Here is a 72,089-nt window from a genome sequence, read left to right as displayed (position 1 = left end):
ATCAACATACTGAATGAGCGTAGCGCCTTCAGGTAAAACAATCGTATCAAGCTGCGTTTTTAGAGCTTGACTTTATATTGATGGACTTTGACAGTAGCCCTGGGGAGCGCGTTTAAAGCGGAAGCTTCGTCCTCCTAAACTGAAGCCAAAAATATCCCTACTTTCCTCAGCAATTGGGATGCTGAAGAAAGAATTCTTCAAATCAATCACCGAAAACCATGTTGCAGAGGCTGGGATCATAGTCAACAGGGCAGTAATGTCAGGAACAACTGGAAATTGTGGCACTACTATTTTATTCACCTCTCTAAGGTCAATCACAAATCTGTACACAGGTGGCTGGGACGGGTCAGTTTGTTTCAAAGCAGGCAGAACAGGACTATTGCAAACGTTGCCTCTTGTCTCTTCAATCACATCTTTTTCAATCAAATCATAAATGATCGCTAACAACGCTTTTTCACCTTCACTGGAGATCTTGTATTGGGGAATGCGCAGCATTCTAACATTGGCTTTCAATGTCACAACATATGGTGGTATTTCTAAGAGACCCACATCGTTAGGACCAGTAGTCAAAAGAATATTAGGTAGAGACAACAATTCTGTCGGAATTTTATCCCTTGACAAATATATTGGAGAAACCACTTTCTTACCTAGTGTAAGTTGTACTCCTGAAGGAGAACAGTACAAAGTCGCATGCAATCTTTTTAACAGGTCCAATCCCAACACGTTTTCACCACAACCTGTTGTTAAAATAAGGGGTGCTTTGAATTCACAAGGACCAACAGACAGGGACATAGGACATGAAATTGGGATCCTAACCGGGGCGCCAGAAAAACCTACAGAAACATTCATTTCGCCAGACAAAGGTGCGCCAGGGAGTTTTGAGTGCATCATAGAACTCTTTGTAGCACCAGTATCCAACAGAAAAGGTTCTGACACACCTGATGTAATCACCTCAACGTATGGTCCACTTTGATCTACTGGAACTGAAACAACTCCCTCTCTTTGTCTATAGCTGTCCTAGCAATCATTACCTTCCATATACTCATCTTCTGCATAGTAATCATCAGCATAGTACTGAGCTGTCCTACCGGATGCGTTATTCTGCTGATCAACCTTATTCATAGAATCCTGAGGCGGAAAGGAGCGTGCATTCTGATGGACGTTTCCACGTCCTCTACCTCTAGGTGTTTGCTGAACACCTCTACCTCTTGTGCTTCACAAACCATTTGCGCGCTGTAACGGGATAGGGCAACTATACTTAAAATGACCCTCTTCCTTGCAATACGAACACTGATTGGGACCCACAGGAACGCGTGGCTGAGTATGCTCTACTCTTGGCTTTTGAAACTGTGGAGGTTGCTGATAATTATTCTGACCGCCATTATTCTGGCCACTACCACCACGTGGCGGGTATGCTTGCTGTAACAGGACCTTCGTCTTCAACTCTTTAGTTTTATTTTCTACTCTATCTTTCTCATCTTTATCTCTATTTTCATAATATTGCGCAGTAGCCAATATCTGTGCTGAAGAGGAAACTGCCCACAAACTCTCTGAATCCTTCAACTTCTTACACAACTCTGGAAGCAGATTGTGCACGAATTTATCGACGAACAGTCGCTGACCACGTTCTGTACTCATATATCGACCACTGTGGTCGACAAACGTTTCTTCAAACCTGGTGAAGAAATCAGACACCTTCTCATCTTTCTTCTGCTTACATGCAGACAACTAATCCCAATTTACTCGCAATTCGGGCATCAAAGTCTTCATATACGTAATAATTCTACCAGGAAGTTCTGCTACTAAAGGCTCAGGTTTAGCACCACCAACTTGTCTAGCATCAGCAGCGATAATATTTACCCATGTGTCGCCTAGCTCTTGATCATGATCCGTATGACGAATCTTTCCCCATAAAGGCTGTGGAACAACATTTCCAAACAACATGACTACATCGGCTAAATTCATGATACAGGAGCTTGCAGTCTGGGATAACTCCTTATAATATCCTGCAGGATTTTTACGGGGATCAGGCAATGTCTGCTTTAAAGCCAAAACCTCAGATCTTTTCCAAGGGACATGAACCCATACACGTTGGAAATGTGGTGGAATGGCTGGATTCGCATTCGCATCACCTTCCCTCCAAACTGGGGGAACTTCTCTCATGGGATACTGTCTTCCCTTTTTCTTGACAGAGGAATCATAATCAAACAATGACTTGGAAACACCTTCAGTCCTAAGTGATAACAACGTCGCAACGGCTTTCCTAACATCTGAACCCACAACGGTACCTTTTGAAAATTCGAACCGCACATGGTTCAACTCGGGCGGGCTAGAGTCCAAATCATTCTCCTCTAAATCCTCGCATAGGAAAACACACATTTTCTCGAAAACGTACCTCTGCTTTGATGCTTTCCACTGATGGAAAACATCCATAACAGATTCTAGATCATATATTGTCAGGTTAGTCACCCATCTATGTGCCAAACAATATTTCTTTCTCCCTAGAATCAGGCTGTTGGCTACGCAACTGCTTGTGTTCAGGGGCATGAGTCGGCTTGTCGCTCCAAACAAAGGATATAGAAGACTAGAAACAGTGCTTGCCACTCTCTGGTGGACAGAGGGAGAAGTCGAGGAAAAGACAAGTGGGAAGGCAGGGTGAGATGAGGCAGATGCAGAGGCAGTGTCAGTAGGAGTACCAGGAGTGGTAGTTGATACAGTAGTTAGAGTTGGAGGAAGTATAGGAAGAGCAGGTGTAAAAGCCGGTGACCTTTGGGGAGGCTGCACCGGAGGAACAGGAGCCAGCTGAAGAGTAGCTGGTGGGTGCTGTGGAGGTACAGGAGGTATAACAACCATGGGTTGCACAACTAAAGGTTGTGGAGGTGCTGTAGCATTTTGCGCATATGGGGGTGGTGAACTTAACAAATGCGACATTAGGGGATCTTTGTCAAGCTCTTTTGCTGCTTCTTGCTGAAGAGGGGGCAAAACTGGATAACATTTATCTATTACCATTTTACGTTGCCTGTGCAACTGCTCACTCATCTGTTCTTCTTCATTGTCTTTATACTGCCTAGCAGCTTGCATTATCGAGATACCCCTTTCTCTCTTATTTTTCTTCTCTAATTTAATTTCTTTTTGTTTGGCCTCCTTACGCCATAAGCGGAAAGAGTCAAACATTGCCGGCCGGGCTTTCTTCTTAAAAAGTTTAACTTCGAGATTGTCTAGGATTTCCGTATCAAAGCTACCATATTGGGGCCATTTTAAAACACCATCCTTGCGGGTGTATTTGATCCACACTTCATTGTATGTGATGGGGCCTACTCCATGTTTCACATATAATTCATAGGTTGGAGTTCCAATCGGAGGAACCGGACACGAGTCCTCCAGTCGGGAGTCGCTATTATTACAACCAAGACAAAACAAATTTCCAAGTCTGCTAAGACCAGGCATCTTCGCTCTTTAGTCTAGCTTCAAACTTCAAAGGATTATCGATTACGATATTTCTCGTGAATATACGAGTCATTCGGCTTTGGCGCTTGCAAGTTCCAAACAAAACAAAACTAAGGACTAACTGGGAGGCGCTCCACTTATACTTAACTGAGGTATCGATGACGTCACCAGAAGACTTGTTTATCGTTTCGCTCTACCAAACATCAAGGGTCCAAATCAGGGCGATAGTCAGGACAGCAGTCCTTCGTAGCCGTCGGGAAGCGGGGAACCTCGCAGCAAAGACCTTCGGAACCACGTCGACATACAGGGGTCGCTGAAGTGGCTGGCCGTTCTCCGGAATTTTCACACGAAGCTCCTCACGAACCTCTGGCTTGGACCGGTACCGCTGATACCGCCCCACGTGGGCGCCAACTGAGGTACTGGGTTTTTCAGAACTGGTACTGATCCGGTAACCCAGCGGTGTCAGGGCAACACCCAAAGACCTCGAGTACTTTCCTGATTCAGACCACAGAAACACGAGTCTTCTAGGTGAAGTCAAAGATCGAATTTATTGCCTGCAACCAAGTAACAAGCGTCCTAGAAGTACAACAGCATGTATGTTCTCAGTAAGCATGGGCGAATTTTGCGAATCTCGCGTTCGCGAATTTTGCGGATTTGCGAACTCGCAATCCGCAAAATCCGCGAATTCCCGCGAATTTGCGGATTTTTTTTTTGTGTTCGCGCGTGTTTCTGCCAGTTCGCGAGGGTTTTTACAATTTCGCAATTTGCGAACTTACCTGTCGGGTCGCAAGTTTTGCGAACTTGTTTCTACGTGTCCAGCCTGTTTGGGACACTCTTCTTCATCACTGCCACTCTCTGTCACCACTGCCACTCTCTGACTACTCATGCCACCCTCTGGCCCACCCATGCCACCCTCTGTTTCATCACCACACCCTCTGGTTGTCCAGTGTACATTATTTTCGGCAAAGCAAAGCACACCTTCCCTGCCTCAAGTGACCTGAATTAATTTGGGGCTGATTAATGTGTCACAGAATATTTTTTTAGCTGGCACCTGCTTCCTTAGTGCTTCCTGATTAGTGATCTTTTGCACTTGCTAAGTGCTTTCATTGTTGCAAAATTAGTTACAACACCTGCCCTGCCCCAACTGACAATAATGAATTAGGGGCTGATTAATGGATTTTAACTTCCAGCCTGGCTCCTGCTTGTCTCCCTTAGCTGTAATTCAGGACCTTTGTGGCATATGTGTAACTATTCTGAGGTTCAGAGCAGGGTCACATAATAGTTGCAACTGGCAACTGAACTCTGGAGGGGCCCCTCAGGAAGCACTACAGGAAATGGCTACTAATGATGAGCCTGAACTTTTGAACCTGGTAAGTAGTTTCAGTTTTGCTAAGATCGTATTTCTGCAATTTAGCACTTACTCGCGGGGTGCGAAGTTGTACTGGCAAGCCGCGAACTCACGCGAACAGTGCGAGCAAGCCATAAAATCCGCTGCTCGCGGATTTGCGGATTTTGCGGGAGATTCGCGGATCTCGCGGATTGCGAATTTACCGAAAATCCGCAAAATCCGCGAGCGAAACGGATTTTCCGCCCATGCGAGACTGCTCAAATTTACAAAGCCTGGCTTCTCCTTTTATACAGTTTTTTAAGCTTAGTCAAGCATTCTTAGATTTACAGTGCAAACATTCTTGGATTTACAGTGAGCTATTCACATATTTTCATTACAAAAGAAAAAGCAGAGTCATGATGACAAGTATACATTTAGTATGTCCAGTTCGTGATCAATTACCCGGCAAGGCCCAACATTTCCATCAGATATCGGTGTACCCTCAATAAAACCGGGCTCCTCCTCATCATAAAGCAAAAGAAGAGAAAAGAGCAGGGACAGGTGTGAGCAAGATTTAGGCGGGGTGTGTGCGATGGAAACAGTTTATGGCCAGTTGTGCTTTGATGCTATCTTGTTCGGCCACTGGGAGAGAAACTGACCAAACAGGTTTGGCTTGGGGCAATGGTTCCAGCTTGCCCAGGTCACAGAGAAGTCAATTAAGGTGTACGTGTCCTTTGATATCGAATTCAGCTGTGGTTACAAGCCTATGTGAAGGGCAACTCACAAAATGGCTGCCAAGCGTAAAATGGAACCCAAGGGTTCAAAAACGAAAATGTCGATTTCGAGGTGAAATCGTTACTTGATTATGGCGAAAATGCTTGTGCATAGTGTACTAGCCATTATCGGTCTTTTGACACCAAAATCGTCATGCTACGACAAAGTTTGTTGCACGAGTCCAGAATTTTCAGAACTACAAACCTTCCTTTTGCCCTTACATAGGCAATTTAACCTAATCTCATGCTAATCTGAGTCCAGGTCTATATTCCTAAAGTCATTGAGATGTTGCTGTAACATCATTCTGGTGCTTAGTTCGTCTTTTGACACAGGCTTCCTTACACATGATGTAGCACAGAGGCCACATATTGCAGGAGCGCACTGCACGCACAGACAGAACAGGAAAAGAATGGCTAAGACCATCCCAATGACCATCAGAATTTTCCATCCCCAGCCGGATATCAGTTCCCAGAACCATCCCATAAAAGACCAATCCCCTTTATCCATATGAATAGATTCGGAAATTTTATGCAGTTTGGAGATGGCCTGGTACACTGTTGGAGCGATATCTGGAATGAATACACAGCAACTCGATTGGATCAGTTTACATACCCCACCTCGGTCTGCAAGTATGACATCTAATGCGACCCTGTTCTGAAGGGTCATAAGACGGTCCGATTGGAGCTCAGCAGTCAAGTTACTAAGGGCACCAGCAGTTTCAATTACGGTGGATGCAACCACCCTTGCTAATTGCCTTATGTTTCTGCTGTTAACCATGGGCCCCCAAAACGGCAGAAAACCTTTTGCGAAATCCCCAAACTCCTGTTCCTCAGTGTCGTCTTTACTCACGACACCCCTAACTGTCCTTGTCCGATGGTAATCTGCCGTGGCCGTGTAGGTGGGAGGCAACAGGAATGAAACAAAACATGTTGCAGACACAGATGACCCTGATGGGGTACAATCCAAATTGTGGTAGATCTCTTAGCTTGCTGTTTCTCACTCAGAGTAGCTCCATATCCGGTCACGTTCCATCCTATGTATACTAGTGTCTCATCTCTCGGATAGTCTCATAGGAAATATCTTCCTTAATCATATCCACTATACCCTTAACTAGAGCACTATTCTTAGGATTGTCTATTACAGAACGTAGGGGGTAGACTTCATGTGCATAAATGAACATTGTCCTGTATGCCCACACAGAGCCATTGTGACTGAATGGCAAGACAAGGTAAGGGATGCCTTTATTCGTTGTGTGAGGCATAAGACCACACACCCAGCAGTTAGTCGTGTTCATTACTAGTTGGTGTTGGTGCAAGAGCTGGATGAAGGAGTTATTAATACACTCTAATCTCCTAGTTGACTCATGTTCAGGAAGGGGTTGAAAAGAATGTGCAGAAATAGTAGGAGGAGGTATGGGCGATGTAGTCGGTGCAAAGGTCACTTGTAAAGAAAAAAGTACATATCCTATTAAAAACATCATTGCACTTAATAACAGGAAAATGCATAATAATAAAAAACGTTTTTATGTCATCAATCCACATATTCTTGTTTTAAAATTTACAGCTTTGGCAGGTCTCTCCATTTTGAAAAACTCCATCCTCTCTATGTTGCTGCCCGCGGTGGGAGATTGATTCTGCTAAGGAGTGCTTCTGTTCAGTCCAGGGTAACTCCCTTAGACCAACCAGAACTGTCGACCTAACCATCACCAGCTGCACTCCAAAGACTGTGGCAACCGCGACCCTAGCAGCGGAAACCGGATGGTGGTTCGAAAAAACAAAAATGAGCAAGTTTCTCAGGTGGGAGAGCTGCACTTTCAAAAATAGTACTTAGAGGAAAACATTTTTTTATTAGTCCAATTTTATTAGTTCGTATTTCTCGGCCTCAGATTATACCGTTGTTTTCCCGGTATTGTATGGTCTTGAAACAAGGCTTCAGGTTCTGTAGTGTCCAATTGGGCTGATGATGGTACGGCTGGTTGCAGAATATTATCACTCTCTTGTTCTGTAATTGTTCCTTTCACACGAGCATCACTGAAAGGGATGAACCTTGGCACAGATTCAGTCTCTGAGTCGGCGACACCCTCCTGGACCCACCGGTCATAGGGCAGAGGCAGGGGGATCCGTTTACAATGGATCCCGTGGATCCAGTTTTTCTTTCCCTCCACACAAACGACTGATCTTGTGGAAAGAAGGACGAGGTGTGGGCCGGTCCACCTGGGCTGTTCGTTCTTTGTTCGCTGGAAGTTTTTCACCAATACCCAGGATCCAGGATCGATTTGATGGCCTGGAGCTTCAGAGACCGGAGGCAGAGAGTCATGGACCTGTTGGTGTAAAACACGCAATTTAGCCGTCAATTCATACAAATAGTCAAGCAAAACAGGGTGCTCTATTTCACTAAACTTTGAGGGTCTGGGCACCCCCCATATGTTGGTCGGACGGCCGAAAACAATTTCATAGGGACTAAGTTTTACTCTGGAATGCACTGTCATTCTGGTGGATAGGAGTGCTAAAGGCAGAGCGTCAGGCCATTTAAGACCAGTGCTCGCTTGAATCTTGGCTAGTTTTAGTTTTAGGGTGCCGTTGTAGCATTCTACTAATCCAGCTGATTGGGGGTGATTTGCAGCGTGGAATTTTTGTCTGATGCCTAGCCCTTCACACACTTCTACCATCACTCGTCCCACAAATTTACTCCCATTATCACTCCAGACCATTCTAGGCATTCCGAATCTAGGGAAAAACTCTTTCACAAGGGCTTTCACTGTGGACAAGGCAGTGTTGTCCTTTAGGGGATATGCTTCTACCCACCTGGAGAAGGCACAGACAACAACGAGTACGTATTTTAGATTGTTTCACCTCTCCATGTGTATGAAATCTAGCTGCAAAACCTCAAACGGAAACGTAGGAGGTGCAAAATGACCAGCTGGAGTTGGGGTTCCCTTACCAGGATTGTGTTTCAGACATACCATGCAATTTTTAACCACGTTCTCTGCACACTTAGGGATTCCAGCATTTTGCCATACTGGGGCCAACAACTTGCAAATCCCTTTCTCGCTGATATGAGCCATTCCATGCGCCATTGTCACCACTGCAAGCACGTACGGATCGGGCAGCAACCATCTCTGATGTTCTGACAATTCAACCCAACAGCCATTTGCATCCATTCTGCCCGTACTTTCTCTCCACATGCTCATCTCTTTCTCTGTAGCCTCAGATTGTATCGATTTCACACTCTCTATCGTGTCCTCACACATTCCAACATCACCAACCCATCTTGCAGGACCTGCAACATACATTCGGCTCATTACATTCCTGGCTGTTTCTTTTGCACCTTCATCAGCAAATGCATTCCCACGACCAACATCATCAGTCACCTTCTTGTGAGCACTACATTTTACAATCGCAACTTATAGAGGCAAGGTCAGTGATTCAAGAAGCTCATTCACCAACTGACCATGCTGGATCTTGGCTCCATGCGAAGTCAGAAACCCACGTTCACGCCACAGACGTCCAAAACTATGAACCACACCAAACGCATACTGACTGTCAGTGTACACATTCACTTTCATTCCTTTTGACAACACACACGCTCTTGTAAGTGCAATCAATTCTGCTGCTTGAGCGGAGTTATGTGGAATACGTGCAGTTTCAATGACTGTATGCAAAGTGGTGACAGCATATGCTGCAGTCGTGTCACCATTCGGAAGCTTGAAGCATGAACCATCCACCCATAAGGTACCATCACATTCAGAAAGAGGAGTATCTTGGAGGTCTATTATCCCTTTTGTTTCTTCTTCTGTTGTAAGAAAACAATTGTGCCGTTCTTCAGCACTCTCTGTCTCAACTGAAATTGGCAACAACGTGGCTGGGTTTAATGTGCTACATCTTTTGATGTGCACATGGCTTGCTAACAAAGTTAGTTCGTAACCAGACAATCGAGCACTAGTTAAGTGCTGTGTCTTGGTTCTGTTCAATAACGTGTCCACTGCATGTGGAACCATAACCACTAGCATGTTATTCATCACTAACCAGCAGACTGTCGAATAGAAACAGCTGCTGCGGCTGTGGCTCTTAGACAACTCGGCAACGCCCTAGCTACCGGATCCAAAGTCGACGAAAAATATGCACATGGATGCTGCTTGTCTCCAAACAACTGTGTCAACACTGATAATGCACAACCCTCTTGCTCATGGACATATAATGTAAAGGGCTTACTGTAGTTGGGGGTACCCAACACAGGAGCCGAACATAATGCTGTGCGCAATTCAGAGAAACTTTTCTGACACTCTTCAGACCAAGGCACGGGATTGGGTGTATCTTTACATGTTAATGCCACCAATGGTTTGGCCAGTAAAGAAAAATTTGGAATCCACTGTCTACAGTACGATGTAATACCCAAGAAAGCACGCACTTCTCTCTGTGTTTTTGGCACACTTAATTTTGCTATTGCCTGGATTCTTTCTGGGGTCAGTTTCCTTCCCTCCTTCTATAAGAGATGACCTAAGTAGGTCACTTCTTGTCGACAATATTGTAATTTAGACATGGACACTTTGTGATGCAGATCACACAAATGATGCAACAATGACAGTGTGGCTTCTTTACAGATTTCCTCAGAATCTGGAGCAATACGCAAGTCATCAACATACTGAATGAGCGTAGCGCCTTCAGGTAAAACAATTGTATCAAGCTGCGTTTTTAGAGCTTGACTTTATATTGATGGACTTTGACAGTAGCCCTGGGGAGCGCGTTTAAAGCGGAAGCTTCGTCCTCCTAAACTGAAGCCAAAAATATCCCTACTTTCCTCAGCAATTGGGATGCTGAAGAAAGCATTCTTCAAATCAATCACCGAAAACCATGTTGCAGAGGCTGGGATCATAGTCAACAGGGCAGTAATGTCAGGAACAACTGGAAATTGTGGCACTACTATTTTATTCACCTCTCTAAGGTCAATCACAAATCTGTACACAGGTGGCTGGGACGGGTCAGTTTGTTTCAAAGCAGGCAGAACAGGACTATTGCAAACGTTGCCTCTTGTCTCTTCAATCACATCTTTTTCAATCAAATCATAAATGATCGCTAACAACGCTTTTTCACCTTCACTGGAGATCTTGTATTGGGGAATGCGCAGCATTCTAACATTGGCTTTCAATGTCACAACATATGGTGGTATTTCTAAGAGACCCACATCGTTAGGACCAGTAGTCCAAAGAATATTAGGTAGAGACAACAATTCTGTCGGAATTTTATCCCTTGACAAATATATTGGAGAAACCACTTTCTTACCTAGTGTAAGTTGTACTCCTGAAGGAGAACAGTACAAAGTCGCATGCAATCTTTTTAACAGGTCCAATCCCAACACGTTTTCACCACAACCTGTTGTTAAAATAAGGGGTGCTTTGAATTCACAAGGACCAACAGACAGGGACATAGGACATGAAATTGGGAACCTAACCGGGGCGCCAGAAAAACCTACAGAAACATTCATTTCGCCAGACAAAGGTGCGCCAGGGAGTTTGGAGTGCATCATAGAACTCTTTGTAGCACCAGTATCCAACAGAAAAGGTTCTGACACACCTGATGTAATCACCTCAACGTATGGTCCACTTTGATCTACTGGAACTGAAACAACTCCCTCTCTTTGTCTATAGCTGTCCTAGCAATCATTACCTTCCATATACTCATCTTCTGCATAGTAATCATCAGCATAGTACTGAGCTGTCCTACCGGATGCGTTATTCTGCTGATCAACCTTATTCATAGAATCCTGAGGCGGAAAGGAGCGTGCATTCTGATGGACGTTTCCACGTCCTCTACCTCTAGGTGTTTGCTGAACACCTCTACCTCTTGTGCTTCACAAACCATTTGCGCGCTGTAACGGGATAGGGCAACTATACTTAAAATGACCCTCTTCCTTGCAATACGAACACTGATTGGGACCCACAGGAACGCGTGGCTGAGTATGCTCTACTCTTGGCTTTTGAAACTGTGGAGGTTGCTGATAATTATTCTGACCGCCATTATTCTGGCCACTACCACCACGTGGCGGGTATGCTTGCTTTAACAGGACCTTCGTCTTCAACTCTTTAGTTTTATTTTCTACTCTATCTTTCTCATCTTTATCTCTATTTTCATAATATTGCGCAGTAGCCAATATCTGTGCTGAAGAGGAAACTGCCCACAAACTCTCTGAATCCTTCAACTTCTTACACAACTCTGGAAGCAGATTGTGCACGAATTTATCGACGAACAGTCGCTGACCACGTTCTGTACTCATATATCGACCACTGTGGTCGACAAACGTTTCTTCAAACCTGGTGAAGAAATCAGACACCTTCTCATCTTTCTTCTGCTTACATGCAGACAACTAATCCCAATTTACTCGCAATTCGGGCATCAAAGTCTTCATATACGTAATAATTCTACCAGGAAGTTCTGCTACTAAAGGCTCAGGTTTAGCACCACCAACTTGTCTAGCATCAGCAGCGATAATATTTACCCATGTGTCGCCTAGCTCTTGATCATGATCCGTATGACGAATCTTTCCCCATAAAGGCTGTGGAACAACATTTCCAAACAACATGACTACATCGGCTAAATTCATGATACAGGAGCTTGCAGTCTGGGATAACTCCTTATAATATCCTGCAGGATTTTTACGGGGATCAGGCAATGTCTGCTTTAAAGCCAAAACCTCAGATCTTTTCCAAGGGACATGAACCCATACACGTTGGAAATGTGGTGGAATGGCTGGATTCGCATTCGCATCACCTTCCCTCCAAACTGGGGGAACTTCTCTCATGGGATACTGTCTTCCCTTTTTCTTGACAGAGGAATCATAATCAAACAATGACTTGGAAACACCTTCAGTCCTAAGTGATAACAACGTCGCAACGGCTTTCCTAACATCTGAACCCACAACGGTACCTTTTGAAAATTCGAACCGCACATGGTTCAACTCGGGCGGGCTAGAGTCCAAATCATTCTCCTCTAAATCCTCGCATAGGAAAACACACATTTTCTCGAAAACGTACCTCTGCTTTGATGCTTTCCACTGATGGAAAACATCCATAACAGATTCTAGATCATATATTGTCAGGTCAGTCACCCATCTATGTGCCAAACGATCCAATATTTCTTTCTCCCTAGAATCAGGCTGTTGGCTACGCAACTGCTTGTGTTCAGGGGCATGAGTCGGCTTGTCGCTCCAAACAAAGGATATAGAAGACTAGAAACAGTGCTTGCCACTCTCTGGTGGACAGAGGGAGAAGTCGAGGAAAAGACAAGTGGGAAGGCAGGGTGAGATGAGGCAGATGCAGAGGCAGTGTCAGGAGGAGTACCAGGAGTGGTAGTTGATACAGTAGTTAGAGTTGGAGGAAGTATAGGAAGAGCAGGTGTAAAAGCCGGTGACCTTTGGGGAGGCTGCACCGGAGGAACAGGAGCCAGCTGAAGAGTAGCTGGTGGGTGCTGTGGAGGTACAGGAGGTATAACAACCATGGGTTGCACAACTAAAGGTTGTGGAGGTGCTGTAGCATTTTGCGCATATGGGGGTGGTGAACTTAACAAATGCGACATTAGGGGATCTTTGTCAAGCTCTTTTGCTGCTTCTTGCTGAAGAGGGGGCAAAACTGGATAACATTTATCTATTACCATTTTACGTTGCCTGTGCAACTGCTCACTCATCTGTTCTTCTTCATTGTCTTTATACTGCCTAGCAGCTTGCATTATCGAGATACCCCTTTCTCTCTTATTTTTCTTCTCTAATTTAATTTCTTTTTGTTTGGCCTCCTTACGCCATAAGCGGAAAGAGTCAAACATTGCCGGCCGGGCTTTCTTCTTAAAAAGTTTAACTTCGAGATTGTCTAGGATTTCCGTATCAAAGCTACCATATTGGGGCCATTTTAAAACACCATCCTTGCGGGTGTATTTGATCCACACTTCATTGTATGTGATGGGGCCTACTCCATGTTTCACATATAATTCATAGGTTGGAGTTCCAATCGGAGGAACCGGACACGAGTCCTCCAGTCGGGAGTCGCTATTATTACAACCAAGACAAAACAAATTTCCAAGTCTGCTAAGACCAGGCATCTTCGCTCTTTAGTCTAGCTTCAAACTTCAAAGGATTATCGATTACGATATTTCTCGTGAATATACGAGTCCTTCGGCTTTGGCGCTTGCAAGTTCCAAACAAAACAAAACTAAGGACTAACTGGGAGGCGCTCCACTTATACTTAACTGAGGTATCGATGACGTCACCAGAAGACTTGTTTATCGTTTCGCTCTACCAAACATCAAGGGTCCAAATCAGGGCGATAGTCAGGACAGCAGTCCTTCGTAGCCGTCGGGAAGCGGGGAACCTCGCAGCAAAGACCTTCGGAACCACGTCGACATACAGGGGTCGCTGAAGTGGCTGGCCGTTCTCCGGAATTTTCACACGAAGCTCCTCACGAACCTCTGGCTTGGACCGGTACCGCTGATACCGCCCCACGTGGGCGCCAACTGAGGTACTGGGTTTTTCAGAACTGGTACTGATCCGGTAACCCAGCGGTGTCAGGGCAACACCCAAAGACCTCGAGTACTTTCCTGATTCAGACCACAGAAACACGAGTCTTCTAGGTGAAGTCAAAGATCGAATTTATTGCCTGCAACCAAGTAACAAGCGTCCTAGAAGTACAACAGCATGTATGTTCTCAGTAAGCATGGGCGAATTTTGCGAATCTCGCGTTCGCGAATTTTGCGGATTTGCGAACTCGCAATCCGCAAAATCCGCGAATTCCCGCGAATTTTTTTTTTTTGTGTTCGCGCGTGTTTCTGCCAGTTCGCGAGGGTTTTTACAATTTCGCAATTTGCGAACTTACCTGTCGGGTCGCAAGTTTTGCGAACTTGTTGTTTCTACGTGTCCAGCCTGTTTGGGACACTCTTCTTCATCACTGCCACTCTCTGTCACCACTGCCACTCTCTGACTACTCATGCCACCCTCTGGCCCACCCATGCCACCCTCTGTTTCATCACCACACCCTCTGGTTGTCCAGTGTACATTATTTTCGGCAAAGCAAAGCACACCTTCCCTGCCTCAAGTGACCTGAATTAATTTGGGGCTGATTAATGTGTCACAGAATATTTTTTTAGCTGGCACCTGCTTCCTTAGTGCTTCCTGATTAGTGATCTTTTGCACTTGCTAAGTGCTTTCATTGTTGCAAAATTAGTTACAACACCTGCCCTGCCCCAACTGACAATAATGAATTAGGGGCTGATTAATGGATTTTAACTTCCAGCCTGGCTCCTGCTTGTCTCCCTTAGCTGTAATTCAGGACCTTTGTGGCATATGTGTAACTATTCTGAGGTTCAGAGCAGGGTCACATAATAGTTGCAACTGGCAACTGAACTCTGGAGGGGCCCCTCAGGAAGCACTACAGGAAATGGCTACTAATGATGAGCCTGAACTTTTGAACCTGGTAAGTAGTTTCAGTTTTGCTAAGATCGTATTTCTGCAATTTAGCACTTACTCGCGGGGTGCGAAGTTGTACTGGCAAGCCGCGAACTCACGCGAACAGTGCGAGCAAGCCATAAAATCCGCTGCTCGCGGATTTGCGGATTTTGCGGGAGATTCGCGGATCTCGCGGATTGCGAATTTACCGAAAATCCGCAAAATCCGCGAGCGAAACGGATTTTCCGCCCATGCGAGACTGCTCAAATTTACAAAGCCTGGCTTCTCCTTTTATACAGTTTTTTAAGCTTAGTCAAGCATTCTTAGATTTACAGTGCAAACATTCTTGGATTTACAGTGAGCTATTCACATATTTTCATTACAAAAGAAAAAGCAGAGTCATGATGACAAGTATACATTTAGTGTGTCCAGTTCGTGATCAATTACCCGGCAAGGCCCAACATTTCCATCAGATATCGGTGTACCCTCAATAAAACCGGGCTCCTCCTCATCATAAAGCAAAAGAAGAGAAAAGAGCAGGGACAGGTGTGAGCAAGATTTAGGCGGGGTGTGTGCGATGGAAACAGTTTATGGCCAGTTGTGCTTTGATGCTATCTTGTTCGGCCACTGGGAGAGAAACTGACCAAACAGGTTTGGCTTGGGGCAATGGTTCCAGCTTGCCCAGGTCACAGAGAAGTCAATTAAGGTGTATGTGTCCTTTGATATCGAATTCAGCTGTGGTTACAAGCCTATGTGAAGGGCAACTCACAAAATGGCTGCCAAGCGTAAAATGGAACCCAAGGGTTCAAAAACGAAAATGTCGATTTCGAGGTGAAATCGTTACTTGATTATGGCGAAAATGCTTGTGCATAGTGTACTAGCCATTATCGGTCTTTTGACACCAAAATCGTCATGCTACGACAAAGTTTGTTGCACGAGTCCAGAATTTTCAGAACTACAAACCCTCCTTTTGCCCTTACATAGGCAATTTAACCTAATCTCATGCTAATCTGAGTCCAGGTCTATATTCCTAAAGTCATTGAGATGTTGCTGTAACATCATTCTGGTGCTTAGTTCGTCTTTTGACACAGGCTTCCTTACACATGATGTAGCACAGAGGCCACATATTGCAGGAGCGCACTGCACGCACAGACAGAACAGGAAAAGAATGGCTAAGACCATCCCAATGACCATCAGAATTTTCCATCCCCAGCCGGATATCAGTTCCCAGAACCATCCCATAAAAGACCAATCCCCTTTATCCATATGAATAGATTCGGAAATTTTATGCAGTTTGGAGATGGCCTGGTACACTGTTGGAGCGATATCTGGAATGAATACACAGCAACTCGATTGGATCAGTTTACATACCCCACCTCGGTCTGCAAGTATGACATCTAATGCGACCCTGTTCTGAAGGGTCATAAGACGGTCCGATTGGAGCTCAGCAGTCAAGTTACTAAGGGCACCAGCAGTTTCAATTACGGTGGATGCAACCACCCTTGCTAATTGCCTTATGTTTCTGCTGTTAACCATGGGCCCCCAAAACGGCAGAAAACCTTTTGCGAAATCCCCAAACTCCTGTTCCTCAGTGTCGTCTTTACTCACGACACCCCTAACTGTCCTTGTCCGATGGTAATCTGCCGTGGCCGTGTAGGTGGGAGGCAACAGGAATGAAACAAAACATGTTGCAGACACAGATGACCCTGATGGGGTACAATCCAAATTGTGGTAGATCTCTTAGCTTGCTGTTTCTCACTCAGAGTAGCTCCATATCCGGTCACGTTCCATCCTATGTATACTAGTGTCTCATCTCTCGGATAGTCTCATAGGAAATATCTTCCTTAATCATATCCACTATACCCTTAACTAGAGCACTATTCTTAGGATTGTCTATTACAGAACGTAGGGGGTAGACTTCATGTGCATAAATGAACATTGTCCTGTATGCCCACACAGAGCCATTGTGACTGAATGGCAAGACAAGGTAAGGGATGCCTTTATTCGTTGTGTGAGGCATAAGACCACACACCCAGCAGTTAGTCGTGTTCATTACTAGTTGGTGTTGGTGCAAGAGCTGGATGAAGGAGTTATTAATAAACTCTAATCTCCTAGTTGACTCATGTTCAGGAAGGGGTTGAAAAGAATGTGCAGAAATAGTAGGAGGAGGTATGGGCGATGTAGTCGGTGCAAAGGTCACTTGTAAAGAAAAAAGTACATATCCTATTAAAAACATCATTGCACTTAATAACAGGAAAATGCATAATAATAAAAAACGTTTTTATGTCATCAATCCACATATTCTTGTTTTAAAATTTACAGCTTTGGCAGGTCTCTCCATTTTGAAAAACTCCATCCTCTCTATGTTGCTGCCCGCGGTGGGAGATTGATTCTGCTAAGGAGTGCTTCTGTTCAGTCCAGGGTAACTCCCTTAGACCAACCAGAACTGTCGACCTAACCATCACCAGCTGCACTCCAAAGACTGTGGCAACCGCGACCCTAGCAGCGGAAACCGGATGGTGGTTCGAAAAAACAAAAATGAGCAAGTTTCTCAGGTGGGAGAGCTGCACTTTCAAAAATAGTACTTAGAGGAAAACATTTTTTTATTAGTCCAATTTTATTAGTTCGTATTTCTCGGCCTCAGATTATACCGTTGTTTTCCCGGTATTGTATGGTCTTGAAACAAGGCTTCAGGTTCTGTAGTGTCCAATTGGGCTGATGATGGTACGGCTGGTTGCAGAATATTATCACTCTCTTGTTCTGTAATTGTTCCTTTCACACGAGCATCACTGAAAGGGATGAACCTTGGCACAGATTCAGTCTCTGAGTCGGCGACACCCTCCTGGACCCACCGGTCATAGGGCAGAGGCAGGGGGATCCGTTTACAATGGATCCCGTGGATCCAGTTTTTCTTTCCCTCCACACAAACGACTGATCTTGTGGAAAGAAGGACGAGGTGTGGGCCGGTCCACCTGGGCTGTTCGTTCTTTGTTCGCTGGAAGTTTTTCACCAATACCCAGGATCCAGGATCGATTTGATGGCCTGGAGCTTCAGAGACCGGAGGCAGAGAGTCATGGACCTGTTGGTGTAAAACACGCAATTTAGCCGTCAATTCATACAAATAGTCAAGCAAAACAGGGTGCTCTATTTCACTAAACTTTGAGGGTCTGGGCACCCCCCATATGTTGGTCGGACGGCCGAAAACAATTTCATAGGGACTAAGTTTTACTCTGGAATGCACTGTCATTCTGGTGGATAGGAGTGCTAAAGGCAGAGCGTCAGGCCATTTAAGACCAGTGCTCGCTTGAATCTTGGCTAGTTTTAGTTTTAGGGTGCCGTTGTAGCATTCTACTAATCCAGCTGATTGGGGGTGATTTGCAGCGTGGAATTTTTGTCTGATGCCTAGCCCTTCACACACTTCTACCATCACTCGTCCCACAAATTTACTCCCATTATCACTCCAGACCATTCTAGGCATTCCGAATCTAGGGAAAAACTCTTTCACAAGGGCTTTCACTGTGGACAAGGCAGTGTTGTCCTTTAGGGGATATGCTTCTACCCACCTGGAGAAGGCACAGACAACAACGAGTACGTATTTTAGATTGTTTCACCTCTCCATGTGTATGAAATCTAGCTGCAAAACCTCAAACGGAAACGTAGGAGGTGCAAAATGACCAGCTGGAGTTGGGGTTCCCTTACCAGGATTGTGTTTCAGACATACCATGCAATTTTTAACCACGTTCTCTGCACACTTAGGGATTCCAGCATTTTGTCATACTGGGGCCAACAACTTGCAAATCCCTTTCTCGCTGATATGAGCCATTCCATGCGCCATTGTCACCACTGCAAGCACGTACGGATCGGGCAGCAACCATCTCTGATGTTCTGACAATTCAACCCAACAGCCATTTGCATCCATTCTGCCCGTACTTTCTCTCCACATGCTCATCTCTTTCTCTGTAGCCTCAGATTGTATCGATTTCACACTCTCTATCGTGTCCTCACACATTCCAACATCACCAACCCATCTTGCAGGACCTGCAACATACATTCGGCTCATTACATTCCTGGCTGTTTCTTTTGCACCTTCATCAGCAAATGCATTCCCACGACCAACATCATCAGTCACCTTCTTGTGAGCACTACATTTTACAATCGCAACTTATAGAGGCAAGGTCAGTGATTCAAGAAGCTCATTCACCAACTGACCATGCTGGATCTTGGCTCCATGCGAAGTCAGAAACCCATGTTCACGCCACAGACGTCCAAAACTATGAACCACACCAAAAGCATACTGACTGTCAGTGTACACATTCACTTTCATTCCTTTTGACAACACACACGCTCTTTAAGTGCAATCAATTCTGCTGCTTGAGCGGAGTTATGTGGAATACGTGCAGTTTTAATGACTGTATGCAAAGTGGTGACAGCATATGCTGCAGTCGTGTCACCATTCAGAAGCTTGAAGCATGAACCATCCACCCATAAGGTACCATCACATTCAGAAAGAGGAGTATCTTGGAGGTCTATTATCCCTTTTGTTTCTTCTTCTGTTGTAAGAAAACAATCGTGCCGTTCTTCAGCACTCTCTGTCTCAACTGAAATTGGCAACAACGTGGCTGGGTTTAATGTGCTACATCTTTTGATGTGCACATGGCTTGCTAACAAAGTTAGTTCGTAACCAGACAATCGAGCACTAGTTAAGTGCTGTGTCTTGGTTCTGTTCAGTAACGTGTCCACTGCATGTGGAACCATAACCACTAGCATGTTATTCATCACTAAACCAGCAGACTGTCGAATAGAAACAGCTGCTGCGGCTGTGGCTCTTAGACAAATCGGCAATGCCCTAGCTACCGGATCCAAAGTCGACGAAAAATATGCACATGGATGCTGCTTGTCTCCAAACAACTGTGTCAACACTGATAATGCACAACCATCTTGCTCATGGACATATAATGTAAAGGGCTTATTGTAGTTGGGGGTACCCAACACAGGAGCCGAACATAATGCTGTGCGCAATTCAGAGAAACTTTTCTGACACTCTTCAGACCAAGGCACGGGATTGGGTGTATCTTTACATGTTAATGCCACCAATGGTTTGGCTTGTAAAGAAAAATTTGGAATCCACTGTCTACAGTACGATGTAATACCCAAGAAAGCACGCACTTCTCTCTGTGTTTTTGGCACACTTAATTTTGCTATTGCCTGGATTCTTTCTGGGGTCAGTTTCCTTCCCTCCTTCGATAAGAGATGACCTAAGTAGGTCACTTCTTGTCGACAATATTGTAATTTAGACATGGACACTTTGTGATGCAGATCACACAAATGATGCAACAATGACAACGTGGCTTCTTTACAGATTTCCTCAGAATCTGCAGCAATACGCAAGTCATCAACATACTGAATGAGCGTAGCGCCTTCAGGTAAAACAATCGTATTGTGGTATATAAATAAATAATACCGGATCTATTTTTGAATGAATGAATGAATAACAGATAGCTCAATAAAATAAGAGTCAAGATTCGAGGTAGTGGGAGTTTTGCAGGTTTATTACAGCATAAAGGACAAGGACAGGACAACCTGCATAGGAACAGAATGGCAAGGACTAGCATGGCCCGGCAGCTGCCGGGGACCGGATCTGGAATGGCTAGCTCTAACATTTAATAACATTACATGAGCATATATACATAACGCAAACACATAGCATTACATTGCAATGGGCGTAGCAGTGGGTGGAGCAGTAGGTGTGACGTGTAGCAGTCGCGAAAGATAACGGTACAAAGGAGGTGTAACAGGGCGTATACATAGACATGTGATGCAAACGTAATAGAATATGTCATGAAATGGGCGGAAACATTGGAGGGGGCTACCTAAGGAGCCGGGACCTCTAACCTAATGGTGCGCGCAAACTGACAATGACGTGTTACTAGGAGAAGCTGGGGGCTATGAACTCTGTGCTAGGAGCAGAGACTAAAGTCTGGAGGGTCGGAGCGACATGTACCTAGACCCTATCTGGTATCTAATGTTTAGGGAACATGTTGATATAAACTAGAAGTCATGAGGGGAAAAGCTAACTGACTCTAAGACTGGAGCATGCATTTATTCTACATGTAGTACGTGATGAAGAATATTAAATGACCATTAAATCCAGTATTTCTCTTACATGGAGCCGAATAGGCTAGACAATGACGGAAACTATTGATGCAGTTCAGTAGCTTAGGAATGCAGAGAAGGAGGACTAAACTGATAGCTGGAATCATAACATAGTCTTGGCAGACTCGGAGGCAGAGCCAAGCTGCACCGGGCACTGCGAGGCAGGAAGTAAGTGAAGGGTCGAGGATACAGGTGGGGGCTGTATCGCTCCTCAGCGAGGCTTCAGGAGACAGGGGCTGAATCTGATGTCCGGGCCCTGTTGAGGCCTAGAAACGGGGACTTTATAATGAAATAACGTGCACACTAAGAAACGTGGCAACATAACTTTACATAGGCCTGACACTCATATTACTCATGAGGACTAGGAAATGGCATATCAGAGGTGGACACAACTATAATTGCGTCTTGAATCGGACATGGGGAATAACATATGCATATTGGTCATGCACACATAACATATGATGGATGACTCGTAGGGACACAGAACATGACAAAATTTACTTTTCCACATTCCCTCCTTGTCACTACGTTTCCATCAGGAAACATCAATATTCATGATACCATCTATCATTTCATACAGTATCATTTGTTCATCTCGAATTGTCTTGGAACGGGATTTAGAACGGGGCTTGAGACTAGGAATACAAGAGGTAGCACACATACCGCAAATCGCAGGGCCACATTGTATACAGAGGCAGCAGCTGAATATGATCGCTACTGCAATACCTAGAAAAGACAGGACTTTCCATCCCCAGGCAGAAATTATATTCCAGAACCAACCGGACCATGTCCAGGTGCCTGGATCTTGGTGTAACAGATGGGCAATTTTATGGAGTCTGGTTATAGCTGAATAAACAGACGGCGCGTTATTTGGAATGAAAATGCAGCAACTGGATCCGAGGACTCTACAGGCCCCGCCCCTATCGGCCAGTATGACGTCAAGGACGAGACGATTCTGGAGCACAACAATTCTCATAAAGGATTGCTCTTCGGTTAAGTTACCTAGAGCGGAGGCAGTCTCATCTACTACAGCTTCAAGGGTTCTTGTTAACCTACGAATTAGCTTACTATTTACAACTGTACCTAAATAAGGGAAAACACCTTTATCAATGTCAATGAATTGCTCTGCAGCAGTCTCAGTATAATCGACAATCGGGAGGTTTCTCTTGTGTCTAGTGTGTACTAGGTAGGAATTCCTATGGTAGTCAGGTGGTGCTAGAAAAACAGGTGGCAGTAGGAAGGCAATGTAACAGGTTCCCTCCCAATCGAGGGGCAGACGAACATATGCAGTTTGACCACAAACGAAATAAGAATGACGTGAAGCTTTAAAAATAGATTTCCCACTGTCACTATACTTGATAATAGTAGTACAATCACTATGTCCTACGTGTACAGAACCATAACTACGAACACATAATTCGCCTTTGACTGGTAATACTGAAATAGCAGGTGAATCCATAGAATCTGGAGTAGTATCAGACTGAACATTCAGGACCATGAAATTCGACGAATAATTACCTAAATTATACACTTCATTTTCTAGATCTAAACCTGTTCTGTGGGGGAGACCTTGCTTGTCTGGGAAACATGTGCTGTTAAGAAAAGACATATCTGTTGAGGATAACGTTAACGTGGACCATGCTCCACACGAACCATTATGGGAAAAAGGATAAGGAAAGAGTGGCAGAACTCCCTTCGGTGTCTGGAAAGGGGGGAGTCGACCACACACCCAACAATTAGTGGCATTGCTGGTCTGGTGTGAATAATGTAACATGCGGATAAATGTATTGTTACGCATCGCGAGGCGGTATGAATATTCGTGAGGAGGCAGATCACTAAACGTGTGCTCTACTGTAACATTAGAATACTTATTTACATGAGGAACTGGAAAACACAGGTAAAATGCGTAACTGGTGCAGGAAATCAAAAGGCTGAGAAATAATATGAAACTTAGAAAAATGATACATCGAATTGAGTTTTGACTAACTCTCTCACTATGGGGGTCTATTTTATACATGTCAGAAACAGTCTAACCGTTTCACCTAGGGGAGGACTTATACAATCAAACTGACTGACTTATTTTACTAGACCGGAGTTTTTGCTTATACTCCTGCTGCGGAGTTTTCTCTACCAAGGGAGGGGTTGTATCAATGTCATTTGCGGGACAGTCCTTAGGAACAATGTTTTGACAAGTCTTGATATCCTGGGAAATGTTCTTGGAGACCGGCTTCAATCCGTAGAATTTCTTGACGTGCGAAAGATGCACCCAGCCGCGGCGTCCTTCCAATTTCACGGCTGTACGGGTGGTGAGGAGGACCTGACGGGGCTCCTTCCAACGTGGCTCCAGCGGACTTGATCTGTCGAAGTTCCGCACGAGTACCATCGAACCTGGAACGATTTCATGCGGTGCCACCTCGGTATTGTCTGGAAATGCGGCGGCAACCTGTGAACGACATGAGTTGAGGGCAGACATCAAGGAAGCTAGGTAATCTGTCAGCATATTACATGAAACATCAGTAATACTTCGGGGCCTAGGTGTACCCCACATGTTAGGGGGGCGGCCGAATACGACCTCATACGGGGACAGACCTGATCTGGAATGTGCGACCATGCGCATATAAAACAAAGCAACTGGCAGAGCTACTAGCCAGTCCACACCCTTGTCTTTACATATTTTGGCAATTCGGATTTTCAGAGTCTGATTATGTCTCTCAACGAGACCGGCTGCTTCAGGATGGCGTACACAATGAAACTTCCACTGGTACCCTAACAACAGGGAAACATGCTTCATTAACTCTGAGGAGAATGGTTGGCCGTTATCAGAATATACGACTCTAGGGAGTCCATATCGAGGGAAAAACTCACGAACCAACTGCTTGGCAGTGGTCGCGGCCGTGTAATCTGGGACTGGATATGCTTCTGTCCATCTGGACAAAGCGCATACAACTACAAGGACATACTTGAAACCTCGACATCGCTCCATCTGAATATAATCCATCTGGAGGACCTCAAAAGGGTGGTCAGGGGGCTGGAATCCACCTTGTTCCACCGGGACACTTTTACCTGGATTAAACTGACAACATATCATACAGGTACGGACTTTCTGCTTGGCTGCAGCTCGTAAATGCTTGTTGAACCAAATGTTCTGGATACTGTCTAACATTGCTTTTTCTCCTAAGTGTGCTGGACTATGTGCGGTATTAATGATGACTTGAACCATAGAGTCGGGGAGAAACCATGTGGTTCTTCCCTTCGTCACCCATCCTTGATCTGTCTGGACCCCTCCTTGTTCAGACCATTTCTTGATTTCATCGGGAGTAGCATGTAACTGGATATCTATGACATCTTGTGTAGGGTCCTTAACTGTCATACATGTAGTCGGATCTGGAGTATGTGTCTGTGTCGGATTAACTTGAATGTCTAGAGTCTGTGCTGTAAGCTTGGCTGTGCGATCTGCTAGATCATTACCCTGGGAAATAATGTCAGTAACTTTCGTATGTGCTTTGCATTTCATAATAGCAATGGAGGTCGGTAAATGTATGGCATCTAACAGAGCTTGAATAAGGAGACCATGCTGAATCTTGGTTCCATGAGAAGTCATGAAACCTCTCTCTTGCCAGAGCACTCCAAAGTCGTGTACGACTCCAAATGCGTAGCGTGAATCTGTGTAAACATTAACTTTCAGGTTCTTGGCGTGTATGCAGGCTTGTGTCAGAGCAACTAGCTCTGCTGCTTGAGCGGACAGAGTGTCAATGCGGTGTGTCTCAATAACCTCAGTGTCAGTAGTCACTGCATACGCGGCAACTAAATCTCCTGTACTTGTCCTCATACATGAACCATCCACATAAAGTGTCAGGTCGGGATCTGGTAACGGAATGTCTGTCAGGTCTTGTCTTGGTTTTGTCGTAATGTTGACTACTTCCACACAGTCGTGTGTGGCAGAATTTGGATTAACTGATGGTAACAGTGTAGCAGGATTCAGGACGTTGCAGCGTCTGATTTCTATGTGTGGCTGAAACAGTGTCAATTCATAACCTGTTAGACGTGCAATTGTCAAGTGCTGTGTTTGTGTTCTATTTAAAAGAACTTCCACGGAGTGTGGAACTTGTACTGTCAGGGAGTGTCCTAAAACTATGGAATCACTTTGTCTGATAGCTAGTGCTGTGGCTGCAACTGACTTGAGGCACGCAGGCAAAGCCTGGGCGACCGGATCTAATGTGCTAGAAAAGTAAGCACACGGCTTGTTTTGTCCTGCTTGGTCTTGTGTGAGAACAGATAATGCTGTACCTTCACGTTCAGTAACGAAAAGTGTAAAAGGCTTACTGTAGTTCGGTGTAGCTAGGACTGGAGCTTGACATAAAGCTTTCTTTAACTCGTTGAAACTAAGTGTATGCTCAGATGTCCAAGGGAGGACAGTCATTGCGGCTGCCTCCTGTGTCGTTAACTGTATCAGTGGCTTGGCTAGAAATGCATACTGTGGAATCCATTGTCTACAATACGAAGTAAGGCCAATAAAAGCACGTACCTCCTTCTGGGTCTTGGGCTGAGGAAGACTCGCTATTAACTGGATACGGTCTGGTGTCAACTGCCTACCCCTCTTGGACAGTAAGTGTCCTAAGTAGACCACTTGCTGGACACAGAATTGAAGCTTCGAAGGGGACACCTTGTGCCCCATCTCGGCTAGGAAATACAGAACCGTCAGTGACGCTCGCTCGCAGTCACGTTCAGAACGGGCTGTGATCAATAGATCATCGACATACTGGAGCAGGGCAGTGTCAGTTGGCATGTGAATGTTGTCTAGTTGTCTCTTGAGTGCTTGACTGTAAATACTAGGACTTTCTGTGAAACCTTGAGGAGCGCGTGTAAACATATAGCTCCTTCCATTTAAACAAAATCCGAAAAGAAACTGGCTGTCTGGATGAATCGGAACACTAAAAAATGCATTCTTAAGATCGATTACAGTAAAGAACATGGCTTCGGAATCAATGGCTGTCAATAGGGAAGAGATATCTGGGACAACTGGGTACTGCGGAATAATACATTTATTAAGCTCTCGTAGGTCGATCACTAATCGATATACTGGGGGTGCATTTGGATCAGTACGTTTCATGACTGGAATGATCGGAGAGTTACATACATTGGAGTTAGTTTCTACAACTACTCCTTGAGCCATGAGCTCGTCTATAATTTTGGATAAGGCTGCTACAGCCTCAGGTGGCAATCTATACTGTCTGATTCGTGGTAACACTACACCTGGTTTGAGAGTCACACGATAGGGTGTGATTTGCATATAACCTACATCAGTTGGACCTTGCGCCCATAAATGCTGCGGGACTTTAGACAGTCTTGAATCAAAATCTCGTAATACATAGTGACCCTTAAAGTCACGTAGGAACAATCGTATTCCCTCTGGGGAACAGCATATAACTGCACCTAACTCTTTCAGTGTTTTAATGCCTAATAGATTTTCTGGACATGACTTAGTAAGTAACAGATCAGTAGTACGGGACAATGGACCTACTTCTAAAGTAACTGGCTTTGAGATCTCATTAATGATAGGTTTTCCTGAAAATCCAAGGGAAACATTTCTTGAGCCTGAGAGCGGAGCCCCTGGAACTTCGGCGTGACTAATTGTGGTCCTACTTGCCCCTGTATCAATCAAAAACTTTCTGTCTTTCCCTAATACTTGACTGTGAACATAGGGACCTTCTTGATCTACAGGTATCTCGATGAGAGGCAAGCCTACCTCCCTCTCTAGGCTGTTTCATGAATACTGCTGGTACTCTGGATACTCAGACTGTGCATACTGGTACATCTGCGATGTAACGTGCTGTGTTGCAGCGATAGGCTGCGGTACTGTAACTGTCTGTTGTGCATTCTGTGGCTGAGGAGTCTGTGAAACTTGCTCTTGTCTAGGCGGACGTGGTCTTTCTTTAGTCTTACCAGTAGCTATGTTGTGTTTCAGAACTGCACACTCGTTTATGAAATGACCTGGCTGTTTACAATAATTGCAGTTCCCTTTAACGGGTGCTGCAGGATGACTGGCTTGATTTGGACCCCTCTTCTGACTGTCTTGAGGAACGGATTGTGCAACTAGTACTTTCATTTTCGTGTCTTTCATACGTTTTCTTTCGTGTTCTTGTTCTTCCCTGATTCTATTCTGGTGGTACTGGAGCATCTGGAGCATCTGGGACGGAGTATTAGCTTGCCAGGTACTTTCGACTTTCAGAACTCGGTTTTTAACTTGTGGACTTGAGTTCTCGACTAATTTAGTAACAAACAGGTGAGGATATGACTCACTACTTGTCTTGAGGCCACTGTTAATACTGAAACATTTTTCAAACCTAGAATAAAAATCACTAATATCTTCATCTTGTTTCTGTTTACAGGCTGAGATTGCATCCCAGTCTTCCTTTTTCGTTGTTAATAATCTGGGTAAAACTTGAATCAATAATTCTGGTAATTCTTTACATTTATCTCCGAGACCAGTACCTGGTACACGTATCTTATCTTCTGCTTCTAGGACCGCCCAATCTATCTTTTTCTCTCCCACCTCCCATTCTTTTTCCTTGAGCTTTTCATACACCCCTGCGGGTAGCAGAACCTTTAACATTTTAATGATATCTGGGTAAGTGTATTCTCCCATACGGAGCATGTCTTTTAATTCTCTATGGAACCCTGCTGGATCTTTGTCATGACAGGGAATTAATTTCTTCATCTCTAGAAGTTCCATCTTGGTGATTGGAGTGTATACAAACACTCGCTGCATTTCGCCACCCGCTCCTCTGACTGGGTGGACTTCTCGTAATGGATTCTGTCTATCTATGTAAAATGATTTACTTTCTGGGGGTGAGACATGGACAAAATGCGGGTTCAAAAATGTTCTATATTTGTGGCGCTGTTCTAGAATCACACTAATTAAATCGGTACCTAGACCTCTCCATCTGTACTGGAGTAACTCGTTCAGGATATCATGTAACGGGCCTGGATCAGAATGTTGACCCTCATACAGAGTAATGAGGTGCTGAATCATATACATACCCACCAGTCGCTGCTCGGCTGGGGGCATTTTCAGAAACATTTGTGCCACTATTTCGTCTGGAAAAGTGGTAGAATCAGTAATCCATCGGACTGCTGACCGAACTATTTCTTGTTCATGTATGGTACTTAACTCACTGTAACCGATTCGTGATTTCAGAATGTGATCGGTAGCTTGGAATACTTGTTCTAGGGAACCTTGTTCTGGTGCTGAATGATGGAAAGTTGGCTTGTGTTCTAGGCGTAAATGGCGATCTGGAAATCTAGGTTTTCCTACATACGCTATTCTGGCGGTATTCTCATCCTCTTCCTCTTCAGGATCAGAGGTACTTTCTTTCTCGCTTACTTGTGCTGCTTTACGCTGTTCGTGTATCTTTATTATTTCTCTACGGATTTTCTTGTACATACTTTCCATGGCACTAATGGTATTATGCTTTCCTTCGGCTATATTATCACTCCACTTTGTTAGAGTTTTCATTTCTTCCGGGTCTTTAGACGGGTAATCTTGTTCTCTTATTAGACAGTTAATTAAGAACTTTAATATCATGCGCTGAATCTCGGCTTTCCTTTGAGACATGGCATCACTAATACTTTGTGGGTCATCCCCTGTACGGATGAAACGATATATCCTGTCTAGATCTTCTTTCATATTCGGCAGGGTGACTAGATACTCGGTCACTCTCCTTACGCGTACGGAATATAAAACCATATCAAACTCGCCTGGAACTGGGTCATAAACACATTCACCAAGGGTTTGCCTGATTTCTGCAACAGATTTATTATTCTTAGGAGTACGCTGTGATGCTTGAGCATGTAATTCGAGTGCTGATAAACGCTTGTGTGGCGGCGGGGTTTGAGGAAGACTTCCTCCTGCGGCCCCTAAACTAGAATCATCAACTGATGCTTTTCGTCCTGGCAGGGTGGGTAATTGTAACGTGGGCTGGACTTGTATGGCGGGCTGACCCGGGGGGGCTGTTAAGGGCACCCCGGTGTCTGGGGGAGCAGGAATTACCTGATTTACAGGGACTGGCGGAGCGCGAACAGGATTTGCATATTCTGGGACTGTGTCGTCCAGATAGGACGAAATAAAAATATCAGCTGCGGTAGGCTTGTGACGTAGCTTGGTCGGAACTAATGGTGGCGGAAAATTACTGGATGCCTCCGGGGTCGCTTTTGGCAAGCCCTCGGCAAGAAGAGGATACATACGCTTAATAAGGGCATGCCTCTGTCTGTCTGACTGTTCGGCTTTGACTTGTTCACCTATCTCGATTAATTCTTTTTCTTGGGCTCGCTCTAAGGATTCTCTACTTAATTCTGACTTTCTGATTTCTTTTTCAGTTCTTTTATGAGCTTCTTTGCGCCATAACTCGATGGCATCTTTCTGTGACTGTCTGGCTTTCTTTTTCCATAATGCTTCTTCTACTCGCATGATGCATTCGGCATCCCATGTACCCGATACGGGCCATCTATACTTTTCTTCTAACTGTTTGGTATACTCTACCCATAAATCTAGATACAATATGGCACTTATGCCATGTTTCTGATACATAAAGTGACCTGGACTGTCCCTAGGCGGGACGGGAACTGCTGCTTCCAGCAGACCCTTTCTAGTTTTTAACTGACGTAATTTTGAGAAGAGCGGCATGACTGGACTATAATCTGGACATAATACAATACACAATGAAAACACGAAATCACGTCGCACTCATACCACAACATTAAAATACATGAAGAACATTATAAATAACAGTTCGAACAGAATACCACCTGAAAATACTTGAAATTTCTCGAGAACAGAACTGACTAGAACAGGAACTAGATGCACTGCTGAAACAGTACGAAACTTACCGGTCTCTTAATGAGACACGTCAGGACCCGTATCCACCGAAGTGAAACTTCGTTTGTGGGACTGTGTACCACCAACCCACAGACCAGAGTCAATTAGATTGACCCTGTCTAGATACCACCCCAGTAACGGTACTCACCGGGCAGCAAGAACGGAAGGCCTCGGACTGGACTGGACTGCTACGACGACGGACGACGAACTTCGGACCTCGGACTTCAGTTACGGGTGGACCTCCGGATACCTCGGACCTTGGACTCTTGGCTTGGGCTCTGGTCGGGACTCGCCGCGTTCCTCCACCGTCTCGTCTGGATGCTGGACCGCCTCCTCCGTCTCCTCCGTGGGCCTGAGGGATACTTGAGCAGAAATATCTGCCACTGCGCAGAAGAGTTCCGTCACGACTGCAGAGGGTCAGGGGGTCGGCGTGGCTTCACCGACGCGTGGGGAAAGGGCAAGTCCCTATTCGGGCGCCATTATGTGGTATATAAATAAATAATACCGGATCTATTTTTGAATGAATGAATGAATAACAGATAGCTCAATAAAATAAGAGTCAAGATTCGAGGTAGTGGGAGTTTTGCAGGTTTATTACAGCATAAAGGACAGGGACAGGACAACCTGCATAGGAACAGAATGGCAAGGACTAGCATGGCCCGGCAGCTGCCGGGGACCGGATCTGGAATGGCTAGCTCTAACATTTAATAACATTACATGAGCATATATACATAACGCAAACACATAGCATTACATTGCAATGGGCGTAGCAGTGGGTGGAGCAGTAGGTGTGACGTGTAGCAGTCGCGAAAGATAACGGTACAAAGGAGGTGTAACAGGGCGTATACATAGACATGTGATGCAAACGTAATAGAATATGTCATGAAATGGGCGGAAACATTGGAGGGGGCTACCTAAGGAGCCGGGACCTCTAACCTAATGGTGCGCGCAAACTGACAATGACGTGTTACTAGGAGAAGCTGGGGGCTATGAACTCTGTGCTAGGAGCAGAGACTAAAGTCTGGAGGGTCGGAGCGACATGTACCTAGACCCTATCTGGTATCTAATGTTTAGGGAACATGTTGATATAAACTAGAAGTCATGAGGGGAAAAGCTAACTGACTCTAAGACTGGAGCATGCATTTATTCTACATGTAGTACGTGATGAAGAATATTAAATGACCATTAAATCCAGTATTTCTCTTACATGGAGCCGAATAGGCTAGACAATGACGGAAACTATTGATGCAGTTCAGTAGCTTAGGAATGCAGAGAAGGAGGACTAAACTGATAGCTGGAATCATAACATAGTCTTGGCAGACTCGGAGGCAGAGCCAAGCTGCACCGGGCACTGCGAGGCAGGAAGTAAGTGAAGGGTCGAGGATACAGGTGGGGGCTGTATCGCTCCTCAGCGAGGCTTCAGGAGACAGGGGCTGAATCTGATGTCCGGGCCCTGTTGAGGCCTAGAAACGGGGACTTTATAATGAAATAACGTGCACACTAAGAAACGTGGCAACATAACTTTACATAGGCCTGACACTCATATTACTCATGAGGACTAGGAAATGGCATATCAGAGGTGGACACAACTATAATTGCGTCTTGAATCGGACATGGGGAATAACATATGCATATTGGTCATGCACACATAACATATGATGGATGACTCGTAGGGACACAGAACATGACAAAATTTACTTTTCCACAGTATCAAGCTGCGTTTTTAGAGCTTGACTTTATATTGATGGACTTTCACAGTAGCCCTGGGGAGCGCGTTTAAAGCGGAAGCTTCGTCCTCCTAAACTGAAGCCAAAAATATCCCTACTTTCCTCAGCAATTGGGATGCTGAAGAAAGCATTCTTCAAATCAATCACCGAAAACCATGTTGCAGAGGCTGGGATCATAGTCAACAGGGCAGTAATGTCAGGAACAACTGGAAATTGTGGCACTACTATTTTATTCACCTCTCTAAGGTCAATCACAAATCTGTACACAGGTGGCTGGGACGGGTCAGTTCGTTTCAAAGCAGGCAGAACAGGACTATTGCAAACGTTGCCTCTTGTCTCTTCAATCACATCTTTTTCAATCAAATCATAAATGATCGCTAACAACGCTTTTTCACCTTCACTGGAGATCTTGTATTGGGGAATGCGCGGCATTCTAACATTGGCTTTCAATGTCACAACATATGGTGGTATTTCTAAGAGACCCACATCGTTAGGACCAGTAGTCCAAAGAATATTAGGTAGAGACAACAATTCTGTCGGAATTTTATCCCTTGACAAATATATTGGAGAAACCACTTTCTTACCTAGTGTAAGTTGTACTCCTGAAGGAGAACAGTACAAAGTCGCATGCAATCTTTTTAACAGGTCCAATCCCAACAAGTTTTCACCACAACCTGTTGTTAAAATAAGGGGTGCTTTGAATTCACAAGGACCAACAGACAGGGACATAGGACATGAAATTGGGATCCTAACCGGGGCGCCAGAAAAACCTACAGAAACATTCATTTCGCCAGACAAAGGTGCGCCAGGGAGTTTTGAGTGCATCATATAACTCTTTGTAGCACCAGTATCCAACAGAAAAGGTTCTGACACACCTGATGTAATCACCTCAACGTATGGTCCACTTTGATCTACTGGAACTGGAACAACTCCCTCTCTTTGTCTATAGCTGTCCTAGCAATCATTACCTTCCATATACTCATCTTCTGCATAGTAATCATCAGCATAGTACTGAGCTGTCCTACCGGATGCGTTATTCTGCTGATCAACCTTATTCATAGAATCCTGAGGCGGAAAGGAGCGTGCATTCTGATGGACGTTTCCACGTCCTCTACCTCTAGGTGTTTGCTGAACACCTCTACCTCTTGTGCTTGACACACCATTTGCGCGCTGTAACAGGATAGGGCAACTATACTTAAAATGACCCTCTTCCTTGCAATACGAACACTGATTGGGACCCACAGGAACGCGTGGCTGAGTATACTCTACTCTTGGCTTTTGAAACTGTGGAGGTTGCTGATAATTATTCTGATAGTTATTCTGACCGCCATTATTCTGGCCACTACCACCACGTGGCGGGTATGCTTGCTGTAACAGGACCTTCGTCTTCAACTCTTTAGTTTTCTTTTCTACTCTATCTTTCTCATCTTTATCTCTATTTTCATAATATTGTGCAGTAGCCAATATCTGTGCTGAAGAGGAAACTGCCCACAAACTCTCTGAATCCTTCAACTTCTTACACGACTCTGGAAGCAGATTGTGCACAAATATATCGACGAACAGTCGCTGACCACCTTCTGTACTCATATCTCGACCACTGTGGTCGACAAACGTTTCTTCAAACCTGGTGAAGAAATCAGACACCGTCTCATCTTTCTTCTGCTTACATGCAGACAACTAATCCCAATTTACTCGCAATTCGGGCATCAAAGTCTTCATATACGTAATAATTCTACCAGGAAGTTCTGCTACTAAAGGCTCAGGTTTAGCACCACCAACTTGTCTAGCATCAGCAGCGATAATATTTACCCATGTGTCGCCTAGCTCTTGATCATGATCCGTATGATGAATCTTTCCCCATAAAGGCTGTGGAACAACATTTCCAAACAACATGTCTACATCGGCTAAATTCATGATACAGGAACTAGCAGTCTGGGATAACTCCTTATAATATCCTGCAGGATTTTTACGGGGATCAGGCAATGTCTGCTTTAAAGCCAAAACCTCAGATCTTTTCCAAGGGGCATGAACCCATACACGTTGGAAATGTGGTGGAATGGCTGGATTCGCATTCGCATCACCTTCCCTCCAAACTGGGGGAACTTCTCTCATGGGATACTGTCTTCCCTTTTTCTTGACAGAGGAATCATAATCAAACAATGACTTGGAAACACCTTCAGTCCTAAGTGATAACAACGTCGCAACGGCTTTCCTAACATCTGAACCCACAACGGTACCTTTTGAAAATTCGAACCGCACATGGTTCAACTCGGGCGGGCTAGAGTCCAAATCATTCTCCTCTAAATCCTCGCATAGGAAAACACACATTTTCTCGAAAACGTACCTCTGCTTTGATGCTTCCCACTGATGGAAAACATCCATAACAGATTCTAGATCATATATTGTCAGGTTAGTCACCCATCTATGTGCCAAACGATCCAATATTTCTTTCTCCCTAGAATCAGGCTGTTGGCTACGCAACTGCTTGTGTTCAGGGGCATGAGTCGGGCTTGTCGCTCCAAACAAAGGATATAGAAGACTAGAAACAGTGCTTGCCACTCTCTGGTGGACAGAGGGAGAAGTCGAGGAAAAGACAAGTGGGAAGGCAGGGTGAGATGAGGCAGATGCAGAGGCAGTGTCAGGAGGAGTACCAGGAGTGGTAGTTGATACAGTAGTTAGAGTTGGAGGAAGTATAGGAAGAGCAGGTGTAAAAGCCGGTGACCTTTGGGGAGGCTGCACCGGAGGAACAGGAGCCAGCTGAAGAGTAGCTGGTGGGTGCTGTGGAGGTACAGGAGGTATAACAACCATGGGTTGCACAACTAAAGGTTGTGGAGGTGCTGTAGCATTTTGCGCATATGGGGGTGGTGAACTTAACAAATGCGACATTAGGGGATCTTTGTCAAGCTCTTTTGCTGCTTCTTGCTGAAGAGGGGGCAAAACTGGATAACATTTATCTATTACCATTTTACGTTGCCTGTGCAACTGCTCACTCATCTGTTCTTCTTCATTGTCTTTATACTGCCTAGCAGCTTGCATTATCGAGATACCCCTTTCTCTCTTATTTTTCTTCTCTAATTTAATTTCTTTTTGTTTGGCCTCCTTACGCCATAAGCGGAAAGAGTCAAACATTGCCGGCCGGGCTTTCTTCTTAAAAAGTTTAACTTCGAGATTGTCTAGGATTTCCGTATCAAAGCTACCATATTGGGGCCATTTTAAAACACCATCCTTGCGGGTGTATTTGATCCACACTTCATTGTATGTGATGGGGCCTACTCCATGTTTCACATATAATTCATAGGTTGGAGTTCCAATCAGAGGAACCGGACACGAGTCCTCCAGTCGGGAGTCCCTATTATTACAACCAAGACAAAACAAATTTCCAAGTCTGCTAAGACCAGGCATCTTCGCTCTTTAGTCTAGCTTCAAACTTCAAAGGATTATCGATTACGATATTTCTCGTGAATACACGAGTCCTTCGGCTTTGGCGCTTGCAAGTTCCAAACAAAACAAAACTAAGGACTAACTGGGAGGCGCTCCACTTATACTTAACTGAGGTATCGATGACGTCACCAGAAGACTTGTTTATCGTTTCGCTCTACCAAACATCAAGGGTCCAAATCAGGGCGATAGTCAGGGCAGCAGTCCTTCGTAGCCGTCGGGAAGCGGGGAACCTCGCAGCAAAGACCTTCGGAACCACGTCGACATACAGGGGTCGCTGAAGTGGCTGGCCGTTCTCCGGAATTTTCACACGAAGCTCCTCACGAACCTCTGGCTTGGACCGATACCGCTGATACCGCCCCACGTGGGCGCCAACTGAGGTACTGGGTTTTTCAGAACTGGTACTGATCCGGTAACCCAGCGGTGTCAGGGCAACACCCAAAGACCTCGAGTACTTTCCTGATTCAGACCACAGAAACACGAGTCTTCTAGGTGAAGTCAAAGATCGAATTTATTGCCTGCAACCAAGTAACAAGCGTCCTAGAAGTACAACAGCATGTATGTTCTCAGGAGACTGCTCAAATTTACAAAGCCTGGCTTCTCCTTTTATACAGTTTTTTAAGCTTAGTCAAGCATTCTTAGATTTACAGTGCAAACATTCTTGGATTTACAGTGAGCTATTCACATATTTTCATTACAAAAGAAAAAGCAGAGTCATGATGACAAGTATACATTTAGTGTGTCCAGTTCGTGATCAATTACCCGGCAAGGCCCAACATTTCCATCAGATATCGGTGTACCCTCAATAAAACCGGGCTCCTCCTCATCATAAAGCAAAAGAAGAGAAAAGAGCAGGGACAGGTGTGAGCAAGATTTAGGCGGGGTGTGTGCGATGGAAACAGTTTATGGCCTGTTGTGCTTTGATGCTATCTTGTTCGGCCACTGGGAGAGAAACTGACCAAACAGGTTTGGCTTGGGGCAATGGTTCCAGCTTGCCCAGGTCACAGAGAAGTCAATTAAGGTGTATGTGTCCTTTGATATCGAATTCAGCTGTGGTTACAAGCCTATGTGAAGGGCAACTCACAAAATGGCTGCCAAGCGTAAAATGGAACCCAAGGGTTCAAAAACGAAAATGTCGATTTCGAGGTGAAATCGTTACTTGATTATGGCGAAAATGCTTGTGCATAGTGTACTAGCCATTATCGGTCTTTTGACACCAAAATCGTCATGCTACGACAAAGTTTGTTGCACGAGTCCAGAATTTTCAGAACTACAACCCTCCTTTTGCCCTTACATAGGCAATTTAACCTAATCTCATGCTAATATGAGTCCAGGTCTATATTCCTAAAGTCATTGAGATGTTGCTGTAACATCATTCTGGTGCTTAGTTCGTCTTTTGATACAGGCTTCCTTACACATGATGTAGCACAGAGGCCACATATTGCAGGAGCGCACTGCACGCACAGACAGAACAGGAAAAGAATGGCTAAGACCATCCCAATGACCATCAGAATTTTCCATCCCCAGCCGGATATCAGTTCCCAGAACCATCCCATAAAAGACCAATCCCCTTTATCCTTATGAATAGATTCGGAAATTTTATGCAGTTTGGAGATGGCCTGGTACACTGTTGGAGCGTTATCTGGAATGAATACACAGCAACTCGATTGGATCAGTCTACATACTCCACCTCGGTCTGCAAGTATGACATCTAATGCAACCCTGTTCTGAAGGGTCATAAGACGGTCCGATTGGAGCTCAGCAGTCAAGTTACTAAGGGCACCAGCAGTTTCAATTACGCTGGATTCAACCACCCTTGCTAATTGCCTTATGTTTCTGCTGTTAACCATGGGCCCCCAAAACGGCAGAAAACCTTTTGCGAAATCCCCAAACTCCTGTTCCGCAGTGTCGTCTTTACTCACGACACCCCTAACTGTCCTTGTCCGATGGTAATCTGCCACGGCCGTGTAGGTGGGAGGCAACAGGAATGAAACAAAACATGTGCCCGAAAAGTCAGGGGGCAACCATGTATAGGCTCTATCCTGGCAGATGAAATAGGTACCCTTAGCTGCTAATAACGAAGGGGAAGTCTGAGATGCAAAAACATACGTTTCAGTACAGACACTCTTCCCTAACTGAGCTCTGGGATTCTTGCCAGTACCTTGCAGACACAGATGACCCTGATGGGGTACAATCCAAATCGGGGTAGATCTCTTAGCTTGCTGTTTCTCACTCATAGTAGCTCCATATCCGGTCACGTTCCATCTTATGTATACAAGTGTCTCATCTCTCGGGATAGTCTCATAGGAAATATCTTCCTTAATCATATCCACTATACCCTTAACTAGAGCACTATTCTTAGGATTGTCTGTTACAGAACGTAGGGGGTAGACTTCATGTGCATAAATGAACATTGTCCTGTATGCCCACACAGAGCCATTGTGACTGAATGGCAATACAAGGTAAGGGATGCCTTTATCCGTCGTGTGAGGCATAAGACCACGCACCCAGCAGTTAGTCGTGCTCATTACTAGTTGGTGTTGGTGCAAGAGCTGGATGAAGGAGTTATTAATAAACTTTAATCTCCTAGTTGACTCATGTTCAGGAAGGGGTTGAAAAGAATGTGCAGAAATAGTAGGAGGAGGTATGGGCGATGTAGTCGGTGCAAAGGTCACTTGTAAAGAAAACAGTACATATCCTATTAAAAACATCATTGCACTTAATAACAGGAAAATGCATAATAATAAAAAACGTTTTTTTGTCATCAATCCACATATTCTTGTTTTAAAATTTACAGCTTTGGCAGGTCTCTCCATTTTGAAAAACTCCATCCTCTCTATGTTGCTGCCCGCGGTGGGAGATTGATTCTGCTAAGGAGTGCTTCTGTTCAGTCCAGGGTAACTCCCTTAGACCAACCAGAACTGTCGACCTAACCGTCTCCAGCTGCACTCCAATGACTGTGGCAACTGCGACCCTAGCAGCGGAAACCGGATGGCGGTTCGAAAAAACAAAAATAACCAAGTTTCTCAGGTGGGAGAGCTGTGCTTTCAAAAATAGTACTTAGAGGAAAAAAAATTTTATTAGTCCAACTTTATTAGTTCGTATTTCTCGGCCTCAGATTATACCGTTGTTTTCCCGGTATTGTATGGTCTTGAAACAAGGCTTAAGGTTCTGTAGTGTCCAATTGGGCTGATGATGGTACGGCTGGTTGCAGAATATTGTCACTCTCTTGTTCTGTAATTGTTCCTTTCACACGAGCATCACTGAAAGGGATGAACCTTGGCACAGAATTCAGTCTCTGAGTCGGCGACACCCTCCTGGACCCACCGGTCATAGGGCAGAGGCAGGGGGATCCGTTTACAATGGATCCCGTGGATCCAGTTTTTCTTTCCCTCCACACGAACGGCTGATCTTGTGGAAAGAAGGACGAGGTGTGGGCCGGTCCACCTGGGCTGTTCGTTCTTTGTTCGCTGGAAGTTATTCACCAATACCCAGGATCCAGGATCGATTTGATGGCCTGGAGCTTCAGCGACCGGAGGCAGAGAATCATGGACCTGTTGGTGTAAAACACGCAATTTAGCCGTCAATTCATACAAATAGTCAAGCAAAACAGGGTGCTCTATTTCACTAAACTTTGAGGGTCTGGGCACCCCCCATATGTTGGCCGGACAGCCGAAAACAATTCCATAAGGGACTAAGTTTTACTCTGGAATGCACTGTCATTCTGGTGGATAGGAGTGCTAAAGGCAGAGCGTCAGGCCATTTAAGACCAGTGCTCGCTTGAATCTTGGCTAGTTTTAGTTTTAGGGTGCCGTTGTAGCATTCTACTAATCCAGCTGATTGGAGGTGATTTGCAGCGTGGAATTTTTGTCTGATGCCTAGCCCTTCACACACTTCTTTCATCACTCGTCCCACAAATTCACTCCCATTATCACTCCAGACCTTTCTAGGCATTCCGAATCTAGGGAAAAACTCTTTCACAAGGGCTTTCGCTGTGGACAAGGCAGTGTTGTCCTTTAGGGGATATGCTTCTACCCACCTGGAGAAGGCACAGACAACAACGAGTACGTATTTTAGATTGTTGCACCTCTCCATGTGTATGAAATCTAGCTGCAAAACCTCGAACGGATACGTAGGAGGTACAAAATGACCAGCTGGAGTTGGGGTTCCCTTACCAGGATTGTGTTTCAGACATACCATGCAATTTTTAACCACGTTCTCTGCACACTTAGGGATTCCAGCATTTTGCCATACTGGGGCCAACAACTTGAAAATCCCTTTCACGCTGATATGAGCCATTCCATGAGCCATTGTCACCACTGCAAGCACGTACGCATCGGGCAGCAACCATCTCTGATGCTCTGACAATTCAACCCAACAGCCATTTGCATCCATTCTGCCCATACTTTCTCTCCACATGCTCATCTCTTTCTCTGTAGCCTCAGATTGTATCGATTTCACACTCTCTATCGTGTCCTCACACATTCCAACATCACCAACCCATCTTGCAGGACCTGCAACATACATTCGGCTCATTACATTCCTGGCTGTTTCTTTTGCAACTTCATCAGCAAATGCATTCCCACGACCAACATCATCAGTCACCTTCTTGTGAGCACTACATTTTACAATCGCAACTTGTAGAGGCAAGGTCAGTGATTCAAGAAGCTCATTCACCAACTGACCATGCTGGATCTTGGCTGCATGCAAAGTCATAAACCCACGTTCACGCCACAGACGTCCAAAACTATGAGCCACACCAAACGCATACTGACTGTCAGTGTACACATTCACTTTCATTCCTTTTGACAACACACACGCTCTTGTAAGTGCAATCAATTCTGCTGCTTGAGCGGAGTTATGTGGAATACGTGCAGTTTCAATGACTGTATGCAAAGTGGTGACAGCATATGCTGCAGTCGTGTCACCATTCGGAAGCTTGAAGCATGAACCATCCACCCATAAGGTACCATCACATTCAGAAAGAGGAGTATCTTGGAGGTCTATTCTCCCTTTTGTTTCTTCTTCTGTTCTAAGAAAACAATCGTGCTGTTCTTCAGCACTCTCTGTCTCAACTGAAATTGGCAACAACGTGGCTGGGTTTAATGTGCTACATCTTTTGATGTGCACATGGCTTGCTAACAAAGTTAGATCGTAACCAGACAATCGAGCACTAGTTAAGTGCTGTGTCTTGGTTCTGTTCAGTAACGTGTCCACTGCATGTGGAACCATAACCACTAACGTGTTATTCATCACTAAACCAGCAGACTGTCGGATAGAAACAGCTGCTGCGGCTATGGCTCTTAGACAACAAGGCAACGCCCTAGCTACCGGATCCAAAGTCGACGAAAAATATGCACATGGACGCTGCTTGTCTCCAAACAACTGTGTCAACACTGATAATGCACAACCCTCTTGCTCATGGACATATAATGTAAAGGGCTTACTGTAGTTGGGGGTACCCAACACAGGAGCCGAACATAATGCTGTGCGCAATTCAGAGAAACTTTTCTGACACTCTTCGGACCAAGTCACGGGATTGGGTGTATCTTTACATGTTAATGCCACCAATTGTTTGGCCAGTAAAGAAAAATTTGGAATCCACTGTCTACAGTACGATGTAATACCCAAGAAAGCACGCACTTCTCTCTGTGTTTTTGACACACTTAATTTTGCTATTGCCTGGATTCTTTCTGGGGTCAGTTTCCTTCCCTCCTTCGATAAGAGATGACCTAAGTAGGTCCCTTCCTGTCGACAATATTGTAATTTAGACATGGACACTTTGTGATGCAGATCACACAAATGATGCAACAATGACAACGTGGCTTCTTTACAGATTTCCTCAGAATCTGCAGCAATAAGCAAGTCATCAACATACTGAATGAGTGTAGCACCTTCAGGTAAAACAATCGTATCAAGCTGCGTTTTTAGAGCTTGAAAATATATATTGATGGACTTTCACAGTAGCCCTGGGGAGCGCGTTTAAAGCGGAAGCTTCGTCCTCCTAAACTGAAGCCAAAAATATCCCTACTTTCCTCAGCAATTGGGATGCTGAAGAAAGCATTCTTCAAATCAATCACCGAAAACCACGTTGCAGAGGCTGGGATCATAGTCAACAGGGCAGTAATGTCAGGAACAAATGGAAATTGTGGCACTACTATTTTATTCACCTCTCTAAGGTCAATCACGAATCTGTACACAGGTGGCTGGGACGGGTCAGTTCGTTTCAAAGCAGGCAGAACAGGACTATTGCAAACGTTGCCTCTTGTCTCTTCAATCACATCTTTTTCAATCAAATCATAAATGATCGCTAACAATGCTTTTTCACCTTCACTGGAGATCTTGTATTGGGGAATGCGCGGCATTATAACATTGGCTTTCAATGTCACAACATATGGTGGTATTTCTAAGAGACCCACATCGTTAGGACCAGTAGTCCAAAGAATATTAGGTAGAGACAACAATTCTGTCGGAATTTTATCCCTTGACAAATATATTGGAGAAACCACTTTCTTACCTAGTGTAAGTTGTACTCCTGAAGGAGAACAGTACAAAGTCGCATGCAATCTTTTTAACAGGTCCAATCCCAACAGGTTTTCACCACAACCTGTTGTTAAAATAAGGGGTGCTTCGAATTCACAAGGACCAACAGACAGGGACATAGGACATGAAATCGGGTTCCTAACCGGGGCGCCAGAAAAACCTAGAGAAACATTCATTTCGCCAGACAAAGGTGTGCCAGGGAGTTTTGAGTGCATCATAGAACTCTTTGTAGCACCAGTCTCCAACAGAAAAGGTTCTGACACACCTGATGTAATCACCTCAACGTATGGTCCACTTTGATCTACTGGAACTGAAACAACTCCCTCTTTGTCTATGGCTGTCCTAGCAATCATTACCTTCCATATACTCATCTTCTGCATAGTAATCATCAGCATAGTACTGAGCTGTCCTACCGGATGCGTTATTCTGCTGATCAACCTTATTCATAGAATCCTGAGGCGGAAAGCAGCGTGCATTCTGGTGGACGTTTCCACGTCCTCTACCTCTAGGTGTTTGCTGAACACCTCTACCTCTTGTGCTTGACACACCATTTGCGCGCTGTAACAGGATAGGGCAACTATACTTAAAATGACCCTCTTCCTTGCAATACGAACACTGATTGGGACCCACAGGAACGCGTGGCTGAGTATACTCTACTCTTGGCTTTTGAAACTGTGGAGGTTGCTGATAATTATTCTGATAGTTATTCTGACCGCCATTATTCTGGCCACTACCACCACGTGGCGGGTATGCTTGCTGTAACAGGACCTTCGTTTTCAACTCTTTCGTTTTCTTTTCTACTCTAGCTTTCTCATCTTTGTCTCTATTTTCATAATATTGCGCAGTAGCCAATATCTGTGCTGAAGAGGAAACTGCCCACGAACTCTCTGAATCCTTCAACTTCTTACACAACTCTGGAAGCAGATTGTGCATGAATTTATCGACGAACAGTCGCTGACCACCTTCTGTACTCATATCTTGACCACTGTGGTCGACAAACGTTTCTTCAAACCTGGTGAAGAAATCAGACACCGTCTCATCTTTCTTCTGCTTACATGCAGATAACTTATCCCAATTTACTCGCAATTCGGGCATCAAAGTCTTCATATACGTAATAATTCTACCAGGAAGTTCTGCTACTAAAGGCTCAGGTTTAGCACCACCGACTTGTCTAGCATCAGCAGCGGTAATATTTACCCATGTGTCGCCTAGCTCTTGATCATGATCCGTATGACGAATCTTTCCCCATAAAGGCTGTGGAACAACATTTCCAAACAACATGTCTACATCGGCTAAATTCATGATACAGGAACTAGCAGTCTGGGATAACTCCTTATAATATCCTGCAGGATTTTTACGGGGATCAGGCAATGTCTGCTTTAAAGCCAAAACCTCAGATCTTTTCCAAGGGGCATGAACCCATACACGTTGGAAATGTGGTGGAATGGCTGGATTCGCATTCGCATCACCTTCCCTCCAAACTGGGGGAACTTCTCTCATGGGATACTGTCTTCCCTTTTTCTTGACAGAGGAATCATAATCAAACAATGACTTGGAAACACCTTCAGTCCTAAGTGATAACAACGTCGCAACGGCTTTCCTAACATCTGAACCCACAACGGTACCTTTTGAAAATTCGAACCGCACATGGTTCAACTCGGGCGGGCTAGAGTCCAAATCATTCTCCTCTAAATCCTCGCATAGGAAAACACACATTTTCTCGAAAACGTACCTCTGCTTTGATGCTTCCCACTGATGGAAAACATCCATAACAGATTCTAGATCATATATTGTCAGGTTAGTCACCCATCTATGTGCCAAACGATCCAATATTTCTTTCTCCCTAGAATCAGGCTGTTGGCTACGCAACTGCTTGTGTTCAGGGGCATGAGTCGGGCTTGTCGCTCCAAACAAAGGATATAGAAGACTAGAAACAGTGCTTGCCACTCTCTGGTGGACAGAGGGAGAAGTCGAGGAAAAGACAAGTGGGAAGGCAGGGTGAGATGAGGCAGATGCAGAGGCAGTGTCAGGAGGAGTACCAGGAGTGGTAGTTGATACAGTAGTTAGAGTTGGAGGAAGTATAGGAAGAGCAGGTGTAAAAGCCGGTGACCTTTGGGGAGGCTGCACCGGAGGAACAGGAGCCAGCTGAAGAGTAGCTGGTGGGTGCTGTGGAGGTACAGGAGGTATAACAACCATGGGTTGCACAACTAAAGGTTGTGGAGGTGCTGTAGCATTTTGCGCATATGGGGGTGGTGAACTTAACAAATGCGACATTAGGGGATCTTTGTCAAGCTCTTTTGCTGCTTCTTGCTGAAGAGGGGGCAAAACTGGATAACATTTATCTATTACCATTTTACGTTGCCTGTGCAACTGCTCACTCATCTGTTCTTCTTCATTGTCTTTATACTGCCTAGCAGCTTGCATTATCGAGATACCCCTTTCTCTCTTATTTTTCTTCTCTAATTTAATTTCTTTTTGTTTGGCCTCCTTACGCCATAAGCGGAAAGAGTCAAACATTGCCGGCCGGGCTTTCTTCTTAAAAAGTTTAACTTCGAGATTGTCTAGGATTTCCGTATCAAAGCTACCATATTGGGGCCATTTTAAAACACCATCCTTGCGGGTGTATTTGATCCACACTTCATTGTATGTGATGGGGCCTACTCCATGTTTCACATATAATTCATAGGTTGGAGTTCCAATCAGAGGAACCGGACACGAGTCCTCCAGTCGGGAGTCCCTATTATTACAACCAAGACAAAACAAATTTCCAAGTCTGCTAAGACCAGGCATCTTCGCTCTTTAGTCTAGCTTCAAACTTCAAAGGATTATCGATTACGATATTTCTCGTGAATACACGAGTCCTTCGGCTTTGGCGCTTGCAAGTTCCAAACAAAACAAAACTAAGGACTAACTGGGAGGCGCTCCACTTATACTTAACTGAGGTATCGATGACGTCACCAGAAGACTTGTTTATCGTTTCGCTCTACCAAACATCAAGGGTCCAAATCAGGGCAATAGTCAGGGCAGCAGTCCTTCGTAGCCGTCGGGAAGCGGGGAACCTCGCAGCAAAGACCTTCGGAACCACGTCGACATACAGGGGTCGCTGAAGTGGCTGGCCGTTCTCCGGAATTTTCACACGAAGCTCCTCCCGAACCTCTGGCTTGGACCGATACCGCTGATACCGCCCCACGTGGGCGCCAACTGAGGTACTGGGTTTTTCAGAACTGGTACTGATCCGGTAACCCAGCGGTGTCAGGGCAACACCCAAAGACCTCGAGTACTTTCCTGATTCAGACCACAGAAACACGAGTCTTCTAGGTGAAGTCAAAGATCGAATTTATTGCCTGCAACCAAGTAACAAGCGTCCTAGAAGTACAACAGCATGTATGTTCTCAGGAGACTGCTCAAATTTACAAAGCCTGGCTTCTCCTTTTATACAGTTTTTTAAGCTTAGTCAAGCATTCTTAGATTTACAGTGCAAACATTCTTGGATTTACAGTGAGCTATTCACATATTTTCATTACAAAAGAAAAAGCAGAGTCATGATGACAAGTATACATTTAGTGTGTCCAGTTCGTGATCAATTACCCGGCAAGGCCCAACATTTCCATCAGATATCGGTGTACCCTCAATAAAACCGGGCTCCTCCTCATCATAAAGCAAAAGAAGAGAAAAGAGCAGGGACAGGTGTGAGCAAGATTTAGGCGGGGTGTGTGCGATGGAAACAGTTTATGGCCTGTTGTGCTTTGATGCTATCTTGTTCGGCCACTGGGAGAGAAACTGACCAAACAGGTTTGGCTTGGGGCAATGGTTCCAGCTTGCCCAGGTCACAGAGAAGTCAATTAAGGTGTATGTGTCCTTTGATATCGAATTCAGCTGTGGTTACAAGCCTATGTGAAGGGCAACTCACAAAATGGCTGCCAAGCGTAAAATGGAACCCAAGGGTTCAAAAACGAAAATGTCGATTTCGAGGTGAAATCGTTACTTGATTATGGCGAAAATGCTTGTGCATAGTGTACTAGCCATTATCGGTCTTTTGACACCAAAATCGTCATGCTACGACAAAGTTTGTTGCACGAGTCCAGAATTTTCAGAACTACAACCCTCCTTTTGCCCTTACATAGGCAATTTAACCTAATCTCATGCTAATATGAGTCCAGGTCTATATTCCTAAAGTCATTGAGATGTTGCTGTAACATCATTCTGGTGCTTAGTTCGTCTTTTGATACAGGCTTCCTTACACATGATGTAGCACAGAGGCCACATATTGCAGGAGCGCACTGCACGCACAGACAGAACAGGAAAAGAATGGCTAAGACCATCCCAATGACCATCAGAATTTTCCATCCCCAGCCGGATATCAGTTCCCAGAACCATCCCATAAAAGACCAATCCCCTTTATCCTTATGAATAGATTCGGAAATTTTATGCAGTTTGGAGATGGCCTGGTACACTGTTGGAGCGTTATCTGGAATGAATACACAGCAACTCGATTGGATCAGTCTACATACTCCACCTCGGTCTGCAAGTATGACATCTAATGCAACCCTGTTCTGAAGGGTCATAAGACGGTCCGATTGGAGCTCAGCAGTCAAGTTACTAAGGGCACCAGCAGTTTCAATTACGCTGGATTCAACCACCCTTGCTAATTGCCTTATGTTTCTGCTGTTAACCATGGGCCCCCAAAACGGCAGAAAACCTTTTGCGAAATCCCCAAACTCCTGTTCCGCAGTGTCGTCTTTACTCACGACACCCCTAACTGTCCTTGTCCGATGGTAATCTGCCACGGCCGTGTAGGTGGGAGGCAACAGGAATGAAACAAAACATGTGCCCGAAAAGTCAGGGGGCAACCATGTATAGGCTCTATCCTGGCAGATGAAATAGGTACCCTTAGCTGCTAATAACGAAGGGGAAGTCTGAGATGCAAAAACATACGTTTCAGTACAGACACTCTTCCCTAACTGAGCTCTGGGATTCTTGCCAGTACCTTGCAGACACAGATGACCCTGATGGGGTACAATCCAAATCGGGGTAGATCTCTTAGCTTGCTGTTTCTCACTCATAGTAGCTCCATATCCGGTCACGTTCCATCTTATGTATACAAGTGTCTCATCTCTCGGGATAGTCTCATAGGAAATATCTTCCTTAATCATATCCACTATACCCTTAACTAGAGCACTATTCTTAGGATTGTCTGTTACAGAACGTAGGGGGTAGACTTCATGTGCATAAATGAACATTGTCCTGTATGCCCACACAGAGCCATTGTGACTGAATGGCAATACAAGGTAAGGGATGCCTTTATCCGTCGTGTGAGGCATAAGACCACGCACCCAGCAGTTAGTCGTGCTCATTACTAGTTGGTGTTGGTGCAAGAGCTGGATGAAGGAGTTATTAATAAACTTTAATCTCCTAGTTGACTCATGTTCAGGAAGGGGTTGAAAAGAATGTGCAGAAATAGTAGGAGGAGGTATGGGCGATGTAGTCGGTGCAAAGGTCACTTGTAAAGAAAACAGTACATATCCTATTAAAAACATCATTGCACTTAATAACAGGAAAATGCATAATAATAAAAAACGTTTTTTTGTCATCAATCCACATATTCTTGTTTTAAAATTTACAGCTTTGGCAGGTCTCTCCATTTTGAAAAACTCCATCCTCTCTATGTTGCTGCCCGCGGTGGGAGATTGATTCTGCTAAGGAGTGCTTCTGTTCAGTCCAGGGTAACTCCCTTAGACCAACCAGAACTGTCGACCTAACCGTCTCCAGCTGCACTCCAATGACTGTGGCAACTGCGACCCTAGCAGCGGAAACCGGATGGCGGTTCGAAAAAACAAAAATAACCAAGTTTCTCAGGTGGGAGAGCTGTGCTTTCAAAAATAGTACTTAGAGGAAAAAAATTTTTATTAGTCCAACTTTATTAGTTCGTATTTCTCGGCCTCAGATTATACCGTTGTTTTCCCGGTATTGTATGGTCTTGAAACAAGGCTTAAGGTTCTGTAGTGTCCAATTGGGCTGATGATGGTACGGCTGGTTGCAGAATATTGTCACTCTCTTGTTCTGTAATTGTTCCTTTCACACGAGCATCACTGAAAGGGATGAACCTTGGCACAGAATTCAGTCTCTGAGTCGGCGACACCCTCCTGGACCCACCGGTCATAGGGCAGAGGCAGGGGGATCCGTTTACAATGGATCCCGTGGATCCAGTTTTTCTTTCCCTCCACACGAACGGCTGATCTTGTGGAAAGAAGGACGAGGTGTGGGCCGGTCCACCTGGGCTGTTCGTTCTTTGTTCGCTGGAAGTTATTCACCAATACCCAGGATCCAGGATCGATTTGATGGCCTGGAGCTTCAGCGACCGGAGGCAGAGAATCATGGACCTGTTGGTGTAAAACACGCAATTTAGCCGTCAATTCATACAAATAGTCAAGCAAAACAGGGTGCTCTATTTCACTAAACTTTGAGGGTCTGGGCACCCCCCATATGTTGGCCGGACAGCCGAAAACAATTCCATAAGGGACTAAGTTTTACTCTGGAATGCACTGTCATTCTGGTGGATAGGAGTGCTAAAGGCAGAGCGTCAGGCCATTTAAGACCAGTGCTCGCTTGAATCTTGGCTAGTTTTAGTTTTAGGGTGCCGTTGTAGCATTCTACTAATCCAGCTGATTGGAGGTGATTTGCAGCGTGGAATTTTTGTCTGATGCCTAGCCCTTCACACACTTCTTTCATCACTCGTCCCACAAATTCACTCCCATTATCACTCCAGACCTTTCTAGGCATTCCGAATCTAGGGAAAAACTCTTTCACAAGGGCTTTCGCTGTGGACAAGGCAGTGTTGTCCTTTAGGGGATATGCTTCTACCCACCTGGAGAAGGCACAGACAACAACGAGTACGTATTTTAGATTGTTGCACCTCTCCATGTGTATGAAATCTAGCTGCAAAACCTCGAACGGATACGTAGGAGGTACAAAATGACCAGCTGGAGTTGGGGTTCCCTTACCAGGATTGTGTTTCAGACATACCATGCAATTTTTAACCACGTTCTCTGCACACTTAGGGATTCCAGCATTTTGCCATACTGGGGCCAACAACTTGAAAATCCCTTTCACGCTGATATGAGCCATTCCATGAGCCATTGTCACCACTGCAAGCACGTACGCATCGGGCAGCAACCATCTCTGATGCTCTGACAATTCAACCCAACAGCCATTTGCATCCATTATGCCCATACTTTCTCTCCACATGCTCATCTCTTTCTCTGTAGCCTCAGATTGTATCGATTTCACACTCTCTATCGTGTCCTCACACATTCCAACATCACCAACCCATCTTGCAGGACCTGCAACATACATTCGGCTCATTACATTCCTGGCTGTTTCTTTTGCAACTTCATCAGCAAATGCATTCCCACGACCAACATCATCAGTCACCTTCTTGTGAGCACTACATTTTACAATCGCAACTTGTAGAGGCAAGGTCAGTGATTCAAGAAGCTCATTCACCAACTGACCATGCTGGATCTTGGCTGCATGCAAAGTCAGAAACCCACGTTCACGCCACAGACGTCCAAAACTATGAGCCACACCAAACGCATACTGACTGTCAGTGTACACATTCACTTTCATTCCTTTTGACAACACACACGCTCTTGTAAGTGCAATCAATTCTGCTGCTTGAGCGGAGTTATGTGGAATACGTGCAGTTTCAATGACTGTATGCAAAGTGGTGACAGCATATGCTGCAGTCGTGTCACCATTCGGAAGCTTGAAGCATGAACCATCCACCCATAAGGTACCATCACATTCAGAAAGAGGAGTATCTTGGAGGTCTATTCTCCCTTTTGTTTCTTCTTCTGTTCTAAGAAAACAATCGTGCTGTTCTTCAGCACTCTCTGTCTCAACTGAAATTGGCAACAACGTGGCTGGGTTTAATGTGCTACATCTTTTGATGTGCACATGGCTTGCTAACAAAGTTAGATCGTAACCAGACAATCGAGCACTAGTTAAGTGCTGTGTCTTGGTTCTGTTCAGTAACGTGTCCACTGCATGTGGAACCATAACCACTAACGTGTTATTCATCACTAAACCAGCAGACTGTCGGATAGAAACAGCTGCTGCGGCTATGGCTCTTAGACAACAAGGCAACGCCCTAGCTACCGGATCCAAAGTCGACGAAAAATATGCACATGGACGCTGCTTGTCTCCAAACAACTGTGTCAACACTGATAATGCACAACCCTCTTGCTCATGGACATATAATGTAAAGGGCTTACTGTAGTTGGGGGTACCCAACACAGGAGCCGAACATAATGCTGTGCGCGATTCAGAGAAACTTTTCTGACACTCTTCGGACCAAGTCACGGGATTGGGTGTATCTTTACATGTTAATGCCACCAATTGTTTGGCCAGTAAAGAAAAATTTGGAATCCACTGTCTACAGTACGATGTAATACCCAAGAAAGCACGCACTTCTCTCTGTGTTTTTGGCACACTTAATTTTGCTATTGCCTGGATTCTTTCTGGGGTCAGTTTCCTTCCCTCCTTCGATAAGAGATGACCTAAGTAGGTCCCTTCCTGTCGACAATATTGTAATTTAGACATGGACACTTTGTGATGCAGATCACACAAATGATGCAACAATGACAACGTGGCTTCTTTACAGATTTCCTCAGAATCTGCAGCAATAAGCAAGTCATCAACATACTGAATGAGTGTAGCACCTTCAGGTAAAACAATCGTATCAAGCTGCGTTTTTAGAGCTTGAAAATATATATTGATGGACTTTCACAGTAGCCCTGGGGAGCGCGTTTAAAGCGGAAGCTTCGTCCTCCTAAACTGAAGCCAAAAATATCCCTACTTTCCTCAGCAATTGGGATGCTGAAGAAAGCATTCTTCAAATCAATCACCGAAAACCACGTTGCAGAGGCTGGGATCATAGTCAACAGGGCAGTAATGTCAGGAACAAATGGAAATTGTGGCACTACTATTTTATTCACCTCTCTAAGGTCAATCACGAATCTGTACACAGGTGGCTGGGACGGGTCAGTTCGTTTCAAAGCAGGCAGAACAGGACTATTGCAAACGTTGCCTCTTGTCTCTTCAATCACATCTTTTTCAATCAAATCATAAATGATCGCTAACAATGCTTTTTCACCTTCACTGGAGATCTTGTATTGGGGAATGCGCGGCATTATAACATTGGCTTTCAATGTCACAACATATGGTGGTATTTCTAAGAGACCCACATCGTTAGGACCAGTAGCCCAAAGAATATTAGGTAGAGACAACAATTCTGTCGGAATTTTATCCCTTGACAAATATATTGGAGAAACCACTTTCTTACCTAGTGTAAGTTGTACTCCTGAAGGAGAACAGTACAAAGTCGCATGCAATCTTTTTAACAGGTCCAATCCCAACAGGTTTTCACCACAACCTGTTGTTAAAATAAGGGGTGCTTCGAATTCACAAGGACCAACAGACAGGGACATAGGACATGAAATCGGGTTCCTAACCGGGGCGCCAGAAAAACCTAGAGAAACATTCATTTCGCCAGACAAAGGTGTGCCAGGGAGTTTTGAGTGCATCATAGAACTCTTTGTAGCACCAGTCTCCAACAGAAAAGGTTCTGACACACCTGATGTAATCACCTCAACGTATGGTCCACTTTGATCTACTGGAACTGAAACAACTCCCTCTTTGTCTATGGCTGTCCTAGCAATCATTACCTTCCATATACTCATCTTCTGCATAGTAATCATCAGCATAGTACTGAGCTGTCCTACCGGATGCGTTATTCTGCTGATCAACCTTATTCATAGAATCCTGAGGCGGAAAGCAGCGTGCATTCTGGTGGACGTTTCCACGTCCTCTACCTCTAGGTGTTTGCTGAACACCTCTACCTCTTGTGCTTGACACACCATTTGCGCGCTGTAACAGGATAGGGCAACTATACTTAAAATGACCCTCTTCCTTGCAATACGAACACTGATTGGGACCCACAGGAACGCGTGGCTGAGTATACTCTACTCTTGGCTTTTGAAACTGTGGAGGTTGCTGATAATTATTCTGATAGTTATTCTGACCGCCATTATTCTGGCCACTACCACCACGTGGCGGGTATGCTTGCTGTAACAGGACCTTCGTTTTCAACTCTTTCGTTTTCTTTTCTACTCTAGCTTTCTCATCTTTGTCTCTATTTTCATAATATTGCGCAGTAGCCAATATCTGTGCTGAAGAGGAAACTGCCCACGAACTCTCTGAATCCTTCAACTTCTTACACAACTCTGGAAGCAGATTGTGCATGAATTTATCGACGAACAGTCGCTGACCACCTTCTGTACTCATATCTTGACCACTGTGGTCGACAAACGTTTCTTCAAACCTGGTGAAGAAATCAGACACCGTCTCATCTTTCTTCTGCTTACATGCAGACAACTTATCCCAATTTACTCGCAATTCGGGCATCAAAGTCTTCATATACGTAATAATTCTACCAGGAAGTTCTGCTACTAAAGGCTCAGGTTTAGCACCACCGACTTGTCTAGCATCAGCAGCGGTAATATTTACCCATGTGTCGCTTAGCTCTTGATCATGATCCGTATGACAAATCTTTCCCCATAAAGGCTGTGGAACAACATTTCCAAACAACATGTCTACATTGGCTAAATTCATGATACAGGAGCTTGCAGTCTGGGATAACTCCTTATAATATCCTGCAGGATTTTTACAGGGATCAGGCAATGTCTGCTTTAAAGCCAAAACCTCAGATCTTTTCCAAGGGACATGTACCCATACACGTTGGAAATGTGGTGGAATGGCTGGATTCACATTCGCATCACCTTCCCTCCAAACTGGGGGAACTTCTCTCGTGGGATACTGTCTTCCCTTTTTCTTGACAGAGGAATCATAATCAAACAATGACTTGGAAACACCTTCAGTCCTAAGTAATAACAACATCGCAACGGCTTTCCTAACATCTGAACCCACAATGGTACCTTTTGAAAATTCGAACCGCACATGGTTCAACTCGGGCGGGCTAGAGTCCAAATCATTCTCCTCTAAATCCTCGCATAGGAAAACACACATTTTCTCGAAAACGTACCTCTGCTTTGATGCTTCCCACTGATGGAAAACATCCATAACAGATTCTAGATCATATATTGTCAGGTTAGTCACCCATCTATGTGCCAAACGATCCAATATTTCTTTCTCCCTAGAATCAGGCTGTTGGCTACGCAACTGCTTGTGTTCAGGGGCATGAGTCGGCTTGTCGCTCCAAACAAAGGATATAGAAGACTAGAAACAGTGCTTGCCACTCTCTGGCGGAAAGACGGAGAAGTCGAGGAAAAGACAAGTGGGAAGGCAGGGTGAGATGAGGCAGATGCAGAGGCAGTGTCAGGAGAAGTACCAGGAGTGGTAGTTTATACAGTAGTTAGAGTTGGAGGAAGAACAGGAAGAGCAGGTGTAAAAGCCGGTGACCTTTGGGGAGGCTACCGGAGGAACAGGAGCCAGCTGAAGAGTAGCTGGTGGGTGCTGTGGAGGTCAGGAGGTATAACAACCATGCGTTGCACAACTAAAGGTTGTGGAGGTGCTGTAGCATTTTGCGCATGTGGGGGTGGTGAACTTAACAAATGCGACATTAGGGGATCTTTTTCAAGCTCTTTTGCTGCTTCTTGCTGAAGAGGCGGCGAAACTGGATAACATTTATCTATTACCATTTTACGTTGCCTGTGCAACTGCTCACTCATCTGTTCTTCTTCATTGTCTTTATACTGCCTAGCAGCTTGCATTATCGAGATACCCCTTTCTCTCTTATTTTTCTTCTCTAATTTAATTTCTTTTAGTTTGGCCTCCTTACGCCATAAGCGGAAAGAGTCAAACATTGCCAGCCGGGCTTTCTTCTTAAAAAGTTTAACTTCGAGATTGTCTAGGATTTTCGTATCAAAGCTACCATATTGGGGCCATTTTAAAACACCATCCTTGCGGGTGTATTTGATCCACACTTCATTGTATGTGATGGGGCCTACTCCATGTTTCACATATAATTCATAGGTTGGAGTTCCAATCGGAGGAACCGGACACGAGTCCTCCAGTCGGGAGTCCCTATTATTACAACCAAGACAAAACAAATTTCCAAGTCTGCTAAGACCAGGCATCTTCGCTCTCTAGTCTAGCTTCAAACTTCAAAGGATTATCGATTACGATATTTCTCGTGAATACACGAGTCCTTCGGCTTTGGCGCTTGCAAGTTCCAAACAAAACAAAACTAAGGACTAACTGGGATGCGCTCCACTTATACTTAACTGAGGTATCGATGACGTCACCAGAAGACTCGTCTATCGTTTCGCTCTACCAAACATCAAGGGTCCAAATCAGGGCGATAGTCAGGGCAGCAGTCCTTTGTAGCCGTCGGGAAGCGGGGAACCTCGCAGCAAAGACCTTCGGAACCACGTCGACATACAAGGGTCGCTGAAGTGGCTGGCCGTTCTCCGGAATTTTCACACGAAGCTCCTCACGAACCTCTGGCTTGGACCGGTACCGCTGATACCGCTCCACGTTGGGCGCCAACTGAGGTACTGGGTTTTTCAGAACCGGTACTGATCCGGTAATCCAGCGGTGTCAGGGCAAAACCCAAAGTCCTCAAGTACTTTCCTGATTCAGACCACAGAAACACGAGTCTTCTAGGTGAAGTCAAAGATCGAATTTATTGGCTGCAACCAAGTAACAAGCGTCCTAGAAGTACAACAGCATGTATGTTCTCAGGAGACTGCTCAAATTTACAAAGCCTGGCTTCTCCTTTTATACAGTTTTTTAAGCTTCAGGCAAGCATTCTTAGATTTACAGTGCAAACATTCTTGGATTTACAGTGAGCTATTCACATATTTTCATTACAAAAGAAAAAGCAGAGTCATGATGACAAGTATACATTTAGTGTGTCCAGTTCGTGATCAATTACCCGGCAAGGCCCAACATTTCCATCAGATATCGGTGTACCCTCAATAAAACCGGGCTCCTCCTCATCATAAAGCAAAAGAAGAGAAAAGAGCAGGGACAGGTGTGAGCAAGATTTAGGCGGGGTGTGTTTGGCTTGGGGCAATGGTTCCAGCTTGCCCAGGTCACAGAGAAGTCAAATCAAATCAAATCAAATAAGCTTTATTCGATTTATCAATAAATCATAAAAGCATACAAATACAATTTATGCAGACAATTTAAGAACAGTTTTCATATGAACAAAGTTACAAAAATAGATAAAACATTTCTCCAAAAATTAAAATCTAGAGCAGTCATTTGGATGAAGGGCCTCGTTTCGCACTAATCAGTCAATATAAACATGTGTTAGTTAGCTCATTGAGTTTCTAAATTTCATCACTGACATTAAGAAGCGAGAAACAGCAAAGATAACATCCACATCTTCTAAAAGCAATAATTTTAAATATGCAGGTTTACATGTTCTTATCCCCCAGCGTTTAAGTAAAGGTAGAAGAAATAATTTCCTCGGGCTGGTATACAGATTACAAAAGAACATGATGTGAATGTTACTTTGTGTTGAATGGTCGTCGCATGGACATATTAATTTCAATGAGGCCCAGTCATTCTGTTTCGGCAAAGTGACCAAGCGGAAGAAAATCCCTAGGCGCAGCCTAGTTAAAAGCATGCGAGCATAGGGTGCTTTTTCAATCCCAAGGTAAGATTGTAGGCCTTCAGTAGGGGTAATTTGCTGATAGCTCAGGGTTGTGCCTTTAAGTTTCTCAGTGTCCCATCTAGCACTCTCTAAATGTATGGATAATAGTTTTTTAAGGGCCGGTCTGGTCAAGGTTTGTAGGGTCTCTGGTTCATCGTAAAATTCAGAGTGCCCAATGTTAGAAAACATTGTTTGTACGTATCGCAGCCACTTGACTTTTGCTGCACCGTCCAAAGCCATACAGTCTTTTATGAGGTTTCTATTCAATTTGCACTCCTCTGTGGTCCAAATCTTATGCCAGAGCAAACAGGGTGATGTTTTTATAATGTCGCTAAGGTGTTTAACGCCGGTCTCAATGTGAGTCATAAAAGTCGACGTGGTTTTGGACACACCTAATAAGTAGCAGATGAAAATGTTCTCGCAAGTTTGTAATGAGGACACATTCTCGAAACCCCAGAGACCTGCGCCATATGTGGCCGTAGCTATACACTTTGCCCGGTAGATCTGTAACATTTCTTGAATGGGTTTACCCCCAATTTTGGCTGCAAAAGTTCTTAAAGCACCTATGGCACGGCTAAAGGCCAGTTTCCTAGCTGACACTGCGTGTTTCCACCTTCCCCACCTGTCAAACACAATGCCCAAATAGCAAAAAGTGTCTGTAATGGCAATCTTTTGCTGATCTAAATATATTGAGCATGATGGTCTGTTGTTCTTTTGGGAGCAGGGCATGGAGAAAGTTTTGGAAATGTTCACCTTTAAATTTCTTTTACCCATGTAGGATGAAAATTCATTTACTGCTCTCTGCAAACCTACTTTTGTCCTAGACATGATTGCCGCGTCATCGGCATATAAAAGAATGGGTACGGGCCTACCATTTACAGCCGGATAATCGCTTGACAGAGTTATTAAGCTCTCAGCAATAGAGTTTATGTAAAATGTGAAAAGCAAGGGTGCAAGTATGCAGCCTTGCCTCACCCCTCTGTTTATGGCGAATTTTTGTGAACATTGCCCCTGGGTCCCAAATCTTACTCTGGCCCCCGCTTCTCTATATAGTTCTTTAATAAATGTGAGGATAGTTGAGTCCACCCCGATGTCTTCCAGTGTCGACCAGAGCAACGCATGGTCCACGCATTCGAATGCGGAGCTGAGGTCGACAAAGGTAACAAATAGGTCCCCTTTTTTGGCCTGCGTGTATTTAGAGACTAATAGGGACAAGTTTAGACATTGCTCCAATGTCCCTAGTCCCTTTCGGAACCCATATTGGAACTCCGAGATAACCTTCTTCTCTTCTTCCCAGTGTTGTATCATCTTAAGGACAATCCTGCCAGCAACTTTCATGAGTCCGTCCAATAGCGATATTGGACGGTAACAAGCCGGGTCGTCCCTATTCCCTTTTTTAAATATGGGGACTACGATTGCGTCCGACCAGGTGGTAATAAAACCGCATTTATTTCCCATATTTAGTACATTGGTTAATAAGGGAACCCAGAAGTCCGGTTCTGATTTATAGAGATCCACTGGGGTGTGGTCAGGGCCGGGGGCTTTACCTGAGGGACTTTCTCTAAGGGCATCTTCCACTTCTGATGTGGTAAATACCAGTTCAATAGGGTAAGGATGTGCTGGAGAGACAGTTAGGTGGTTATCCTGAATTATGCTATCTGAGGGTGAAGTCACCTTGCATGGGTTTGGGGCATTAACCTGTGTAGTGTTGGAATAAAGATTACCATAATGTTCTACCCAGAGCTCAGCCGTTATAGCCACTTCTACAGAGTTATCTCTGTCTTTTGAGTTGTAAACAGATCTTATGACTTTCCAGAAGGCATTGCTGTCCTTGTTCCTGGCGGCTTCCCCCAGAGCTTCCCAGGCCTCCTGCTTCAATTTCGCCCTCCGCTGTTTAATTGCCAGCTTATAATCGTGTCTCGCTTGACGAATTTGAACCCTATCTTTTGGGTCGGCAGACGAAGCTTTCTTTAAGATTTTCAGTGTAGATGTACATCTAGAGTCAAACCACCCACGAGTATGCCTCCCGTTGTCTTTGCAGTTCCTGGTCAGTGCATTTTTTATATGGCGCTGAATGTTAGAAAAAGCAACCATGATGCTCTTTGGGTCGGTATCTTCCTCTAAGCAAGCAAGTATGTCCGTGGAGCAAGAGGATAGGAAGTTTTGGAAGAAGGATGTTGGGTTCATTTTCTCCCATTTAATTACATACCCATTGGTCTTAGTTAGGGTAACCTCAAATGGATATAGAACCCTACTAGGTTTCTTTACTTTGCCCTCCATGAGATTTACCCCGAAGGTGATGGGATAATGATCACTCATGGGGTCATCCCCCGTTTCCCAGAAGGTTATAAAATCAGGATGGGTGGGTGATATCAAGGCAAAATCGATTGTGGATTTACAACCTCTTCCATTGTACGTTGGGGCAAAGGGAACCGGGGGGGAGCATGCCTGGTTGATAAAAGTGAGGTCAAAGGTAAATATAACATTGTTAAGAAGAGACCCCATGTTGGTGTGGGAGAAGTGCAAAGGACCGTCCTCCCCGAGATCTGACAGGCCGCACAAACCTAGCTCAGAAGACGGACAGACGGAACAATTGAAGTCACCCACCCACAACATTATGTGATCCCCCGAACCTTGATCTCACAGTTTGTGAATATGATGGATCATAATGTTCAAATTTGATTCCACCTCACTAATTGGCAAATTATTATAAAAATTCACAAGAATCACCTTTTGCGAAGTGCCCCATTTAAGTAGTATGATTTGGAAGTACTGATTGGATTGGAAATCGCAAACTTTTACATCCCCTACGTTTGAGATATATGTACACAAGCCCCCCTTGTTGCGGCCCTGGGCTGATGGCACAGCTGGGGAATGGAGGGTTCGGTAGCCCAACATGTGCACTTCCTCTATAAGCCAGGTTTCTTGTAGGCATAGGATGCCATACTTCTGCACAATCTCCATCCAAGCTTTGTGGGTGATCTTACTACCGAGGCCTGCTACATTCCAAGAAAGGAGAGAGTGCATTGGGTTTCCAATTTCCTGTGGATGATGCCCTGCAATCCCCGTTGTGCCTGTCCGAATTTGCGGGTGAGTAAGGTCTCCCTGTAGTTTGACCTGTGCAGTAAGAGCGTGCTGTTCAGATGGGGGGTTTAGGTCTATCCCAATGTGGCTTGGAACTTGGGGTATGGGCATTAATTTTTCACTCGGGACAGTCTCCGTTAGGGGATTTTGGGCATTGGTAAGGATTGGAGCGACACTAATTCCCAGTCAATCCACCTGATCCAGACACTCAAACCTGTTCATAGTGGGCGCTCCTTCCCACCAGTTATTAATGGGTTGCCAACCATCCTCATGACCTTTCCATCTACGGTTGTGGGCTATTGACCAAGCCCCAGGTGGCTCAACAGTCTGTTTTGGGGGATAGAAAAAAGTGAGGGGTCTGGTGACAATAGATTGGTCAGTATCCTGTGAGTCCCATATAGTGATATGCTGGGCCGTGTGGGGGTCTGCAAATGAAACCACTATGCAGTCTCCAGGGATGGATTTATAGGTACGACCCACCCATGGCACTCTCCTAACCATTAGAACCCTAGTCCTAACAGTATTGGGGAGCTGTCTATTGATGTTGAGCCAGTGAATCACCTTATTCTTTAGGGACCACTGGGTCTCCATAGAATGCGGGTCAAGTGGTGGTACACCAGCCAGTATGACGACATAGGGCCCGGCGTCAGGAGGAAGATCAATGTAGCCCCCACGAAAGTTCTGGCGACCATGGTACTGGTTGGTTATGCGTGCAGTAGGGGGGATATTAGTCTTATTGGGCTTGTGGGCAGCCTTAGGGATAGGGTTGGGTAAGGTCTGGTTCTCGGGGCCTTTTGCCACTGGTATTGGGATTTTTGGTATTAGGGGAAAGGAGACGTTTGACTTAGAGCGGGGTTTGGGTATTGGGGTCGGTTTTGGTAGGGGTAGGGGCAAGACCGGGGGCAGCATTTCAGGGGCAAGGGAACTAACGTTAGTTTCTGGAGCCGGGTGAATACCATCGTCATCCTCCTGAGGAGTACTCTCAGCAATATGAGGATAAGTTGCTTCCAGTTGTTTTAGGCTAAGGGTGGCCAGGGAGACTAAGGTCTTGTCCATCTCGAGGAGATTATTCTCGATACGTGAGAGTCTGAGTTCTAAAGGTGACAGTAATTGTTTTAATGTACCCCAGACTATCTTGAGAAAATCTTCGTCATCACCCCCCTTGTCTCTATCCCTCCCTGGCTCACTTTGCCCTCCCTCTTTTGGTTTCTCACCGTATGTGGGGAGAGGCCCTTGAATAGGGTCAAGGACCACGTTAAGATTACTGTGTTCCCTGTCCCCCCCCTATTAGGTGGTTATCCAAATTTGGCGCTTGTATGGTCTCCCCCGTGGTGGGTAGTGTTCTCCTGTTATTAAAGAACTGCAGCCTTGCAATTTTTGCTTTTTTACTGGCATAAGCAGATCTTGCATTGTTTTTCTTTTTTAGAGTTGGGCCATCTTTGTTTTTATTCTTTGCTACAGGGGGAGAAAGGTCAGGGGGGTCAGGGCTGTCCGGCAAGATAATGGCAGTTCCGGGTCCAGTGGGCGCGATTCCCTCGAAAGTTTTAGGGGGCACAGAAGTTGAGGTGGGTATAGGCTCTGATGGTAGGGAAAGAGGTGGGGGAGCATGGTGAACATCGGCATGGATTATTAGTGGGGGAGGGCAAGAAACATGTTGTGGAGATGCAGCAGACGCGATTTTTCCTAGGGAAGATTTTTTAGAATTGGCAAAGGTCTGAGAAAGCCTACGTGCCGCATCAAGCTCAAGTGACACCCTCTTCTGCATTTTGGTAATTTCAGCATCAATTGCTAGGTTAGTCTTCACTAGGAAATCATCCAATGTCCCGCTGGGCTTACTCAGCCCCATTGCAGTTTTACTGCGACTGCCCCGTGTACTCATAATATATTTGAATTGCAGTGCCCACAATGTACTTACTGGTGAAAAAGGGATGAGTCAAGTAACAAGAACCAAGGGGGGTGGGCCAGGCCAGTCCTCTATGTCCTCGAACGGCCTCAAACTGCCCGCTCTGTGCCCGGTCTTAGCCCCGGTCGCTCCCGCGCGCTACCGCGCAGCGGCTATCCCGCCCAGTTATGTAGGGTGCTGACAGGGCAGGGGGCGTGTCCGGCAGGGAGAGCGGCCACAGGTGTTCCACGCAGGGACTCCTGGTCAACGGAGTCCCTGCTAGCCTGCTCGCAGCCCTGCCGGTGCGGGAGGGGTCTGTTGGTTCTTCTCCTCCTCTCCCCAGGTGCTCCTGACGCAGCGGTGCAAGTCGCAGCGTTTCTTTCCCCACAACTAGGGAGCAGGCGAAGGGTTGGTTCCTCTCACGAACAGCAGCAAACGAACAGCAAAGTTTCCCAGGGGCTGGGAGCACTGGACAGCTTTTGTGCTGTCAGGGGGCGTGTCCGGCAGGGAGAGCGGCCACAGGTGTTCCACGCAGGGACTCCTGGTCAACGGAGTCCCTGCTAGCCTGCTCGCAGCCCTGCCGGTGCGGGAGGGGTCTGTTGGTTCTTCTCCTCCTCTCCCCAGGTGCTCCTGGCGCAGCGTGACCCGCGGAGCGGGTCCTGCAAGTCGCAGCGTTTCTTTCCCCACAACTAGGGGACAGGCGAAGGGTTGGTTCCTCTCACGAACAGCAGCAAACGAACAGCAAAGTTTCCCAGGGGCTGGGAGCACTGGACAGCTTTTGTGCTGTCAGGGGGCGTGTCCGGCAGGGAGAGCGGCCACAGGTGTTCCACGCAGGGACTCCTGGTCAACGGAGTCCCTGCTAGCCTGCTCGCAGCCCTGCCGGTGCGGGAGGGGTCTGTTGGTTCTTCTCCTCCTCTCCCCAGGTGCTCCTGGCGCAGCGGGACCCGCGGAGCGGGTCCTGCAAGTCGCAGCGTTTCTTTCCCCACAACTAGGGAGCAGGCGAAGGGTTGGTTCCTCTCACGAACAGCAGCAAACGAACAGCAAAGTTACCCAGGGGCTGGGAGCACTGGACAGCTTTTGTGCTGTCAGGGGGTGTGTCCGGCAGGGAGAGCGGCCACAGGTGTTCCACGCAGGGACTCCTGGTCAACGGAGTCCCTGCTAGCCTGCTCGCAGCCCTGCCGGTGCGGGAGGGGTCTGTTGGTTCTTCTCCTCCTCTCCCCAGGTGCTCCTGGCGCAGCGGGACCCGCGGAGCGGGTCCTGCAAGTCGCAGCGTTTATTTCCCCACAACTAGGGGACAGGCGAAGGGTTGGTTCCTCTCACGAACAGCAGCAAACGAACAGCAAAGTTTCCCCAGGTGTGAGCATGATTTAGGCGGGGTGTGTGCGATGGAAACAGTTTATGGCCTGTTGTGCTTTGATGCTATCTTGTTCGGCCACTGGGAGAGAAACTGACCAAACAGGTTTGGCTTGGGGCAATGGTTCCAGCTTGCCCAGGTCACAGAGAAGTCAATTAAGGTGTATGTGTCCTTCGATATCGAATTCAGCTGTGGTTACAAGCCTATGTGAAGGGCAACTCACAAAATGGCTGCCAAGCGTAAAATGGAACCCAAGGGTTCAAAAACGAAAATGGCGATTTCGAGGTGAAATCGTTACTTGATTATGGCGAGAATGCTTGTGCATAGTGTACTAGCCATTATCGGTCTTTTGACACCAAAATCGTCATGCTACGACAAAGTTTGTTGCACGAGTCCAGAATTTTCAGAACTACAGAGCAGTGGAACAGTATGGGTAGGGGAGAGTGACTGCGCCTACATGGTCCAACTTAATGGTTCGACTTGCCCAGCTCTGGTGGCTTCATTCAAAACCTATTTTGTGTGTGGGAAGAAGGCCTACACCTGGCTGCTCAAGTCATGGGCTGGCACCTGTTACATCGCTTGGCTGCTTCCACCGACCTTCACAGCCGATGCAACACACCACATCCAGAAGAGAGGTGTAGTTGATGCTGAAGGCACAGCCGGACAAGAGTTCAGAGACTTTGCTAAGGGGTTCCTCTCCTTCTGGGGCCCTATGGTCAATAGTCTCGATATTCAACACCTTGCAAGAGTGGTAGAGGCCACCATCAACGTGACTGCTGGTGCTCTCAGTAACATTACTGCTGAACTCCAAGCAGACCGCCTCATGACTTTGCAGAACTTTGCAGAACCGGATAGTGCTTGAAATCATCCTGGCGGACCGCAGAGGAGTATGTACCTTGATCCAGACAAGCTGCTGTGTGTACATACCTGACAATGCACCAACAGTTTATCAAGCAATCCAGAAGCTCCATAAGATTGTCACCGACCTCCATCAAGATGAAGGTTCATGGTCCCTAACCGGCTGGTTTGGGGCCTGGTCTCTCAGTGGGGATGGAAGATATTGACTTTCGTTGCCATTATTGCAGCCGCATTAATTTCTTGCTGCCTCTGTGTTCAATGCATGCCCGCGCTATGTGGCCTCTGTGCCACCTCCTTAGCGCCCAAACCATTGAATACACACCACCAGAATCCCATGATGATGCTTCAGATGGAGGTCCAGAATATGATGGACATTGACCTAATTGATAACTAATGGTTGCCTCTGCGTGGCAAAAGGAGGGACTGTTGAACTGTGCTTAAAAATGACCATCAAAAATCCATTTCGTGTTGCCATGCTCTCTGCAACCTGGTAAAGAATTGCTTTCAGTGACTCTGTTGAACCTTGCTTAACCCCCTGCTCCTCGTGGTTGAGCCTCCTGAAAAGCTGCTTGTGCACCTTGTCCTCCGGTTGCACCAGAGGTTCAGCCACTTCCTATCAGCTGTTGGTAATTCTGTCAGCTGTTGGTAATTCATCCTCTCATGACCAGTGACTGTGACTTGTGACCACCATCTGTGTCCTGAAAACAGAGGCTGTGTGTGTTGCGCAAGCAGACGCTCTGTGACTACACCATGTGATGGAAGACAGAGGCTGTGTGTTTTGCGCAAGCGGAAACAGATGCTCTGTGACTACGCCATATGAGCACGGAAGTCAGATCCAATGAACAATGCGCCACCTGAGGCACATGCTCCTTGACCACGAGTGCGCCACCCGAGGCTGATGAAGCGCAAGGCCTAACTAGAACTGGACAGATGAGAAACTTGCATTGTGTAAGGGGGGTTGCCAGTTCAATAAATATGTGTAAGCTGTGGAGTAAAGCAGCAGTCTCCGTAGAATTTGTCTTGGTACCATTCTGGGACCCTGTCCTTAGCTCGAGCTAATAAAATAACTTACTTCCCTCCACAGTAAGTTGTCGAGGTCTCTTTGGTAATGCACAATTGAGGAGGTGACCCCGTAGATTCTAGGTGTCCCCTGCACCGCTGGCTTTTGACCCTCCAGTGGGGAGGGGGCCCCAAAAAGCTGGTTCTATACTCCCCCAAGGGAGAGGGGATGTGGCTGGACTGGTGGCCTTTTTGGACCTCTCTACCCCTCCATCCCCCACCCCCCAGCAGAACGCGGCCTGGACTGGGCGGCGGTAAAGGGAGTGAACATGGGGAAGGAAGGGGCAGCAGGACACTGGGTTCATCTCAGTCATAAAGTTAAGTACAGGAATGTGGTATTTAACACAGGCACGAGACGCGAGGGACCCCCTCTTTTACAGAGTGGAGGGAGGAGTGAGTTGGAGGGCTAGGGATGGAAGAAACGCCATGTGAGGTGCCGTGCAGGAGATATTAAAGGAGATTATCAGAGGGGGCAGCGATGCATCATTAGTGCATTGGCTGTGCCTGCTCGAGGACTGGTGCTCCCCCACCAGGGAAGGGCTGAAATGCTGGGCCTGGCTCTCCACCTGCGGGCACCATGGAATGGCCCCCCCAGCCCCCTTAGACTCAGCACCCCCTTCTTCTGCCACCTTTCTGAGTGTGTGTGGATACCACACCCTTCGGACATGCACAGGCTCAAAGAAGTGCTAGAAGGTGGGGTGTGTAGCGCTCAGAGGTTGCAGGCTGTGGTGCTGGGCGCATGTTGTAATGGGGTTGTGGTGCATGGCTCATGGTGGACTCTGACTTGCCCCGAGAGTGGGACACGTCAGTGCCTTGGTTAGGCAGAGTGTTTGTGGCTGGAGGGTGGGTTTGTATAGTGCCAACTTGAGCCGAAGGCATCGGAAAGCTTCACAGAATTGGCATAGAATCCATGACATGAGCTATATTAGGTGTAGATAAAGACACATAGTGACAATATGTAAAGGGTGTGTACAGAAGACATTAGGGTATGTTGATGACACTCCTTGGAGATAAGTAATGATCGGTAACTTACCAGTAATACTCATTACTCTGAGTCATACACCTCCCCGTCACAGTCAATACCACATGAGCAATAGCTCCTCCCCAGAACTTCCAAGCTAAACTCCTTACCTTATCCTTACTGTTAGAAATAGGATTTCTGGTTGGCTAAGGCTTGCGCCAAAGCCATGCAGAGACCACCACTCTAGTCAGGGCAAGGGAGTTACATGCCAAAGATAACCCCTGCTCACCCCCTTGGTAGCTTGGCATGAGCAGTCAGGCTTATCCCGGAGGCCATGTGTAAAGCGTTTGGGCACGCACACAGCAACAACATACCAGGCACACCACAAAAGGAACTCCACACAGGGTTATATCAAAAATAGCCTTTGTATTCTCATAACACATTAGAATAGTACTCACATAATATACATTATACCACTTAGCACTAGGTCATATCTACACAGGATTATTTACACGTGGCAGGGCCACATGGACTGCTGTCAGCGCCAGCAATTAGAACACAGTAAATGCAGAACATATAATACGTAGAACACAACCAGTACTCACTGGCCATTACTGTACTCAGCATCATCCTGTAACATAAACCATATTATGGACAGTCTCACATTAGGCGCCAATTACATTGTACGCCAACCTCATCAGTCTAACAAATTAGACCCTAACCTCCTAAGCATCACTCACATTAGGGATATACTGGCAGTGGGAAATAATCTCACCAGCATAGTCATATTACGCACCTGATCTCATCCCCAAAAGTATTTAGAGGCATGATTCACTGTAGAGCATCACATTTTCTACATCACATAAATCACTGACCCCCCCTGGCCAACTGGCCTTCTCAAGGGCTCAAATGCCCTATGCCCAGAATGGCAGGGCTGCTGCAAATGCAGCATAGTTCAAAGTGCACCATTGCACTGGGGCAAAGGAGTGCATCTCACTCCTCTCTCTCAAAACATGCCTCCAAAGAATTGTGGCCTAAACGTAGCAGCTGGCACTAAGTGCTGCGCAGCACTAACTCCAGTGAAGGCCTGACACCACTGTTCCGCTTCTGTCCCCCTCAGGGGCTCTGCCACCAAAATGCCCAATGTTGGAGTGACCCGCTCTCTTGTGGGCCTACTCAGGCACGGACAAGGTGCCTCGCTATTCTGGGAATACACGGGCCCCTCTGGGCCTTCGCCAATCATGTGCCCCCCTCGTTGGAGCCACACTGAGGTTCCGTGAGAATCGTAATGGCGTTTTCGACTTGTTCGAATATGAACGAGTTTGGTATCTATGAACCGCAAATGATGAGTTTAGTGGGTGTACGCGTTTTCGCTACACTACTATGTACCGTTCGTCTTATTCGTGGGTTTCTTCATCTGAACCCACGGGTTCCATTTTAGATACAGCATCCATTTTGTTTCTTGCCCTCAAGTATCCAGCGAACGGACACTGTCCGCTTCGTGACCCTGGGATTCCCAAGCTCTTGCGGAAGACACATGTTCCTTTGAGGGTGACTTTATGACGAGGGGGATGATACAGCAAAGGCAGATGACTCCGCTCGGGGCTCATCTTGCCGTGCCGGTCTATTGTTTCAGCTGTGCATACATTTGGCACGAATCCTTTGATCCTGCAATCGTGCTTCCGATATTGCCCCATACCCTTTTCTAACTGTTTTCTGTCTTCCTTGCACCTGTTTCTGTCTCTTCTCTTAGCTTGGTTTACAGCCTAATGGAATGTGCTTAATGATGGGATAGCGTACTTTTACAGTTGGGAACCGGCGATGTTACTGTAATTATGTTCCGGGTTTCTGAAACATGAAAGCGACCCTTTTGTCATTTACTGTGGGAACTGAGTTGTAACCTTTTGTTCATATGTTTTGCAATGACGAAAATGTGTATAAAAGGAGCGACCCACTTAGTGGAAATCGAAGCAGTCTCCTAGAACCTACACATGCTGTACTTCTTGCGACTTCTGTATTCCCTGCAGTAAATAAACCTCGATCTTTGATGCCGAAAGAAGTGTCCCGTGTCTCTGTGTTTTGTACGCCGGAACAGGTAACCCACGAAGGTTTCAGGTGTTGTCCCCTGGCACCGCTGGGCCTTAGGAAAGCCCGGTCCTTCAGTTGGCGCCCAACGTAGGGCGACATCAACGGTACCGGTCCAAAGCCCGACGATCGTGAGGAACTTCGTGTGAAATCTCCGAGGGAAGGTGCACCCCGCTTCATCGATCCTGTTGTCGAAATAAGTGGCCCGAAGACCTTTCCCGTGAAGATTCCCGCCTCCTGACGGCTGCGACGGACCGATGCCCTGACTGTCGACCTGTTTTGGCGCTTGGCGTAGACCTTTGTACAGCGAGACGATAGACGGGCCTTCCTGGTGACGCCATTGATCTTTCAGTTAAGTATTTGTGGGTCGCTCCCAGTCCTTAGTTGTTGGTTCCTTTATGGGACCTTTGCTTTGTTGTTGAAACTTGGTCATATGCATGGTTCCATTGCATTTGTGGTTCTTAGTTGTTGGTTCTTAGTTGTTGGGTTTATTTGACGATTGCAATTGCCAAAAACAGAGGGTCTTGCATTTTTGCGAGGATATCGTAATTCGATAACTCTTGAAGTTTGGAGACTCGGTTAGTGTGCACGATGCCTGGCCGTAGTACTTTGTTTAGTTGTTTTAAAAGTTGCAGTGCGGATTCCCGATTGGAGGACTCATGTCCGATACCTCCAGTTGGAACTCCAATCTATGAGCTCTATAGTCGCCACGGAGTAGGTCCTATCGTATATAATGATTTCTGGGTCCGTTACACTAAAAATGATGGTGTCCTTAGTTGGCCATCTCATGGAAGTTTCGAAACTGCAATTTTAGATAATCTTGAAGCCAAATTGTTTAAAAAGAAAGCTAGGCCGGCCATGTTTGATTCTTTTCGGTTAAGGCGCAACGAGGCCAAGCAGAAAGAAATCAAACAGATTAAGAAAAATGAGAGGGAAGGTATCATTACGGTGATGCGAAATGCTGAACAATTTCAGCAAGACAAAGAAGAGAAAGAAAAATAAGTTTTTGCTAGACTGCAACATATGGCGGTGGATAAATGTTATCCCGTTTTACCGTCGAGTTCCGATACGAAGGGAGACGAAGTGGTAGAGGACCCTTTGTTGTCCTATCTACTGAAATCGCCACCTCCATATGCACAGGATACTACAGCCCCTGTGGTTCCTCCTGTTTTTCAACCTGTTGTCCCGGCAGCTGCTGGCCAGCCTGCCGTAGGTCCTGTCCTTCCGAATCCTCTCGTTCCACAAGTTGTTCCTGCTCCCTTACCTGCCCATCTTCCCACTGCTCCACTGCCTATACCTCCTCATTCTGCTGTTCCTGCTACTTCTGCTGTCCTGACTACTCCTGCTGTTCCTACTTTTAGTCCTCATGTTGTTGCTCCTGTACTTCTCTCTTCTTCCCCTTCTGTTCGTAGTCGCATACCTAATGCTGTGGCTAATCTTTACTCTCCATTTGGGCCAATTCTTGGGTCCGATGTTTCCAATGTCTCCCAGAGACGAAGTCAAATTCATGATGGTAGGGAGAGTGATACGTTAGTGAAAATGTCGCGTAAATGGATTAGGTATCCTGTTAAATACACCCCGCGCATGGTCTGTGAGACGTTCTCTCAGTTTAATGAGCCCACGCAGAGATTCGTGTTTGAGGAAATGTGTAAGGCCCTACGAGAAGAGTGGGATAATGATGAGATAGACAATGTACCGTCTGGAATGACTGAACTTCAGAATCAGTTTTCGAGCGGTATGATTGTGGGTACTAATGTTCATCGCGCTTTAGAACGCCTCCTATCTTTTAGATCTATAGTACAACCTCGAGCATTGTTTAAAAACGAAACTGAGGAATGGATGGCAACACCTGGTCAGTATCCCATGCAAGAAGTTCCCCCAGTGTGGATGCCAGGTGATGCGCAGGCTAATCCTATTATTCCGCCACACTTCCAGAGAGTTTGGATACACCTCCCATGGAAACGATCTGAAGTTTTGCAGGTGAAACAAACTTTGCCTGATCCCCGCAAAAATCCCGCAGGTTATTATAAGGAGTTATCCCAACTTGTGGATGCTACTATTATGAACCTTGCCAACATTGATATGTTGTTTGGTAATGTGGTTCCGCAACCGGTTTGGGTGAAAATCCGTCAAGAGAATCACGCAGCTGAGTTAGGCGGTGATTGGGCTGCACTTGTGGCGGCTGACGCATTACAGGTTGGTGGGGCTAAGCCTGAGCAGTTAATTACGGCTCTGCCTCAAAGAATCATTGCACTTATGAAGACACTTATGCCAGTAATGAGAGTTAACTGGGATAAATTGTCTGCGTGCAAGCAAAAGAAAGACGAGAGTGTCTCCGATTTCTTTACTAGATTCGAGGAGGCATTTATCGATCATAGTGGTCAGGATATGAGCACAGAGGGAGGTCAGCGATTGTTTGTTGACAAATTTGTATCGAATTTGTTGCCTGACCTCACCAACAAGTTGAAAAATTCCGAAAGTTTGTGGGCTGTTTCTACTACTGCGCAAATATTAGCCACGGCTCAATACTATGAAAATAGAGAGAAGGAAGAAAATGATCGTGTAGATAAGAAAACGAAGGAGCTTAAAACTAAGGTTTTGTTGCAGCAAGCGTATCCTCCGCGCTCGAATCAAAATGATTCGCAACAGCAAGCTCGATCGCAATCACAGTCTTCTAGGACGCAGTCGCGTACTGACTCCTCTACACCTAGATCTATGCTTGGGTACAATCATTGTGCATATTGTAGGGGTGAGGGCCATTTGAAATGTAATTGTCCGGTTTTGCGTGACCGAAATAATGGAGTTTCGGCTCGAGGAGGTCGTACTGGTCCTCAACAGGCTTCACGTGGTAGAGGCCGTGGTACTTCTCAAAATCAGAACGAGCGTTCTACGTCCTCATCGGACTCGAACAATTGTTTTGATCAGCGTGATTCATCGTCCGGAAGATCTGCACAGTATCATGTAGACGATTATTACGTCGAGCATGACATCGATGCGGACGGTAATTACTAGGACAGCCATAGACAAAGAGAGGGATAGTATCAGTTCCGGTTGATCAGAGAGGGCCTTACGTCGCAGTTGCCACATCGGGCGTAGTTGAGCCTTTTCTGTTGGACACTGGTGCAGCGAAAAGTTCCATCATGCATTCGAAACTCCCTGGCGCACCTTTGTCCGGCTTGACGAATGTTTCCGTTGGATTCTCTGGCGCCCCCGTTAGCAATCCGGTTTCTAGCCCTTTGCCCCTTACAATTGGGCCGCGTGAGCTAGAAGCTCCTTTGATTTTAACTACTGGTTGTGGTGAGAATCTTTTGGGCCTGGATTTGTTGAAGCGGTTATATGCGACTTTGTATTGTTCCCCTACGGGAGTGGAGCTTACATTAGGTCAGAGAGTGATCTCTCCTATGTACTTGTCAACTGATAAGCTCCCACCGGAATTGAGTTCTCTTCCTGAGTCTTTGTGGGCAACAGGTCCAAATGATGTGGGCCTGCTGGACATATCACCTTATGTCGTCCAATTGAAATCGAATATGCGATTACCACGTATTCCCCAATATCGTATCTCTCTTGATGGTGAACGAGCGCTATTAGCGATCATTTACGACTTGATCAAGAAGGATGTTATTGAGGAAACTCAGGGAAATGTGTGTAATAGTCCTGTGTTACCTATTTTGAAACGAACTGATCCATCCAAACCTCCTGTGTATCGTTTTGTCATTGATTTAAGGGAGGTAAATAAAATTGTGATTCCACAATTTCCGGTGGTGCCTGACATTACGGCTTTACTGACTCTGATTCCAGCCTCTGCTTGTTGGTTCTCGGTAATCGATCTGAAGAATGCTTTCTTTAGCATTCCGATTGCTGAGGAAAGCAGAGATCTCTTCGGCTTCTCATTAGGTGGTCGCAGTTTCAGATTTAAACGCGCTCCTCAGGGCTACTGTGAGAGTCCGTCGATCTACAGCCAAACTCTTAAGAGTCAACTTGATGCGTTTACGTTACCGGCCGGTGCGGCCTTAATTCAGTATGTCGATGATCTGTTAGTGGCTGCTGATACTGAAGAAATTTGCAAAACTGCTACAGTATCGCTGTTACAGCATCTTTGTGACTTGCATCACAAGGTGTCACCTTCTAAGCTACAGTATTGTTGTCAAGAAGTAACCTATCTAGGTCACTTATTGTCAAAGGAGGGAAGAAGGTTGACCCCAGAAAGAATTGCAGCGATTGCCCGAATGACTGTGCCAACTACTCAGAGTGATGTGCGTGCCTTTCTATGTATCACGTCATACTGCAGGCAATGGATTCCAAATTTTTCATTGCTAGCAAAGCCATTGGTAGCTCTCACGTGCAAGGATGTTCCGACTCCTTTGCCATGGACTAAAGAGTGTCAGAAAAGTTTTTCTGAATTACGTGATGCGTTGTGTTCGGCTCCTGTGTTAGGTACTCCTAACTACAGCAAGCCGTTTACACTATACGTTCACGAGAGAGAGGGTTGTGCGTTGAGTGTTTTGACGCAACAATTTGGCGGTAAGCAGCGTCCATGTGCATATTTTTCCTCGACCTTGGACCAGGTAGCTAGAGCATTGCCGAGTTGTCTAAGAGCGACAGCGACAGCGGCAGCTGCGGTGTCCATCCGGCAATCTGCAGGCCTGGTCATGGATAATATGCTTACGGTAATGGTTCAGCATGCAGTTGACCCTCTCTTGAATCGTACAAAAACTCAACACTTGACGAGCGCAAGGTTGTCCGGTTACGAGTTGACGCTTTTGGCAAGTCATATACAGATCAAGCGCTGTAATGTGCTAAATCCGGCGACATTGTTACCGACTAATATGGAATCAGATGATGTACCACCACATGATTGCTATTTACGAACTGAAGAAGAAACGAAGGGTCGTGTTGACCTAAAAACATTCCATTGGCAGACCCCGATGGTACTTTGTATGTTGATGGTTCGTGCTTTAAGTTGCCGAATGGTTGGGGGGCGGGATCGCAGTATCGCCATGAGACCGGGCTGTTAGACTATGCTGGACGGTGTTGGGGATGGGTTAGGTGTTGTGGTGGTAAAATGCAGATACATGAAGAGATTTCGACCAATTGTCCCTCAGGGATGCTCACTATGATGTCTTGCTGGCATACTGGAACATTATGCCGCCCGGCCCCGGGATACGGGCTGAATGGCTGTGTATACTCTATGTTTACTCGATTCATGCGGGGGGACACCATGAGTGTGTTGGTTGATTTATTGTATGCAATGGTTTCTAATTCTGCAATAAAAACAAATTAAAAGAAAAAAAAAAAGTTGCCGAATGGTGATGTGACGACTGCGTATGCTGTGGTGACATTGGGTATGGTCGTGGAAACTGCGAGATTGAGTCAGAATTCGGCTCAAGCGGCAGAGTTGATTGCGTTAACGAGAGCGTG

This window comes from Lissotriton helveticus, chromosome 6 (genome assembly GCF_964261635.1).
Source record: "Lissotriton helveticus chromosome 6, aLisHel1.1, whole genome shotgun sequence".
Lineage (NCBI taxonomy): Eukaryota > Metazoa > Chordata > Amphibia > Caudata > Salamandridae > Lissotriton > Lissotriton helveticus.
Note: the sequence above shows the minus strand (reverse complement) of the source record.